Below are 72,089 nucleotides of genomic sequence, written 5' to 3'. Positions count from 1 at the left end.
GGAACGAGCCGAGGGTCTTTTGGATTTGATCCATACAGACGTATGTGGTGTTAGAGTAGGTGACCAACAAGCCAACTTGTGGTTGTTGTCTTTCTCTTTTTTCTTGTAATAAAACAATCGTTTTTCGTTCGTAATAATAAAATATTTCATTTGGCATTCTATATCTATTATCCCATGCAAGTAGCATAGATATAGTCCTAACGAGTTACTCTATTACTGTGAGTTGATCTAGTAGAATCATGAGATAACTCAGCAATGTAATGTAACTGTTAAACCTTGTTCCTAGTCGATGGGTTACGCCAATAATGAGGATACCGGCCTTTCCCTTTTGAGACTAGCACTTAGTGTATGTGTACTGCGTCTCATCAGTCCTCGGTGTTGTGACATCGGCATACTTGAGTGGGTGCTCATACTAGATGAGTTCACTGAACTCCCTTGCCCTAGAAATCTATAAGTGGTTCTCATTCATCGAGTAATAGGTTTCTAAGATATAGTTGTACACCATTAGTCCTTAAGACCGAGACATCACCGTGACTTCACTAGAGGACCGATTGTATCATGACCTGCCCCTGAGTCCCACAGCGGACCACTCCAAGGGCCAACGTTCGTGCAATCCGAAATCTAGTGTGAAGTCTGTGCATTGTAGTAGGGGATTCGAGCGCTTGAATAGTCATGGATGTCTTGTGTGTTCTAACGGTTTATAATCCAAGGAATCTCTGGCCAGAGTTGATAGTGGGGTGATTAGGGAAATGTGTTTCCCTAAGTCACACACGAACGGATTTATAATACCTAGAACGCTCGCACGGTCATTGAACTTTATAAGAGGTCTCGGTGAACCAATGCCTCTAGTTCAATCGGGACATGTGCTGCGAAGGGATCGTACTGTACGCTAACTGTATCATAAGGTTCTTGCAGGCACTTCACTTGTATCTAGGGAATCATGATGCGTAGTTGCTAGACGCCAATCTTGATTCGTTGGGCACCGATTTGATCGGGGATTAGGTAAAATGAGTTTTACTCTAATCGGGACTCTTGGGAGGAGTTCGTATAAGAACAATGTGTTGTTCGAATCACAAAGAGTTGTGAGCCCACGGCTAGCATACACCTGCACCATTGAGGGTCACACTTCTCGTGTAATATAGATCCTTGATAACAACAAGCATAGATTAATGTGTTAATCTTTGAACGATTGGATGTCGATATGATTGAATCCAAGATTCGTAATTGTGGATTGCGAATCGGAATAAACGTAGAGAAAGAGAGACATGCGGAATTTAGTGAACTTTCTAAATTGGGAAGTTTCTCGATTTAGCAAGTCCACTGAAGTGGAAGTTTCTAATTTTGGAAATTGGAAATTTCGAAGAGGCACTCGTATCGACGAGGACTTTGAGCTCGTCACAAATATAATTTTGTTATAATTTTCTAAACGATCGTTTATTAGAAACGAGGCCGACGAGGGAATGGGCTTAATACATCTGTGGGTCAAGCCCAATGACTTAAACCCACTAGGGTTGAAAACACTAAGTATAAATAGACCTCAAACAAGAGTTTGAGATCATATTTTCTGCACCAAACCCTAGCCGCCCAAGCCCTAGCCGCTCATCCCTTCGGCCGTTGCTGCCCCGCCGCGCCACCGCCGATCACCGCTGGTTTTCTCCTCTCTTCTCCTTCGTTTACTTGTTGTTTATCTAACTCGTTTACATCTAGTGCTGTAGTTCGAGTGGGTCGAAAATACGAGGTGAAACCTAATTGGAGAGGAGCTGCTGCCCCGACGAATCCACGCACCGCCGCTGCACCGCCGCTCGCGCCGCTACGCCGCCCACGCGCCGCCGCTGCTGCTGCCAAACACCACCGTTCGTCGCTTGCTGGATCAGCTTGTTCCAGCCGTGAGTTGCAGCCCCGAGGATTGGTAATTTGCAGCTTGTACGTGATTGGTTCTAGGTTTCGATTCGTCGAAATCTCACGCTACAAGAGGTAAATAAATCAAAACTTTCGTAAATTAATTCGAGCATGTTTGTATGAATTATAATTTATGATTATGAGTAATATTTGATTATGTGTTTCGATTTTATTGAATGATGAACAAGCATGTTTCGTAATTTTCGGTTTTACGTGTTTTTCAATTAAATCGATAATTACCATATGTATGGCGGAAGCGTTAAGGTACGTTGACTATGTGATTAGTTTATGCATGTAATCGAAACTAGTTCGATCTAAAAAATTTAAATTCCGCTGCGTATACATGCACGATCCCCAACATGTGGTCCACTAAGTGTTAGTGCGAAGGGTGGATACAACTACTTCGCTACCTTTACCGACGATTATTCTAGGTATGGGTACGTGTACTTGATGAAGTACAAGTCCGAAACATTTGAAAAGTTCAAAGATTTTAGACACGAAGTAGAGAAGAAACTCGGACGAAGTATTAAGAAGCTACGATCCGATCGTGGTGGAGAATACTTGAGCATCGAGTTCATTGACTATCTAAAAGAGAATGGAATACAATCTCAATGGACTCCACCTGGAACTCCTCAACTCAATGGAGTTTCCAAACGTCGGAATAGAACTTTATTGGATATGGTTCGATCAATGATGGGGTTCACGAACTTACCGGCATACTTGTGGGGTCATGCACTTCGCACTGCCGCGTATTTGCTGAATAGAGTTAACACCAAAACAGTTAAATCAACACCTTATGAACTTTGGCATTCCCGGAAACACAACTTCAAACATATTAGAATATGGGGTTGTCCTGCTTATGTGAAGCGATTAGTGGGAGATAAGTTGGATAGTAAATCCGACTTGTGCTATTTTGTGGGGTATCCCGAAGACTCAATGGGATACGAATTATAGTATGTCAAGGAAGCAAAGACGTTTGTTTCGAGAAATGCCACCTTTTTGGAAAGGGAGTTTCTATCCGATAGAAAAGGTAGCATGATAGAACTTGAAGTAGTTCAAGAACCGCAAAGTGAAGTTCAAGCGCAAGAACAAGTAATCGAACCAATACAACAATCCACTAATATACCTCCTGAACCTACAGTACGTAGATCCGAAAGAGTTCGGAAATGCCGGATAGGTTATTCCTCCTCGAATATGATGAATATCATGTTGATCTTGGACAAGATCCAAGAACATACAATGAGGCCGTATCGGATGCGGACATGGGACATTGGCTAACTGCCATGAAATCCGAAATGGACTCCATGTACTCCAGCAAGGTGTGGACCTTGGTAGATCCACCTAAGGGAATTGTTCCTATAAACTGCAAGTGGATCTATAAGAAGAAAATTGGAGTGGATGGAAAGGTATCGACCTATAAGGCTAGATTGTTAGCGAAAGGATACACTCAAAGGCAAGGTGTTGACTATGAGGAAACTTTTTCGCCAGTCGCGATGCTAAAGTCCATTAGGATTTTGCTGGCCATAGCTGCGTTGTACGACTACGAGATATGGCAAATGGATGTGAAGACCACCTTCCTTAATGGAGACATTGAGGAAGAAATTTACATGGCGCAGCCGGACGGCTTCATATCTTCTGGAAGTGAGCAAAAGGTTTGCAAGCTCCAGCGATCCATTTATGGATTGAAACAAGCATCCCGAAGTTGGAACATTAGGCTCGACTCAACTATCAAAGAGTGAAGAATTCGGAAGAACGCTTGTGTATACAAGAAGGTTAGTGGGAGGGCAGTGATATTTATAGTGCTTTACGTTCATGATATTCTGCTCATTGGGAATGACGTAGGAATGTTGCAACAAACGAAAGCATGGATGTCCACACGTTTCTCAATGAAGGATTTGGGAGAAGCATCTTATGTATTAGGAATACGCATCTATAGAGATAGAGCAAGGAATATGCTTGGCTTATCCCAAAGCCTGTACATGAAGAAGGGATTCTTGCCAATGTCCCATGGGGTTCGTCTCTCGAAATCTATGTGTCCGCAAAAACCTAGTGAAATCGAGGAGATGAAATGGATGCCTTATGCTTCTGCGATAGGAAGCATAATGTATGGCATGCTATGTACGAGACCCGATATTGCGTATGCTGTGAGTGTCACAAACAAATATCAGTGTAACCCCGGCCCGGCTCACTGGAAGGCCGTGAAAGATATCCTCAAGTACTTACGAGGGACTAAGGATATATTTTTTGGTTTATGGGGGTACCGAGTTGAAATTAGAGGGCTTCACCGACTCTAGTTTTCAATCGGATGTGGACGACTCAAAGTCGAACTCGGGATTTATATTCACGCTTAATGGTGGTGCCGTGTGTTGGAAGAGTTCCAAGCAAAGCACGACGGCCGATTCCACTACCGAAGCGGAATACATTGCAGCGTCCGAAGCTGCAAAAGAAGGGACTTGGATAAGGAAGTTCATCCAAGAGTTGGGTGTCATTCCTAATGCTAGTGATCCAGTACCGTTGTACTGTGATAACACCGGAGCCATGGCGCAAGCCAAGGAGCCGAGATTTCATCAGAAGTCGAAGCATATTCTGAGAAAGTATCATGTGATCCGAGAGATCATTGATAGAGGTGAAGTTAAAGTAGAACGAGTCACCTCGGAAGAGAACGTTGCAGACCCCTTCACGAAGCCTTTACCGAGATCGATCCACAAAAAACATCGAGAGTCGATGGGATTGCGATTTATGGGTAGTTGGCTGTAGGTCAAGTGGGAGATTGTTAGAGTAGGTGACCAACAAGCCAACATGTGGTTGTGGTCTTTCGTATTTATTATGGTAATAAACGAACCTTTTTTTTCGTATTAATGATAAAACACCTTGGCATTCTATATATTTGTCCCTTTGTCTCAAGCATAGATATAGTCCTTACAGTTATTACAATTACTAGTAATTGATCGTTAGGATCGTGAGATATTTACTTAAGTATTATAACTGTTAAACGTGTTCCTAGTCGAAGGGTTACGCCAACAATGAGGATATCGGCCTTTCCCATTAAGAGACTAGCACTTAGTGTATGTGTACTGCATCTCATCAGTAAACGGTATTGTGATATCGGCATGCATAAGTGGGTGCTCGTAAGTTGACGAGTTCACTGAACTCCCTCACCCTAGAAATCTCTAAGTGGTTCCAAATAATCGAGTAGAGATATATGTGGTATAGTTGTACATCGTTAGTCCTTATGACCTAGACATCACCGTGACTTCACTAGAGGACCAGCTGTATCATGACCTGTCTCTGAGTTCCACCGAGGACCGCCCCAAGGGCCACTGTTCGTGCAGTCCGAAATCTAGTGGGAGGTCTGTGCATTGTAGTCGGGGATTCGATCGCTAGAATAGTCTTGGATGTCCTGTGTGTTCTTATAGTTTGTAATCTCTCTAAGTCTCTGGCCAGAGCTGACTAAGTGATGATTAGAGAATTCGATTCTCTAAGTCATGCACGTAACGATTACAACACTTAGAACGATTGCACGGTCATTGAACAAATAAAGAGGTCTCGATGAACCAATGTATCGAAGGGATCGTTGGGTTCTTGCATGCACTTCATTTGTATCTAGGGAATCATGACGCGTAGTTGCTAGATGCCAATCTTGATTCGTTGGGTGATTAAGGTGTAACGAGCTTCATCTTAATCGTAACTCTAAGGGACGAGTTTTGACCACAAAGGGTTGTGGGCCCACAGCTAGCTTACACCTGAACCATTGAGGGTCACACTGCTCGTGCACATGAGATCTTTGAATAAACGGTCAAAGGTAAATATTGTTTATGTTTGCATGATTGGAAGTCAATATGATTCGGTCCAACATTTGTAATTTGGAATTACGAATGAGAATAAGAAAAGGAAAAGAATAGGCGAACATCTTAGTGGACTTTCTAAATCGGGAAGTTTCCAAATTTAGAAAGTGCACTGAATTAGGGTTTCCACTTTTAGAAAGTTGGAAGTTGAGAATTGGCACTCGTAGTGACGAGGACATTATAATTATTCCAAAAATGTAATTGTTTCAATTTTGTGATCATCTTATTGAGAGAGACGAGCGAGTAAAAGAACTAACGAACTTAAGTTGTTGGGCCCGGTCCAACTTAAGCCCGTTAGGGTTTTATGCAAGACACTATAAATACTTGATTTATAGGTCGTGCACATATACAACACACGAACTAAACCCTAGCCGCTCCCTCTCTCTCTCTTGGCCATCTTCTCCCGCGGCCACCACCGCCGTCGCCGCCGCAAACTCGCCGGAATCGGCCACCCCTTGGCCGATCCCTTTGGTAATTCTTTTATTCTTTATATTCTTCCGTTTTTCTAACTATTACCTGTCTAGTGCCACGTATTTAGTTGATCGAAGTATACAAAGTGAAATCTGAGAGGAGGAAGATCGAAGATCGAAGAATCGAGGAGCAGCACATGAAGACAGCGCGTGAGCCTCACGCGCCGCCGTAGCTCGCCTAGCCGTTGCTGCCGTTTCGCCGTTGCTGCCCCGGATTGCATGGATTGGTTTCCGTGGCAATCTAGCTTTGCTTTGTGCGTCTACCTCACGCTTCAAGAGGTAAACTTTCGAATCCATCGTCGTTAGATTCGATTACGTTTAAATTATAATATGCATGTTCGTTTATGTAAAATAATTTTATGATTTTATGTGACTACATGAAATTGTTTATTTACTACGAGCATGTTATTTGATTTAAACGAGAGCATGCTAGTTGATTTAATTTCGATAAAGTAATTAAGCATGTATGTTATTTTTAATTTCGCTGGAAGCGCAAAGGTATGCAATTAATTGATTTCAATTATCGGGCATGTGTTTATGTGTTTTAAATTTGTTTAAATCGCATAATTTTTTTGTTTTCCGCTGCGTACACGTGTCCGATTCCTAACATGATTGTTGATTTGTGAAAATAAATTGAATTTTTGTCTTAACTATGAAACTTTCGAAATTTTGATTCTTTAACTAATGGAATAAGGAAATTAACGAAATAAGAGAAGAGTAGTACGGATGTATGTCGATACATGTGGGATTTATGTAGAAAATAAATTATTATTTGTGTGTGATGTTTCTATTTTTTGATAAAAATTGCCTAAGTTGTTTATTTGGTTTGATTAGTGCCATGCATGTGTTAATCTAGTGATTGATTGTTGATTTAAGGTCTTGCATGTTAAGATCTAGTGTTTTCTAATGAAGATTGATAAAATGATTTAAAAATTGTGTTAAAAGACTCTTGCATTTTAAGATCTAGTGTTTTCTATAAAGATTGATAAAATAATTAAAAAGTTGTGTTAAAATACTCTTGCATGTGAAGATCTATTCACATCTAGTGGTATGACTTACATAAAATGCAAAAAATGAAAGTCTTGAACTTTCTTCTTGCAAGTTCTTATAATTAATGAACTTTTGATTGTTTATGGATTGCATTTGCTTGTTTAAGATTTCGGTTATTGCTAGTATTTGACTATGGATTTTATTTTTTTGCCTAAATGACTATGTGAAGAAATGTCTATATGGAACTTTATTTGTGTTTTGCTATGTGATCTTACTTTTGATTGTTTATGTGTTGATCATTGGGTGTGAGGATGAGAAAAGGGTAAGTAGATGGGTGCATGTGTGGGTGCCTATGTGTCATGATTTTTAAAAAGGTAAAAATATGTTGGAAATTCCTTTGAAGTTACGGTAAATAACCGGGGTACGACGAGTCGGTACCGTAGGGCTTAGGGGTGGTTTGATTCCACGTAAATAGGCGGGCTCGTAAAATATGAGGTTATTTATCAGGAACTTAGATTGATTTTTACAAAGGGATTCCCGATGATTTTTCATGTCATGCATGTCATGCATGTCTCATTATGGTATTGAAGATATATGGTTATAAGCGAGAGACAGTCTCACTCTAAGGTCTTGGAATCATAGGACTATAAAGGTGGGATATTCTCACTCTATAATCTTCAATACGAGTGTCAAGGCATAGGGTTATAAAGGTGAGAAATTCTCACTCTATGGTCTCTGATCATAGGGTTATACAAGTGAGAATTTATCTCACTCTATGCCCATGAAAAGGAACCACGAAGAAGAACTCCGACGAAAAAGGGAAGTGTATGATTGATTTAATTATGTTGTGTGTATATGTATAATAACAATATGTATATATATGCTCTATGTGTTATGTGTACTCGATAACACTTCAAGTTTCTCATTGAGTCCTCAAAGGCTCATATAGGTGTTGTATGTTTGTAGGTATACCCGATTTGGAGCCTGATGAATGAAGTTGGAATCGAGCTTGAGAATTGGGAAGAGATCATATAGAGGGGATGTGGATTGTGTTGTCTCTCAATCTAGCTATGTGGTTCTATTTGTATAATAATATGCTTGTAAAAACTTTTGATACGGTTTTAGGTATTTACTATCGATCGCTTCCTCCGATCGGTGGAAATTATTAAAACAAAATATATGTAAGAGTAAATAGGATTACCTTCTTTTGGAATATTTAATCGGTAGTCCGTAGCATTTTGTAAACGAAAGCAAATTTTACCAACTCTATGCACATATGCTTTCGGCTAGTTTCTCCATGTTTTTTCTCAATGTTTGTAAATTATTTTTATATATGTTCACTGCTTAGAAAATTATGAAATTTTGTGAGTCTCTGCATCTCTGTTTTCTCATCAGTTTTATAGTTCTTATGCATGAATTGTATAAGTAATGAATTAGTTGTGACTTATTTCTCACCAATGCACTAAAACAGGGTCAGTCTAGTTTTTTCTATTATAACTGAAGGTTTACTCACTCACATAAATTTTTTCCACTTGGAAAATGTTTTAAACTTGATTTTTTGTCTTCACATAAAATTTGGTAGTATTTGAGTCAGTGAGGAATTTATTAGAAAATTTCAAAACTCCCTCCCCTGTTCTGGATTTTAAATTGAGTGTCTGTGCCGTTTTATTATTTCTCTCTAATGGTCAACTATCTTTCAAAACTGTTTTAATTGATACAGTCGTGACTCGTGTAAGGCTCGACACCACTGTGTTATCACTTTGTATCGAACTTTAGTCTAGGAAACACCAAGCTAGTTAGCTCGAGAGACTAGGCGACGAAGTGCACCCTACGGGTTAAGCTCAAGTCAGAGAGGCCGGTAAATCAGAGTGTGAATCATGACAATGCCATTTTTTACTCTTTTTTTTTTTTAAACATCACAACAACAGAAAGTAAAAACGTAAAGACCATTATTGATTTTTTTAGCCAACAACTCGAATCGTGAAAACAAATTTCAATTCTAACTCACCCCTCAAACCTCAGACTATTATACCCCTCAGAATAGCATGTTCATGCTTAATCGGAAAAGATTTGAATGCCTCTCAAAACAAGTTGCAGAAACGCAGTCGGAAGGTTCATCTATAAATTGCCGGTTATGCACAACTTCAATTTTAAGGTTAACTAACAAGTCTAATAATTCATTAACTGCTTTGCTTCATATGAATCCGGAAATGCAACTTACATTCAATCCTATATGAAATGCATGTGACAAACATAACACTAATACGAACATAGAAATACATAAATGAAACTAAATATATGTTATTCATGTAAAATACCAACAAAATAAATAAACTAACCTCACCCCCAAACTTAAATCATGCATTGCCCTCAATGTGCAAAAATCAAAGATGAGAATGAAATACGCCCTGAACAATCGTGCCGTAGATTGATCAGTGGTCTACAGTGGCGAAAATGCTCTTTGGTTGCATGGGGTGGCGTGGATTTTGGCACCGAGGGTGAATTTCCGAATTTTGTCTAGACTTCCCCAACTTCTTACTCTTCTTTCCTTGGGGACGAAATACCGGCAAAAAATCAAGAAAAATGGGTGAAATGTAGCTTTAAACAAAAAAAAAAAATCCAAAAACAAAGAATAACAAAATGACGAGAAATAAATGATGGGTTGCCTCCCATTCAGCGCCTGTTTTACTGTCGACGGCTCGACATGATTTGGACGGATTATGTCCAATCCAAAGCCTTGTAGATTGCGCATTCATCCATCAATCATGATTCATACTTTGCAATCATATCATGGAGAAGATTGCAATCACGTAATGACTATCCCAATCCATGGTACTTCTCGTTTGCTTTAGAAATCAGTCGGTAGGAGACTAGGATGGGTTGCTTGCTTACCGATCTCTCAAACTCGTACACACGATATTCGATCTTTGGAGTAAGCTCTACCTTAAATTTGATATTCATCTCCTCGAGCACACTCAAATTCGGACTTACAATGTGGATAGGATTTTCTTCGTCAAATTCCACATCTACCATCATCTTCATCCCACTCTCATCACTCGCAAAAGTATCTACAGAACTGGGATTATAAATTCCCTCAAGGTGCTCAGCCTCTTTGTTCATTCAAAAATCTGTAAATACCTCGTTGTCTTCATATTAGATGGTTGGATGTGGTTTGGGACTACGACATCACTGAAAATTTTCGAAAAGATTTGCCAGATCGCTGAGTTCTTCTTGTAGATAGCAGAAGTGCTCATTTGTCTGTGCAATTCCATTTTCTAGGTTCAACTTACGATGTCTTTCAATATACTCCAACTCTTGTTGAATATATATTCAGCTCTGGATTGAAGCTCGCAAAGTGAGAGGTCATAAATCGAGGCCATCAATGTATACAAATCTGGTAAAACAAATGAAAAAAATCAATACAAAAAAAATAGAAGATATAATGTCTAAAGAAAGGAAGGATAGTTGGTAACAATATTAGTTAACTCAAGATTAAATAATTCCCCGGCAACGGCGCAAAAAACCTGATACGCGTAAAACCTACGTACGAAAAATCGCAAGTGTACAATATCGCATTGGGTAGAATAGTGAATTCCAGATATCGATCCACAGGGAATTAAGTTCCTAAATTTACCATGTACCGTAATTCTAATATCCTAAACTCTATCGAGACAGATGAAAGAATGAGAGAAATGAAGCTAAAAAGAACCAAAAGTAAAAATAACAGTCCGCTAGGACAAGCAAGGAATTCCGACGTGTGATGGATTCTAGGGTAAATCCACCAGTGTACTATCAATAAAGATCTACAAATTCGAATCTAATGTCAATTCTATATTCACTAACCCAGACGCTAAAATACCCTAACCCCCATCTCCAGTGTAGTTAGAGTCTACCCACAAGTCCGACGTCTCCGTTCAGAACATGATATTAAGAGAGCCTTTAGGCCAAGTCCTTAAGGGCTACTGATACGTGTAAAACCTACATATGAAAAACCGCAAGTGAACATTATCGCGTTTTGTAGAATAGTGAATTCCAGATATCGATCCATAGGGAATTAAGTTCCTAAATTTACCAAGTACCGTAATTATACTATCCTAAACTTTATCTAGACGATCAAGAATGGATGGGAGAAATGAAACTAAAAAGAAAAAATAAATAAAAACAACGGTCCGCCAGGACAAACGAGGAATTCCGACGTGTTATGGCTTTTAGGGTAAAATCCACCAATGTACTATCGATAAAGATCTACAAATCCGAATCTAATGTCAATTCAATATTCGCTAACCCAAACGCTAAAATACCCTAACACCCGTCTCTAGTGTAGTTAGAGTCTACCCACAGGTCCGACGTCTCCGTTCAGAATCTCATATTAAGAGAGCATTTAGGTCAAGTCCTTAAGGGCTACCCGAGGTGCATCACGTCTCCGTTTCCACCGCCCGAGCTATGTTTTCCTAAAATCAAACGAGAAATCCTCTCTCGAGTTCATTCCCATTTACAATCAATTCAACTGTTGGCCAAACAATCAAAAGAATTTAATACAGGAAAACATAAACAAAATCAAAGAACGACAAATAGATCACAGATTTGGAAATCAAAATCAATATATACAAGGTTTCATTTCCTTAAAAGAAAATGCTCAGCTCATTACAAACATAGCATGAAAATGAAGAACACGAGAAATCATAAACTAAACGTAAATAAAAAGCTTATGAAAAACCCGAGTCGAAACCCTCGTCGAAGCTTCCCGCGAACAACTGGCAAAAACCGAAGAAAAGTCGAAGAAGAGGTCCAGAGCCTTAAAAATTAAAAAGAGACCTTCTATTTATAGTAAGAAAACAAAGAAAAATATCTGGTCTCAATTTTTGTGCCCACATCGCGATCTGGGCTTCTTGAATCGCGATCTGGCAGCCTAGAAAACTGCGCACCGCCTTGCCAGATCGCGATACGGGATTGTGGATCGCGATCTGGTTCTTGATAAAAAAATGTTCTGTGAGACCCCCCCCCCCCCCCCAGATCGGGAAACACTATTTTCACCCTTGTTTAGCCATGAGATCACGAAGGGACGAGTTTTGACCACAAAGGGATGAGTTTTGACCACAAAGGGTTGTGGGCCCACGGCTAGCTTACACCTGAACCATCGAGGGTCACACTGCTCGTGCACATGAGATCTTTGAATAAACGGTCAGAGATAAAATGGTTTATCTTTGCATGATTGGAAGTCAATATGATTGGGTCCAACATTCGTAATTTGGAATTATGAATGAGAATAAGAAAAGGAAAAGAATAGGCGAACATTGTAGTGGACTTTCTAAATCGGGAAGTTTCCAAATTTAGAAAGTGCACTGAACTAGGGTTTCCACTTTTGGAAAGTTGGAAATTGAGAGTTGGCACTCGTAATGACGAGGACTTTATAATGATTCCGAAAATGTAATCGTTGCATTTTTCGGTCATTGAATTGAGAGAGACGAGCAAGTAAAAGTACTAACGAACTTAAGTTGTTGGGCCCGGTCCAACTTAAGCCCGCTAGGGTTTTATGCAAGACACTATAAATACAAGATTTATAGGTCTTACACACACACAACACAAAACCCTAACCCTAGCCGCTCACACTCTCTCTCACTCGGCCCTCTCTCCTCGGCCACCGCGCCGCCATCGCCGGAAAGTCGCCGGAATCGGCCATCCGTTGGCCGATCCCTTTCGGTACTCTTTTCCCTCTTTCTTTTATTCCGTTAATTCTAACTATTACGTGTCTAGTGCCACGTGTTTAGTAGATCGAAGTATACGAGGTGAAATTCGAGAGGAGGAAGATCGAAGATCGAAGAATCGAGGAGCAGCACACGAGTCGAAGCTGCACGCAACCCCACGCGCCGCCCGAAGACCGCGCGTGAGTTACACGCGCCGCCGTGGCCGTCACGCCGCCGCTGCTGCCCCGGATTGTACGGATTGGTTCCGTAGCAATCTCGTCTTGCTTAGTGCTCCTACCTCACGCTTCAAGAGGTAAATTCACGAATTCATTGTTCTTGATTCGTTTACGTTTAAATCTAATATGTATGTTCGTCCTTGTATGATTTTGTGTAATTACATGAAATTGATTCATATATTCGAGCATGTTATTTGATTTAAACGCGAGCATGTTAATTGATTTAAATTCGGTTAAGTAATTAAGCATGTATGTTGTTTTTAATTTCGCTGGAAGCGCAAAGGTACGCAATTAATTGCTTTTAATTATCGGGCATGTGTTTATGTGTTTTAAAGTTGTTTAAATCGCATAAAATTTTTGTTTTCCGCTGCGTACACGTGCCCGTTACCCAACACTGCATGGGTAGTGGATTGAATATACGAGGTGAAACCTAAGAGGAGGAATTTTTTTCTGTTGCCAACGCCGCCACCAGGGACTTCTTCACACGCCTCCACGCGTTGCCGCAAGCTGGTGATGTGAGAAGGCAATTCTGAAAAAACTGCTGTGGGATTTTCTGCGCAGTTCAGCGAGAAAATTCGCCATAAATCAACCAATGATCGGATGGACGTGAAATTTTGACAGAAGATTAAGGACTTATGGATCTACAGTACACCAGAAGTAATTCTCGATCTAGTAAATAATCATTTAGATATTGAAGTCGGAGCAGGCCAAGATGACATCTTTTGAACACACTCAGGGTGGCTAATTTTTTAATTGACTGGCTAATTTTGGAATTGACATACCCAATGCGGCACTTTTTGAGTTGTCATCATTCAAGGTGCTGTTGGGAATCAAGTACACGTACGCAGCGGAAAATAAAAAAATTAAATGAAAAACAAGTTTAATCATATAAAACGTACTTGATAATAGCAATTAATTGCATACCTTAATGCTTACAGCAAAATTAAATGACAACATGCATATTATTAATTCGATAATTAAATCAAGTAGCATGCTCGCAGTTAATCACGAATAGTACATTCATAATCACATAATGAAATTCATGAAAAACCATACTGCAAATATCAACAATTAATTTAATCATATTAAATTAAAACCTAGTATAAAACGGATCCGAAAAATACCTCTTGAAGCGTGAGGCGAATTCTCGGATTGAAGCAAACTGCCACGGAAACCAATTCGTGCAGTCGGAAGGAGCGGCGGTGACGGACGCGTGAGTGGCGGCGACGGATGTGCGAGCAGCGGCGGTGCGTGTGAATCACGCGCTGTCTTCGAGCGGCGCGTGAGGGCGCGTGCGGCGGCTGTTCGGCGAGTGTTTCTCGGCGATTTGACTCATTTGTCTTCCTCCTCTCGGATTTCACCTCGTATACTAAGTTCTACTAAATACGTGGCACTAAACACACAATAGTCAGATCAAACGGAAGAATAAAACAAAAGAAAAGAACTATCGAGGAGAAGCGGCGCGTGGGCGCCGATTTCCGGCGACGGCGGCGGTGGAGATGGCAGCGGATGTGAGTGGAAAACGGTTGTGCGTGTACAAGACCCATAAATCATGTATTTATAGTGTCTTGTATGTAAGCCCTAACGGGCTTAAGTTGGACCGGGCCCAACTGCTTAAGTTCGTTAGTTTTTCTTCGCTCGTTTCTTATAAACCAATGATTGGAAAATTATAACAATTATATTTTCGGAATCATTGAAATGTCCTCGTCATTACAAATGCCAAATCTCGATTTCCAATTTCTAAAACTGGAAACCCTAATTCAGTGGACTTGCTAAATTTGGAAACTTCCCAATTTAGAAAGTTCACTAAGATGTTCGCCTAGATCTTTCCTTTTCTTATTCTTATTCAAAATTCCCAATTATGAATGTTGGAATCAATGGTATTGACTTCCAATTATGCAAATATTAAACATTTTATCTTTGACCGTTTATTCAAAGAACCCGAGTGCACGAGCAGTGTGACCCTCCATGGTTCAGGTGTAAGCTAGCCGTAGGTCCACAACTCTCTGTGGTTTAAACTCGTCCGTAGAGTTATAATTAAGATGAAGCTCGTTTCAACTTAATCACCCAACGAATCAAGATTGGCGTCTAGCAACTACGCATCATGATTCCCTAGAAACAAATGAAGTGCCTGCAAGAACCGTGTGATATAGTTAATGTACAATACGATCCCTTCGATACATATGTCCCGATTGAACTAGAGGCATTGGTTCATCGAGACCTCCTTTATAGTTCAATAACTATGCGATTGGTCTAAGTGTTGTAATCGGTACGTGCATGACTTAGAGAATCAAATTCCCTAATCATCACTTAGTCAGCTCTGGCCAGAGACTTAAAGATTACAAACTATGAGAACACACAGGACATCCAAGACTATTCTAGCAATCGAATCCCCGACTACAATGCACAGACCTCCCACTAGATTTTGGACTGCACGAACACTGGCCCTTGGGGCGGTCCTTGGTGGAACTCAGGGACGGGTCACGATACGGCTGGTCCTCTAGTGAAGTCAAGGTGATGTCTAGGTCTTAAGGACTAATGGTGTACAACTATATCATAGAGATCTCTACTCGATTATTGAGAACCACTTACAGACTTCTAGGATGAAGGAGTTCAGTGAAACCGTCAACTTACGAGCACCCACTTATGTATGCCGATATCACAATACCGTTTACTGATGAGACGCAGTACACATACACTAAGTGCTAGTCTCTTAATGGGAAAGGCTGATATCCTCATTGGGGGCGTAACCATTCGACCAGGAACATGGCTTAACAGTTAAAATACTTAAATTAATATCTCATGATTCTAATAGATCAAAGAAAAGTAATTGTAATAACTGTATGGACTATATATGTGCTTGTACAAGAGACAAAGATATAGAATGCCAAGATATTTTATCATTAATACGAAAAAAGATTATTTATTCTAAGAATAAATGAAAAGACCACAGCCACAAGTGGGCTTGTTGGTCACCTACTCTAACAGGTGGCACCTTTTGAACGGTTATCACCCATACCAGCATACTACAACATGTCATTTGAGGGTGGTGTTTGTTGAACCTGTTTGTTTTTGTTTTTTTTTTTTTATATTTTGGATAAGTCTTTGGATTGGTATTTCGTTTAGGATTTATCTTTGCTAGACTTTGATTTTATTTTATTTTATTTATCTTATTTTGATTTGGTCTTTCGCATGCATATCATATAATTTAGTTTCGTTTATGTATTTCGATTTTCGTAACTGTGTTATGTTTGTCACATGCATTTCATATAGGATCGAGTGTAAGTTGCATTTCCGGATTCTATTGAAGCAAAGCAATTAATGAATTAGTAGATTGGCTAGTTGATTTTAAAATCAAAATTGTGCATAACTGGCTAATAATAGATGAACCCTCCGACTGCGTTTTCGCAACTTGTGTGGACAGCATTTCGAATCCTTTCCGATTAAGCTTGAGGTTTTGGGGGGCGAGTTAGAATTGAATTATGTGTTCACGATTTCGAGTTGTTGGCTAAAAGTTCTCTCAATGGTCTTTAAGTTTTTATTTTATGTTATTACGAAAAAAAAAAGATAAAAATAAAAATAATAAAATGTATTGTTTCGATTCACGCTCTGATTTCCCCGCCTTTCTGACTCGAGCTTAACCCGTTGGGTGCACCTCGTCGCCTAGTCTCTCGAGCTGTCAAGCGTGGGGTTTTCTTGGACTAAAGTTCGTTACATGGGTCAGAGAGATAACACAGTGGTGTCGAGCCTTGCACGAGTCACGATTATGCCCGTTTCAAGAAAAAAAAAAGTTGTGATGAAAATCACCAAAAATATTGTTGTTGTCATTTCTTATATTGAATAAATAGACCTACTTATGCCCAACTCGAGTTTTTGAATTTCAGAATCAAAACTTACTTTTCACCCAAATTTCTACTCAAAATCCTCGATGATTATGTTTATTGTTTAATTACGGATTCTTGAGTCTATCTTTCATTTTGGTGTAGAAACAACTAATTGCGTCGGTAGGAAAGTCGAATACCTTAAGCCGTTTGCCATTTTGCGATTTTAGGTTATCGAGCTCGTTTTATCTTTGGAATTAATTGCAATGCTTTGACCAATCCGGCAACTTTGTGGGTGTGTTCTCTGAAATCCCTCACGAGACACAACTCATCCTTTGGGGGTAACCATGGGTTCAACGGCTTGTTGCATACGCTAAATGCAATCGTGTTTCTCTACGTTAGTGGCCTAGTTTTAGTTTGTTGTGTTTATTTCCTTTTTGTTGTAGTTTCGTTTTGATTTACTCGGGATGAGTAAAGATCTAAGTTTGAGGGTGTGATAAGTTTTCGTTTTGCACGATTTTTGCTTATCAAATCTTCGAGTTTTGGTCTTCGTTCGTCTGAGTTTCGGCTTTATTTGTATATATTATTGCGTTTCTTGTTTTATTTGTATTTCTAGATTTTATTAGATATTGTTGCCGAGTCAAAGCCATTTGAAAGAGAAACCGAATTTTCAAGCCAATTTTGGGGCCAAGAAGGCCCAGATCGCGATACAGGAACTGCGTATTGCGATCTGGGGGTTGTCACAGAACGAAAACGGATCAAGACCCAGATCGCGATCTGACATTCTGAATCGCGATCTAGGGGTTTTTACATAAGACTTTTTACACAAGATCCAGATCGCGATCCAGCACTCCGTATCGCGATCTGGGGGGTCTCACAGTGCATATTTGTTGAAGACCCAGATCGCAATACACATATCCGGATCGCGATTTGGCACGGCGGTGGGCAGTTCCCCGAGACTGCTGGATCGCGATCCAGCCAACCCAGATCGCCATCTGGGCACGACTTTTGAGAAAGATATTTATTTTGCAAAGCTTCTAGAGGAAGCTTTGCATTTCACTATAAGTAGAAAGTCCCTTTCATTCTTCATCCTCTCTTCGACTGTTTACGGTTTTCGACAGTTCTTCGCGGGAATCATCAACGGGGGTATCAGCTTGGGTTTTTCTTACGCAATTTCTTTACGTTTTGTTCTTCATTTACTTTATACATTCTTTTGACATTATGTTTGTTATGAACTAAGAACATTTTCTTTTAGCGTAATGAAGCCTTGTATATATTGATTTCGATCGTCGTTTATGTTATCTATTTGTCGTGTTTCGATTTAGTTTATGTTTTCCTGTATTAAATGCTTCTGATTGGTTGATCAGCTCTCAGATTGATATTAAATAGGAATGAACTCGAGAGAGGATTTCTTGTTTGAAGTTAGGAAAACATAGCTCGGGGTGTGGAAACGGAGACGTGATGCACTTCGGGTAGCCCTTAAGGACTTGACCTAAATGCTCTCTTAATAGTAGGTTCTGAACGGAGACGTCGGACCTGTGGGTGGACTCTAACTACACTGGAGACGGTGGTTAGAGTACTTTAGCGTCTGGGTTAACGAATAGGAATGTGACTTTAGATAACGGATTTGTAGATCGTTGTTGATTGTACATAGGTGGATTTGGCCCTAGAAGTCCCTTTTAAATCGAAGCCCTCCCGCGTTGAGTTGTCGTTATTTTATTTATGTACATTCTATATTTACATGTTTACGGTCTTGCATGCTTTTAGATTAGGGTTTATCACCATTCCAATTATTTACGATCGGCTAGATAATATAACGATAATATAATTACACTACTCAGCATGTGAATCTACAAGGTCCCTGTGGATCGATATCCGGAACCACTGTTCTGCAAAATGCGATACTGTATACTTGCGGTAATTTATACGTGAGGAAAACGCGTATCAACTGCAAATAGCAAACTGAAAATTAGATTTTATATTATTGAATTGCAAAGAACGAAATACCTATGATTTCGCCAAATGGAAATAACAAACTGAAAAAACAAAATCCATAATTTGTATTATTGAATTGCAAACAAAAAATTACCTATGACTTCGCCAAATGCAAACAGCAAACTGAAGAAAAACATTCAGCAAAATTTGCATTATTGATTTGCAAGCAATAAACTACCTATGACTTCGCCAAATGCAAACAACAAATCAAAAAAAAAAAAACAGCATCATAAAAAAAACATCAACCAAAAAATTATTTATGGAACAATTTGCAAACAACAAATACCTTGCAAGTTGTAAACCAGAAGAATCGAATCTTGACATCAGACGCAATTCTTCAAACAACAAACGAAGTTAAACCAACCTGCGGAAATTGCTAACAACAAAAACAATGGGAAGGTTCTAAATACGGGAGACACAATGTGAATTTTGGCTATGATTTTCGATTTCTAAATTTTTGTTGTCCTCTGTAATTCTTTCACCAAGAAATCATCTCATAATCTAAAAAGATCCCTATGTTTTCCTTCTCTATTATATTTTTTCATAAAAAAAGTATAGAAAAAGAGAAAAAAAAAACAGAGAAGCTCGAGAGAGGGAGAAAGGCGTGAGATACAGAGGGAGAGAAAAAGATGAAAGATTAAATATAGGGTGAGCGAAACGTGAGATTAGAGAGAGAAGATATATGAGATTTGTTATCTTATTAATTGATGGTGATTATGTCTATACACTAATTATTTTATTTTATTTATATTATTTTTTGAGTCAAATGACCTATGCCTATATTCATCTAGCAACTAGGATCTCTACCTATATAAGTCCAAAATAAGGGATGTCTAGCAAATTTCCCCTACAAAATTACAGTTTTTTAGTCACAGTTTAATTTTCTAACTATCAAGCCATCAGTTGTTTGTTAAGAAGGCGCACACACATAACGAACAAAAAAATAAAATTCCGACAACATAAAAGGGGTATTTGCAAAAACTTAAAAAAAAAAAAAAAAAAAAAAAAAAAAAAAAAACAAAACAAAACAGAAGTTAGTTATTATGAGTTAAGTTACTGATAGGTGTTTACTTCTAAAAGTTTGGGGCGTTTGCAAACTTGATAGAAAGTGAACTTTTAGCAACGTACTTTAAGGGTGCATTTGGATGGAGGGATTTGGGGGAAGATTTTCAAATCCATAATAACAAATCCGTCTGACTTGTTTAGATTGATGCATTTGGAGATGAATTTCAAATCCACACCCCTCCTTTCTTGTTGATTTTGGAGCTCCTTTCTTTTTGATTTTGGAGCAATGTTGGTGGATTTCAAATGATTCTAAATTGGAGTCATTTCAAATCCCTTCCCGAAACCAAATTCCCCTCCATATCCCTCAATCCAAATGGACCCAAAGAAAAGTTGCTCTTGTGGAGTTTTTTATATTTTAGATTAAAACATCTTATTTTAAGAGAAGTAGAAGTAAAAGTTGGTATTGCAAGTGCTTCAAAAGTGATTCTGAAGCTCAAAATCACTTTTCAAAAGCTACTACAAACACCACCATAATGGCTTGTAACAATCACTTGAGAATGACAATTCTAGTTTTAGTAGAAAAGTAATCCAGTAACACAAATAATTAATAGATACAAAACACCAAAAATAAGTAGAGAAATTAATGTATTAATGAATTGCTACAACTTTCTCTTTCGAGTACTTTTTTCTCCAGGAAATCGAAAAAGAGAAAAAAGAACAAACAACTGAATTTGGTAAACCTTGTTGAATTGGTACACGCCTCCTCTTGGATAAAACTATACCATTATACACAATTGTGAAGTGCCTCTGACTTATAGACAATATGATAAGTAGTTCAATAACATGCGATGTTTTCCAATAAATGCCCAAGATGAAAATGAGTGGAATATCATTAGTGAAGAAAATCTTAACCACTATGATGGCTTTCATGAAACTCACCCGTCTACTGTTGTTTCTCAAAAAATGAATCTTTATCATCCAAAAAAAGAGAAATATCTATTGTAAAAAAATTATGAAGATACAGGAAAAAAACCTTTTTGCAGTTGAAATACACAAGAAAGTACAAATAAAAATGATAGTAACAGACCAATATTAATTTTGACTATACCAAAAAAATATATATACAAGGAAGCTATTAGAGTCCATCATTTTGTTCGATTAATTGTTGGGGATCGTGCATGTATACGCAGCGGAATTTAAAAATTTTAGATCGAACTAGTTTCGATTACATGCATAAACTAATCACATAGTCAACGTACCTTAACGCTTCCGCCATGGTAATTATCGATTTAATTGAAAAACACGTAAAACCGAAAATTACGAAACATGCTTGTTCATCATTCAATAAAATCGAAACAAGTAATCACATATTACTCATAATCATAAATTATAATTCATACAAACATGCTCGAATTAATTTACGAAAGTTTCGATTTATTTACCTCTTGTAGCGTGAGATTTCGACGAATCGAAACCTAGAACCAATCACGTACAAGCTGCAAATTACCAATCCTCGGGGCTGCAACTCACGGCTGGAACAAGCTGATCCAGCAAGCGACGAACGGCGGTGTGTGGCAGCAGCAGCGGCGGCGCGTGGCAGCAGCAGCGGCGGTGCGTGGGCGGCGTAGCGGCGCGTGCGGCGGTGCAGCGGCGGTGCGTGGATTCGTCGGGGCAGCAGCTCCTCTCCAATTAGGTTTCACCTCGTATTTTCGACCCACTCAAACTACAGCACTAGATGTAAACGAGTTAGATAAACAACAAGTAAACGAAGGAGAAGAGAGGAGAAAACCGGCGGTGATCGGCGGTGGCGCGGCGGGGCAGCAACGGCCGAAGGGATGAGCGGCTAGGGCTTGGGCGGCTAGGGTTTGGTGCAGAAAATCTGATCTGAAACTCTTGTTTGAGGTCTATTTATACTTAGGGTTTTCAACCCTAGTGGGTTTAAGTCATTTGGGCTTGACCCACTGATGTATTAAGCCCATTCCCTCGTCGGCCTCGTTTCTAATAAACGATCGTTCACAAAATTATAACAAAATTATATTTGTGACGAGCTCAAAGTCCTCGTCGATACGAGTGCCTCTTCGAAATTTCCAATTTCCAAAACTGGAAACTTCCACTTCAGTGGACTTGCTAAATCGGGAAACTTCCCAATTTAGAAAGTTCACTAAATTCCGCATGTCTCTCTTTCTCTACGTTTATTCCGATTCACAATCCACAATTACGAATTTTGGATTCAATCATATCGACATCCAATCGTTCAAAGATTAACACATTAATCTATGCTTGTTGTTATCAAGGATCTATATTACACGAGAAGTGTGACTCTCAATGGTTCAGGTGTATGCTAGCCGTGGGCTCACAACTCTTTGTGATTCGAACAACACATTGTTCTTATACGAACTCCTCCCAAGAGTCCCGATTAGAGTAAAACTCATTTTACCTAATCCCCGATCAAATCGGTGCCCAACGAATCAAGATTGGCGTCTAGCAACTACGCATCATGATTCCCTAGATACAAGTGAAGTGCCTGCAAGAACCTTATGATATAGTTAGCGTACAGTGCGATCCTTTCGCAGCACATGTCCCGATTGAACTAGAGGCATTGGTTCACCGAGACCTCTTATAAAGTTCAATAGCCGTGCGAACGTTCTAGGTATTATAAATCCGTTCGTGTGTGACTTAGAGAAACACATTTCCCTAATCACCCCACTATCAACTCTGGCCAGAGATTCCTTGGATTATAAACCGTCAGAACACACAGGACATCCATGACTACTCAAGCGCTCGAATCCCCTACTACAATGCACATACTTCACACTAGATTTCGGATTGCACGAACGTTGGCCCTTGGAGTGGTCCGCGGTGGGACTCAGAGACAGGTCACGATACAATCGGTCCTCTAGTGAAGTCACGGTGATGTCTGGGTCTTAAGGACTAATGGTGTACAACTATATCTTAGAAACCTATTACTCGATGAATGAGAACCACTTATAGATTTCTAGGGCGAGGGAGTTCAGTGAACTCATCTAGTATGAGCACCCACTCAAGTATGCCGATGTCACAACACCGAGGACTGATGAGACGCAGTACACATACACTAAGTGCTAGTCTCAAAAGGGAAAGGCCGGTATCCTCATTATTGGCGTAACCCATCGACTAGGAACAAGGTTTAACAGTTACATTACAATGCTGAGTTATCTCACGATTCTACTAGACCAACTCACAGTAATAGAGTAACTTGTTAGGACTATATCTATGTTGCTTGCATGGGATAAGAGATATAGAATGCCAAATGAAATGTTTTATTATTACGAACGAAAAACGATTGTTTTATTTCAAGAAAAAGAGAAAGACCACAGCCACAAGTTGGCTTGCTGGTCACCTACTCTAACAATCTCCCACTTGACCTAAAGCCAACTACTCATAAATCTAAGTCCCATCGACTCTCGATGTTTCTCGTGGACTGACCCTGACAATGGCTTGGTGAAGGGATCTGCAATATTGTCCTCTGAGGTGACTCTGTCTAGCTTGACTTCACCTCTCTCTATGATCTCTCGGATCACATGGTATTTTCTCAACACGTGCTTCGACTTCTGATGAGCTCTTGGTTCCTTAGCTTGCGCTACGGCTCCGTTGTTATCGCAGTACAGCCGTACTGGATCGCTAGCGTTTGGAAATACACCCAACTCTTGGATGAATTTCCTAATCCATGACCCTTCCTTTGAAGCATCTGATGCTGCAATATATTCAGCCTCGGTGGTGGAATCAGCCGTCGTGCCTTGTTTGGAACTCTTCCAACACACGGCACCCCTGTTGACTTTGAATATATACCCCGAGTTTGACTTTGAGTCATCCACGTCCGATTGAAAGCTAGAATCCGTGAAGCCTTCTAATTTCAACTCGGTATCCCCATAGACCAAAAACAAATCTCGAGTTCTTCGCAAGTACTTGAGAATGTCCTTCACAGCCTTCCAATGGGCTGGGCCGGGGTCGGACTGATATCTGCTTGTGACGCTCACAGCATACGCAATATCAGGTCGTGTACACAGCATGCCATACATTATGCTTCCTATAGCGGATGCATAAGGTGTCCTTTTCATCTCCTCGATTTCCATTTGCGTTTGAGGACGCATGGATTTCGAGAGACGAACCCCATGGGACATTGGCAAGAATCCCTTCTTGGATTCTTCCATGCTAAACCGTTTAAGAACGGTGTCTATGTACATGGATTGGGACAAGCCAAGCAATCTCCTCGATCTATCTCTATAGATCCGTATTCCCAATACGTAGGATGCTTCTCTCAAATCCTTCATCGAGAAACGTGTGGATAACCATACTTTAGTTGACTGCAACATCCCTACATCATTCCCAATGAGTAGTATGTCATCAACATAAAGTACAAGGAAAGTCACTGCACTCCCACTAACCTTCTTGTTGACACAAGGTTCCTCCGGGTTTTTCACAAATTCAAACTCTTTGATAGTTGTGTTGAACCTTTTGTTCCAACTACGGGATGCTTGTTTCAATCCATAAATGGATCGCTGGAGTTTGCAAACCTTTTGCTCATCTCCAGAAGATATGAAGCCTTCCGGCTGCGCCATGTAAATTTCCTCCTCAATGTCCCCATTAAGGAAAGCGGTCTTCACATCCATTTGCCATATCTCGTAGTCATACCACGAAGAGATGGCCAGCAAAATCCTAATGGACTTAAGCATAGCAACTGGAGAGAAGGTTTCCTCATAGTCAACTCCTTGCTTTTGAGTATAACCCTTCGCTACCAATCTAGCCTTGTAGGTCAATACCTTTCCATCTACTCCAATTTTCTTCTTATAGATCCATTTGCAGCCTATGGGAACGATTCCCTCGGGTGGATCTACCAAGGTCCATACCTTGTTGGAGTACATAGAGTCCATTTCCGATTTCATGGCATTAAGCCAATGTCGCTTGTCTGTATCCGATACAGCTTCGTTGAAAGTTCTAGGATCACATCCTTGGTCAACTTCATCAACGAGGAATAACCTATCGGGCGCTCTCCGAACTCTTTCGGATCTACGCAGCAACGGTTCAAGAGGTATATTAGTGGTTTGTTGAATTGGTTCATTATCTGATTGTTGTGCTTGAACTTCAGATTGTGGTTCTCGAACTTCTTCGAGATCAACTACACTGCCCTTTCTATCCGATAGAAATTCCTTCTCAAGGAACACGACATTTCTCGAGACGAACACCTTTGCCTCGGAAACATAGTAGAATTCGTATCCCATGGAATCCTCGGGATACCCCACAAAATAGCATAGGTCGGATTTTCTATCCAACTTATCTCCCACTAGCCGCTGGACGTAAGCGGGACAACCCCATATCCTAATATGTTTAAACGTGGGTTTCTTGGAGTGCCAAAGTTCATAAGGTGTGGAGTTAACTGCTTTGGTATTAACCCTATTCAGCAAATATACGACAGTTAGGAGTGCATGACCCCACAGGTATGCCAGTAGCTCGGTGAACCCCATCATAGATCGATCCATGTCTAACAGTGTTCGATTCCGACGTTCGGAAACTCCATTAAGTTGAGGAATTCCAGGAGGAGTCCATTGAGACAGAATCCCATTCTCTTTAAGATAGTCTATAAACTCAGTACTTAAGTATTCGCCACCACGATCGGATCGTAGTTTCTTAATATGTCTACCGAGTTGGTTTTCTACTTGGTGTCTAAAATCTTTGAACTTTTCAAAAGTTTCAGATTTATACTTCATCAAGTACACGAAACCATACCTAGAATAATCATCGGTAAAGGTAACGAAGTAGTTAAAACCACCCCTAGCACTAACGCTTAGTGGACCACACACGTCTGAATGGATCAAATCCAAAAGACCCTCGGCTCGTTCCATCTTCCCTTTGAAGGGAGTCTTGGTCATTTTTCCTTTAAGGCAGGACACACAAGTTTGAAGTGATTTCACGTCCTCCAAGGAGAACATTCCTTCACTTACAAACTTGTTCATGCTTCTCAAGGAAATGTGACCCAGTCGAGCATGCCAAAGTTGTGCGGGGTTAAGACTTATATCTTTTCGTTTTGCTGATATAACGTTAATAGGTATTTCATTTGGATTTAGTTCATATAAGTTGTTTATAAGTTGTCCCTTATAAATCATATTTTGATCCTTTTGTATAATGCAAATCGAATTTCCAAAAACAAAAGTAAAACCTTCATTATCCAAAACAGGAATAGAAATAAGGTTTCGAATAAGTGACGGAACAAATAAACAATTGTTCAAAACAATGGAAAAACTTGAATCCAAAACAGAAAGATAAATTGTCCCAATGGCTTCAGCAGCAACCCTTGCTCTGTTGCCCATTCTTAGGTAGGTCTCACCCACATTAAGCCTTCTACTTCTTGTCATGAGCTGCAAATCATTACAAAGATGTGAGCCACAACCAGTATCCAATATCCAAGAAGAAGATTTAACGGACAAATTAACTTCTATTAAATACGTACCCTTTTCAGAACGTTTCAGATCGAGGTAAGCCTTGCAGTTGCGTCGCCAATGGCCCTTCTTTCCACAATGATGGCAAGCGTCATCAGCTTGCTTGGTGACCTTGTCATTCTTCACTCCGCTCGACTCGCCCTTCTCAAGTTTCTTGCTCGGGCCGAAACTCCTTTCTTTCCTTTTCTTCTGTAAAGAACCTTTCTTTGCAGAATGAGCAACTAGGAGAACAGATTTCTCCTTCTTGATCGTCGACTCATAGCTGACCAACATGTTTAACAACTCATCCAATGGTGGATCGAGCTTGTTCATGTTGAAGTTCACTATGAACGATTTATAGGAACTAGGAAGGGACAGTAGGATCAAATCCACCGAGAGCTCGGCCGGGAGGGTGACATCAAGGCTCACCAACTTCTCAAGGAGAGTGATCATCTTGAGACCGTGCTCGTGGACCGAAGCCCCTTCACGCAGCCTCATGGTGATCAACTCCCTGGTAGCTGAGTACCTCGATGCCCTAGTATTCTCACTGTACATGCTTTCAAGATGATGCTTGATATCATAAGCATGCACGTGAGACTCATACTTCCTTGCGAGCTCTGGCACCATGGATGCTAGCATGTAGCACCTCGCATGGAGGTCGTCCTTCTTCCATGCCTCGAAAGTGGCAGTCTCGTCAGCAGTAGCAGTCGCAGAAAGAGCAGCGGGGGGACGTTCATTGAGCACATAGAGACGCTCCTCGACTTGGAGCACAAGTTTCAGATTTCGAAGCCAATCCAAATAGTTTGGACCGGTGAGTTTGTTTTGGTCGAGGATTGAGGAAAGGGGATGTTTGGACATTGTTGCTGAGAAAATTTTAAGAAGACAATAATTAGAGTTTAGTTCGTAATAATCGTTACAATTAAAATTTTGGACTTTTATGTTTTAATTGTTCTCCCACTAATTTTATCGAATTCCACCACCCTCTAGCAGACAATCGAGAAAAATTATTTTTCTTTAATGGGCTTTAGGTCCAATAGCGCTAATGTAACCCGTAGTTAATCTATCCCGATTACACAAGCCTAAAGGTAGAGTACTATCAATCACATCACTATGTGACCCTAAAGTTCGATTTACCTCACACTTGATAATGACCTAAGTTAATCTAGCGAATATCAAAATCTTCGTGTGTCAAGTCTAACCTACCAATATGAGATGTCACAGATCCAACTATATCAAACTAATGCAATCCCTAGTTAATCTAGCCGACCACATTAATCCAATATAATTTTATCTATGACCGTATCTCCATCTAATGTCAATTAAATTACAGCTTATCCCACAATAGCACTCCCCGCTAACACGGCTTACTGCACTATTATGAGAGGCTACACATAATTTAATTGTTGGTAGAAGGAAAGAAAAATTCAACAATTTGGTTTTTCTTTATAGCTTGATAATTATTCTTGATTAAGAATGAGGGATTTTATTTATTAAATCTTATTAGCTCATCGGAAGTTTTAGGTTATGATCGTTTTTGATTCCTACAACTATGTTCTCTAGGTATGTGGAAACGCATATGGATCCTAAGAGAGACATACGATCATCATTGTACTTAATCACAATTATTCATCTCATGAATTAATTAATAAATACGATTAATTGCAAATATAATTAACGGACTCCCTTCATTCATAAATCAATCAAATAAGAATGAAGTCCATTAATTATTTGCCATCTAATTTGTGTTCCATTAATTAAACTAATTTAACGATTAAATGAAATAATTAATCCAACACTATTCTTTGAATTCAAATTAAATTAATGGATCAATTATCTAATTGGGTTTAATTGATAAATAATTTCAAAAATAAAAAATCAATTAATTTTTAATATTAGTATCAGAAAATCAAACAAATTTTTTTATTTTTTTTTGTGTGTGTGCTGACTGGACCGGTCGGACCGGTTCGGTCAGCTGAAAAGCAGCAGCAAAAAAAAAACGATTTTCTAAATTAATTTTTTTTTATATTTTCTGAAATATTTAATTAATATTAAACCACCCAATTTGATAACACCAAAAATTCAACAATTCAACAAATCGAAGCATGCTTTCGAAAACGATAGACACGTTGACAAATAAACGATTAGCCCGTGGCTCTGATACCACTGTTGGGGATCGTGCATGTATACGCAGCGGAATTTAAAAATTTTAGATCGAACTAGTTTCGATTACATGCATAAACTAATCACATAGTCAACGTACCTTAACGCTTCCGCCATACATATGGTAATTATCGATTTAATTGAAAAACACGTAAAACCGAAAATTACGAAACATGCTTGTTCATCATTCAATAAAATCGAAACACGTAATCACATATTACTCATAATCATAAATTATAATGCATACAAACATGCTCGAATTAATTTACGAAAGTTTCGATTTATTTACCTCTTGTAGCGTGAGATTTCGACGAATCGAAACCTAGAACCAATCACGTACAAGCTGCAAATTACCAATCCTCGGGGCTGCAACTCACGGCTGGAACAAGCTGATCCAGCAAGCGACGAACGGCGGTGTGTGGCAGCAGCAGCGGCGGCGCGTGGCAGCAGCAGCGGCGGTGCGTGGGCGGCGTAGCGGCGCGTGCGGCGGTGCAGCGGCGGTGCGTGGATTCGTCGGGGCAGCAGCTCCTCTCCAATTAGGTTTCACCTCGTATTTTCGACCCACTCAAACTACAGCACTAGATGTAAACGAGTTAGATAAACAACAAGTAAATGAAGGAGAAGAGAGGAGAAAACCGGCGGTAATCGGCGGTGGCGCGGCGGGGCAGCAACGGCCGAAGGGATGAGCGGCTAGGGCTTGGGCGGCTAGGGTTTGGTGCAGAAAATCTGATCTCAAACTCTTGTTTGAGGTCTATTTATACTTAGGGTTTTCAACCCTAGTGCGTTTAATGTTGGGTTTCGGGCACGCGTACGCAGCGGAAAACAAAAATTTTACGTGATTTAAACCACTTTAAAGCACACAAGCACATGCCCGATAATAGATAACAATTAATTGCGTACCTTTGCGCTTCCAGCGAAATTAAAAACAACATACATGCTAATAAATTTAACCGAATTTAAATCAATTAACATGCTCGCAATTTAAACCAAATAACATGCTCGCAACGATTTAATCGATTACACATAATCACATAAAATCATACAAACACAAGCATGAAATCATAGTTTAAATTAAACCCTAAAACGAAACTAGGGTTTCGAGTATTTACCTCTTGACGCGTGAGGTAGGATCGAACGATTCGTCGTGATTACTACGGAAACCAATCCGTAGAATCGGGGCAGCAATGGAGCAGCAGCAGCGGCGGTGTGGCAGCTCACGGCGGCGCGTGTACAGCACGCGCGGTTGTGCGAGGCGGCGCGTGGGGCAGCGTGCGGCTTCGGCTCGTGCGTTGCTCCTCGATTCTTCGATCTACGGTCTTCCTCCTCTCGGATTTCACCTCGTATACTTCGATCTACTAAATCGTGGCACTAGACACGAAGTAGTTAGAATAAAACGGAAAGAAAATAAAGGAGAAAGAATACCGAACAAAAGCCGGCCGAGGAACGGCCGTTTCCGGCGACGGAGCGGCGGTGGTGGCGCGGTGGTGGCCGCGCGGAAGAGAGGGCGAGAGAGAGAGGGTGGCCGATTAGGGTTAGGGTTTTTGTGTGTGTGTGCTAGGGTTATAAATCATGTATTTATAGTCCCTAGCATGAAACCCTAGCGGGCTTAAGTTGGACTGGGCCCAACAGCTTAAGCTCGTTAGTTTCTTTAATCGCTCGTATCTCTCAATTCAATGATCGAAAAATTGTAACGATTACAATTTCCGAGTCATTATAATTTTCTCGTCATTACGAGTGCCATCTCTTATTTTCCAACTTTCCAAAAGTGGAAACCCTAGTTCAGTGGACTTTCTAAATTTGGAAACTTCCCGATTTAGAAAGTTCACTAACATGTTCGCTTATTCTTTTCCTTTTCTTATTCTCATTCATAATTCCAAATTACGAATGTTGGACTCAATCATATTGACTTCCAATTATGCAAAGATAAACTATTTTATCTCTGACCGTTTATTCAAAGATCTCATGTGCACGAGCAGTGTGACCCTCGATGGTTCAGGTGTAAGCTAGCCGTGGGCCCACAACTCTTTGTGGTCAAAACTCGTCCCCTTCGAGTTACAATTAAGATGAAGCTCGTTTCACCTTAATCACCCAACGAATCAAGATTGGCGTCTAGCAACTACGCGTCATGATTCCCTAGATACAAATGAAGTGCCTGCAAGAACCTTCAGATATAGTTAACGTACAGTACGGTCCCTTCGATTCATATGTCCCGATCGAACTAGAGGCATTGGTTCATCGAGACCTCTTTATATGTTCAATAACGGTGCGATCGTTCTAAGTGTTGTAATCGTTACGTGCATGACTTAGAGAATCGAATCCTCTAATCATCACTTAGTCAGCTCTGGCCAGAGACTTAGAATGATTACAAACTTTCAGAACACACAGGACATCCAAGACTATTCTAGCGATCGAATCCCCGACTACAATGCACAGACCTCCCACTAGATTTCGGACTGCACGAACACTGGCCCTTGGGATGGTCCTCGGTGGAACTCAGGGACAGGTCACGATACAGCTGGTCCTCTAGTGAAGTCACGGTGATGTCTAGGTCATAAGGACTAATGGTGTACAACTATACCATAGATATCTCTACTCGATTATTGGGAACCACTTAGAGATTTCTAGGGTGAGGGAGTTCAGTGAACTCGTCAACTTACGAGCACCCACTTGTGCATGCCGATATCACAATACCGTTTACTGATGAGATGCAGTACACATACACTAAGTGCTAGTCTTAATGGGAAAGGCCGATATCCTCATTAGTGGCGTAACCCTTCGACTAGGAACACGTTTAACAGTTATAATACTTAAGTAAATATCTCACGATCCTAACGATCAATTACTAGTACTTGTAATAACTGTAAGGACTATATCTATGCTTGTGACAAAGGGACAAAGATATAGAATGCCAATGTGTTTTATCATTAATACGAATAAAGGTTCGTTTATTACAATAATAAATACGAAAGACCACAGCCACAAGTTGGCTTGTTGGTCACCTATTCTAACAATCTCCCACTTGACCTAAAGCCAACTACCCATAAACCGCAATCCCATCGACTCTCGATGTTTCTCATGGACCGATCTTGGTAAAGGCTTCGTGAAGGGGTCTGCTACGTTCTCTTCCGAGGTGACTCGTTCTACCTTAACTTCACCTCTATCAATGATCTCTCGGATCACGTGATACTTCCTCAGAATATGCTTCGACTTCTGATGAGATCGCGGCTCCTTAGCTTGTGCCACGGCTCCGGTGTTATCACAGTACAACGGTACTGGATCACTAGCATCAGGAATGACACCCAACTCTTGGATGAATTTCCTTATCCAAGTCCCTTCTTTTGCAGCTTCGGACGCTGCAATGTATTCCGCTTCGGTAGTGGAATCGGCCGTCGTGCTTTGCTTGGAACTCTTCCAACACACGGCACCACCATTAAGCGTGAATATAAATCCAGAATTCGACTTCGAGTCGTCCACATCCGATTGAAAACTAGAGTCAGTGAAACCCTCTAATTTCAACTCGGCACCCCCATAGACCAAAAATATATCCTTAGTTCTTCGCAAGTACTTGAGGATATCTTTCACGGCTTTCCAGTGAGCCGGGCCGGGGTTAGACTGATATCTGCTTGTGACACTCACAGCATACGCAATATCGGGTCTAGTACATAGCATGCCATACATTATGCTTCCTATGGCAGAAGCATAGGGCGTCCTTTTCATCTCCTCGATTTCACTAGGTGTTTGGGGACACATAGATTTCGAGAGACGAACCCCATGGGACATTGGCAAGAATCCCTTCTTGGATTCTTCCATGCTAAAACGTTTCATAACGGTGTCTATGTACAGGCTTTGGGACAAGCCAAGCATCTTTCTTGCTCTATCTCTATAGATGCGTATTCCCAATACGTAAGATGCTTCTCCCAAATCCTTCATTGAGAAACGTGTGGACAACCATGCTTTCGTTTGCTGTAACATTCCTACGTCATTCCCAATGAGTAGAATGTCATCAACGTAAAGCACTAGAAATATTACTGCCCTCCCACTAACCTTCTTGTATACACAAGGTTCCTCCGGATTCTTCTCAAAATCAAACTCTTTGATAGTTGAGTCGAATCTAATGTTCCAACTACGGGATGCTTGTTTCAATCCATAAATGGATCGCTGGAGTTTGCAAACCTTTTGCTCACTTCCAGAAGATATGAAGCCTTCCGGCTGCGCCATGTAAATTTCTTCCTCAATATCTCCATTAAGGAAGGCGGTCTTCACATCCATTTGCCATATCTCGTAGTCGTACCACGTAGCTATGGCCAGCAAAATCCTAATGGACTTCAGCATCGCGACCGGCGAAAAGGTTTCCTCATAGTCAACACCTTGCCTTTGAGTGTATCCTTTTGCTACCAATCTAGCTTTATAGGTCGACACCTTTCCATCTACTCCAATTTTCTTCTTATAGATCCACTTGCAGCCTATAGGAACAATTCCTTTAGGTGGATCTACCAAGGTCCATACCTTGTTGGAGTACATGGAGTCCATTTCGGATTTCATGGCAGTTAGCCAATGTCCCATGTCCGCATCCGATACGGCCTCATTGTATGTTCTTGGATCTCGTCCAAGATCAACATGATCTTCATCATTTTCGAGGAGGAATAACCTGTCCGGTATTTTCCGAACTCTTTCGGATCTACGTACCGTAGGTTCAGGAGGTATATTAGTGGTTTGTTGTTTTGGTTCGATTACTTGTTCTTGCGTTTGAACTTCATTTTGTGGTTCTTGAACTATTTCAAGTTCTATCATGCTGCCCTTTCTATCGGATAGAAACTCCCTTTCCAAAAAGGTGGCATTTCTCGAAACAAACGTCTTTGCTTCTTTGACATAGTAGAACTCGTATCCCATTGAGTCTTCGGGATACCCCACAAAATAGCACAAGTCGGATTTACTATCCAACTTATCTCCCACTAATCGCTTCACATAAGCGGGACAACCCCATATCCTAATATGTTTGTAATTGGGTTTCCGGGAATGCCAAAGTTCATAAGGTGTGGATTTAACTGCTTTGGTGTTAACTCTATTCAGCAAATACGCGGCAGTACGGAGTGCATGACCCCACAAGTATGCCGGTAAGTTTGTGAACCCCATCATTGATCGAACCATATCTAATAAAGTTCGATTCCGACGTTCGGACACTCCATTAAGTTGAGGAGTTCCCGGTGGAGTCCATTGGGACTGTATCCCATTTTCTTTTAGATAGTCAATGAACTCGATGCTCAAGTATTCCCCACCACGATCGGATCGCAGCTTCTTAATACTTCGTCCGAGTTGCTTTTCCACTTCGTGTCTAAAATCTTTGAACCTTTCAAATGTTTCAGACTTGTACTTCATCAAGTACACATACCCATACCTAGAATAATCGTCGGTAAAGGTAGCGAAGTAGTTATATCCACCCTTCGCACTAACACTTAGTGGACCACATACGTCTGTATGGATCAAATCCAAAAGACCTTCGGCTCGTTCCATTACCCCTTTGTAGGGTGACTTGGTCATTTTCCCTTTAAGGCAAGATTCACAAGTTTGTAGTGATTTCACGTCCTCCAAAGAGAACAATCCTTCACTAACAAAATCGTTCATCCTTCTTAAAGAGACATGACCTAATCTAGCGTGCCAAAGTTGTGCGGGGTTTTGATCTATCTCCTTACGTTTTGCTGATATAACGTTAATAGGTATTTCACTTGGATTTAGTTCATATAAGTTGTTTAATAGCCGTCCTTTGCAAATTAAATTCTCATTCTTTTGTATAATGCAAATCGAATTTCCAAAAACAAAAGTAAAACCTTCAATATCTAATACAGGAATAGAAATAAGGTTTCTAATGAGCGACGGAACAAATAAACAATCGTTCAAAACAATAGGAAAACTAGAATCCAAAACATTTAAGTAAATAGTCCCAATGGCTTCAGCAGCAACTCTTGCTCCATTCCCCATCCTTAGGTAGGTCTCACCCGCTCTAAGTCTTCGACTTCTTGTCATTAGCTGCAAATCATTGCACAAATGTGAGCCACAGCCCGTATCCAATACCCAAGAAGAAGAGTTGACAGACAAATTTACGTCAATGAAATACGTACCCTTTTCAGAACCTTTCTGCTTTAGGTAAGCCTTGCAGTTGCGGCGCCAATGTCCTTTCTTTCCACAGTGATGGCAAGCATCATCAACTTGTTTGCTAACCTTTGCTTTGGGGCCCCCACTGCCTTCACCCACTTCGAACTTGCTGTTTGGGAAGGAAACTCTTTCCTTTCTCTTCTTTTGGAAAGAACTCTTCTTTCCAGAAGGAGCAGCAATGAGAACAGACTTCTCTTTCTTAATGGTGGACTCGAAGCTGACCAACATGTTCATTAACTCATCCAAGGGAGGATCTAGTTTGTTCATGTTGAAGTTCACTATGAACGATTCATAGGAACTAGGAAGAGACAACAGGATCAAATCCAACGAGAGCTCGGCCGGGAGGGTGACATCAAGATTCACTAGCTTTTCAAGGAGAGTGATCATTTTGAGACAGTGCTCGTGGACCGAAGTCCCTTCGCGCAGTCTCGCTGTGATCAACTCCTTTGTAGCAGCGTACCTCGATGCCCTAATATTCTCACTATACATGCTATCGAGATGAGCCTTTATATCGAAAGCATGCAAGTGAGACTCATATTTCCTCGCAAGCGCGGGCTCCATGGCGGCTATCATATAGCACCTAGCATGAGTGTCATCTTTCTTCCAAACTTCATAAGTTTCCTTTTCAGCATCAGTCGCTGTGGCAGGTATAGTGGCGGGAAGCCTCTCGTTCAAAACGTAGAGACGCCCCTCAACAGTTAGCACAAGCTTAAGACTACGCAACCAATCTAGGTAATTAGGGCCATTGAGTTTATTGTCGAGGATTGACATTATGGGATTCTTAGACATAATTATCTGAGACATATAGAGAAGAGGATTATTAGAGATTCGCGTTAAATGATTGTTACAATTAAATGTTTGGACTTATGTTATTTAATTGTTCTCCCACTAATTTTATCGAGTTCCACTTCCCTCTAGTAGACAAACGAGAAAACTGATTTTTCTTAATGGGCTTTAGGTCCAATAGACAAATATAACCCGTAGTTAATCTAGCCCGATTATATTTGCCCAAAGGTAGATCACAATCAATCATATCCACAATATGACCCTAAATTAATTTTCCTCACACTTGATAATGACCTAAGTTAATCTCGCGAATATCAAAATCGTCGTGTGTCAAGTCTAACCTACCAATCAAAGATGCTCATAGAACTCGATTATGCCAAATTAATGCAGTCCCTAGTTAATCTAGCCGACCACGTTAATTCAACATAACCCTTTTCTATGGCTACCTTCATCATTATGTCAATTGAATTACAGCTTACTCTACCATAGCACTCCCCGCTAACACGGCTTACTGCACTATAGTAAAGGGCTACACATAATCCAACCGTTGGCAGAAGGAAAGAAATAACTCAACAGATTGGGTTTTTCTTTATAGCTTGAAATGATTCTTAATTAAAAGAATGAGGGGTTTTGATTAAGTGTTTTATCTCATCAGAAGGTTTTGGATTGGTCTATGTGATTCCTACATCTATGTTCTCTAAAGGTATATGGAAAACGCATATTGTCCTAAGAGGAACATACGACCTAATTTCATAATTAATTACATTAATTAATTATCGAGTTTTCAAAATAATTATAGAACCTCAACTAGCATAAGTCATTCAAATAATGTTGAGGTACTACTAATTAAGTTGAACTTATAATCAATATTATATATGTGTTCTATTAATTGAAATCAATTTAACAATTTAAATTAATTAATTAATCTAACACCTATTTACTAAAATAGATGATTGTCGATCCAATTATCTAATTGGGATTAATTGAAAATAATTTTCCAAAAATTAAAATCAATTTGTTTTAAGTTTAATTTTAGAAATCTGAAATAAATTTTTTTTTTTTTTTTTTTTTTTTTTTATTTTTCAGTGGTCCGGTTCGTCCCAACCGGTCTGACCGGTTCGGACCGAATTGGGCCGGTTCTGTCCGGTCCAGCTGACCCAAATCAGTGGGCCGGGTCAGTCGGACCGAGAACCGGTCTGACCGACCCGAATCCACTTGGATTCGGTCAACTAAACCGCACACAACCATCGAACCGGCCGGTTCGGCCGGTTCGATCCGAACATTTAAAAAACCGACATTTTAAAAACAATTTCAGATCCGATTTTCCAATTTTAAACAATTTTAAAGCTGGAAAAATTCTAAACAATATTTCAAAAATATTTTAAACTTACGAAAACTCCCAATTACATAATACGACAATCGCTACTTTAATAAATCGAACATGCATATTAAAACGAACGCAATTAATTGCGCAACGAGCTCTGATACCACTGTTGGGTTTCGGGCACGCGTACGCAGCGGAAAACAAAAATTTTACGTGATTTAAACCACTTTAAAGCACACAAGCACATGCCCGATAATAGATAACAATTAATTGCGTACCTTTGCGCTTCCAGCGAAATTAAAAACAACATACATGCTAATAAATTTAACCGAATTTAAATCAATTAACATGCTCGCAATTTAAACCAAATAACATGCTCGCAACGATTTAATCGATTACACATAATCACATAAAATCATACAAACACAAGCATGAAATCATAGTTTAAATTAAACCCTAAAACGAAACTAGGGTTTCGAGTATTTACCTCTTGACGCGTGAGGTAGGATCGAACGATTCGTCGTGATTACTACGGAAACCAATCCGTAGAATCGGGGCAGCAATGGAGCAGCAGCAGCGGCGGTGTGGCAGCTCACGGCGGCGCGTGTACAGCACGCGCGGTTGTGCGAGGCGGCGCGTGGGGCAGCGTGCGGCTTCGGCTCGTGCGTTGCTCCTCGATTCTTCGATCTACGGTCTTCCTCCTCTCGGATTTCACCTCGTATACTTCGATCTACTAAATCGTGGCACTAGACACGAAGTAGTTAGAATAAAACGGAAAGAAAATAAAGGAGAAAGAATACCGAACAAAAGCCGGCCGAGGAACGGCCGTTTCCGGCGACGGAGCGGCGGTGGTGGCGCGGTGGTGGCCGCGCGGAAGAGAGGGCGAGAGAGAGAGGGTGGCCGATTAGGGTTAGGGTTTTTGTGTGTGTGTGCTAGGGTTATAAATCATGTATTTATAGTCCCTAGCATGAAACCCTAGCGGGCTTAAGTTGGACTGGGCCCAACAGCTTAAGCTCGTTAGTTTCTTTAATCGCTCGTATCTCTCAATTCAATGATCGAAAAATTGTAACGATTACAATTTCCGAGTCATTATAATTTTCTCGTCATTACGAGTGCCATCTCTTATTTTCCAACTTTCCAAAAGTGGAAACCCTAGTTCAGTGGACTTTCTAAATTTGGAAACTTCCCGATTTAGAAAGTTCACTAACATGTTCGCTTATTCTTTTCCTTTTCTTATTCTCATTCATAATTCCAAATTACGAATGTTGGACTCAATCATATTGACTTCCAATTATGCAAAGATAAACTATTTTATCTCTGACCGTTTATTCAAAGATCTCATGTGCACGAGCAGTGTGACCCTCGATGGTTCAGGTGTAAGCTAGCCGTGGGCCCACAACTCTTTGTGGTCAAAACTCGTCCCCTTCGAGTTACAATTAAGATGAAGCTCGTTTCACCTTAATCACCCAACGAATCAAGATTGGCGTCTAGCAACTACGCGTCATGATTCCCTAGATACAAATGAAGTGCCTGCAAGAACCTTCAGATATAGTTAACGTACAGTACGGTCCCTTCGATTCATATGTCCCGATCGAACTAGAGGCATTGGTTCATCGAGACCTCTTTATATGTTCAATAACGGTGCGATCGTTCTAAGTGTTGTAATCGTTACGTGCATGACTTAGAGAATCGAATCCTCTAATCATCACTTAGTCAGCTCTGGCCAGAGACTTAGAATGATTACAAACTTTCAGAACACACAGGACATCCAAGACTATTCTAGCGATCGAATCCCCGACTACAATGCACAGACCTCCCACTAGATTTCGGACTGCACGAACACTGGCCCTTGGGATGGTCCTCGGTGGAACTCAGGGACAGGTCACGATACAGCTGGTCCTCTAGTGAAGTCACGGTGATGTCTAGGTCATAAGGACTAATGGTGTACAACTATACCATAGATATCTCTACTCGATTATTGGGAACCACTTAGAGATTTCTAGGGTGAGGGAGTTCAGTGAACTCGTCAACTTACGAGCACCCACTTGTGCATGCCGATATCACAATACCGTTTACTGATGAGATGCAGTACACATACACTAAGTGCTAGTCTTAATGGGAAAGGCCGATATCCTCATTAGTGGCGTAACCCTTCGACTAGGAACACGTTTAACAGTTATAATACTTAAGTAAATATCTCACGATCCTAACGATCAATTACTAGTACTTGTAATAACTGTAAGGACTATATCTATGCTTGTGACAAAGGGACAAAGATATAGAATGCCAATGTGTTTTATCATTAATACGAATAAAGGTTCGTTTATTACAATAATAAATACGAAAGACCACAGCCACAAGTTGGCTTGTTGGTCACCTATTCTAACATTTAAGTCATTGGGCTTGACCCACTGATGTATTAAGCCCATTCCCTCGTCGGCCTCGTTTCTAATAAACAATCGTTCACAAAATTATAACAAAATTATATTTGTGACGAGCTCAAAGTCCTCGTCGATACGAGTGCCTCTTCGAAATTTCCAATTTCCAAAACTGGAAACTTCCACTTCAGTGGACTTGCTAAATCGGGAAACTTCCCAATTTAGAAAGTTCACTAAATTCCGCATGTCTCTCTTTCTCTACGTTTATTCCGATTCACAATCCACAATTACGAATTTTGGATTCAATCATATCGACATCCAATCGTTCAAAGATTAACACATTAATCTATGCTTGTTGTTATCAAGGATCTATATTACACGAGAAGTGTGACTCTCAATGGTTCAGGTGTATGCTAGCCGTGGGCTCACAACTCTTTGTGATTCGAACAACACATTGTTCTTATACGAACTCCTCCCAAGAGTCCCGATTAGAGTAAAACTCATTTTACCTAATCCCCGATCAAATCGGTGCCCAACGAATCAAGATTGGCGTCTAGCAACTACGCATCATGATTCCCTAGATACAAGTGAAGTGCCTGCAAGAACCTTATGATATAGTTAGCGTACAGTGCGATCCTTTCGCAGCACATGTCCCGATTGAACTAGAGGCATTGGTTCACCGAGACCTCTTATAAAGTTCAATAGCCGTGCGAACGTTCTAGGTATTATAAATCCGTTCGTGTGTGACTTAGAGAAACACATTTCCCTAATCACCCCACTATCAACTCTGGCCAGAGATTCCTTGGATTATAAACCGTCAGAACACACAGGACATCCATGACTACTCAAGCGCTCGAATCCCCTACTACAATGCACATACTTCACACTAGATTTCGGATTGCACGAACGTTGGCCCTTGGAGTGGTCCGCGGTGGGACTCAGAGACAGGTCACGATACAATCGGTCCTCTAGTGAAGTCACGGTGATGTCTGGGTCTTAAGGACTAATGGTGTACAACTATATCTTAGAAACCTATTACTCGATGAATGAGAACCACTTATAGATTTCTAGGGCGAGGGAGTTCAGTGAACTCATCTAGTATGAGCACCCACTCAAGTATGCCGATGTCACAACACCGAGGACTGATGAGACGCAGTACACATACACTAAGTGCTAGTCTCAAAAGGGAAAGGCCGGTATCCTCATTATTGGCGTAACCCATCGACTAGGAACAAGGTTTAACAGTTACATTACAATGCTGAGTTATCTCACGATTCTACTAGACCAACTCACAGTAATAGAGTAACTTGTTAGGACTATATCTATGTTGCTTGCATGGGATAAGAGATATAGAATGCCAAATGAAATGTTTTATTATTACGAACGAAAAACGATTGTTTTATTTCAAGAAAAAGAGAAAGACCACAGCCACAAGTTGGCTTGCTGGTCACCTACTCTAACAATCTCCCACTTGACCTAAAGCCAACTACTCATAAATCTAAGTCCCATCGACTCTCGATGTTTCTCGTGGACTGACCCTGACAATGGCTTGGTGAAGGGATCTGCAATATTGTCCTCTGAGGTGACTCTGTCTAGCTTGACTTCACCTCTCTCTATGATCTCTCGGATCACATGGTATTTTCTCAACACGTGCTTCGACTTCTGATGAGCTCTTGGTTCCTTAGCTTGCGCTACGGCTCCGTTGTTATCGCAGTACAGCCGTACTGGATCGCTAGCGTTTGGAAATACACCCAACTCTTGGATGAATTTCCTAATCCATGACCCTTCCTTTGAAGCATCTGATGCTGCAATATATTCAGCCTCGGTGGTGGAATCAGCCGTCGTGCCTTGTTTGGAACTCTTCCAACACACGGCACCCCTGTTGACTTTGAATATATACCCCGAGTTTGACTTTGAGTCATCCACGTCCGATTGAAAGCTAGAATCCGTGAAGCCTTCTAATTTCAACTCGGTATCCCCATAGACCAAAAACAAATCTCGAGTTCTTCGCAAGTACTTGAGAATGTCCTTCACAGCCTTCCAATGGGCTGGGCCGGGGTCGGACTGATATCTGCTTGTGACGCTCACAGCATACGCAATATCAGGTCGTGTACACAGCATGCCATACATTATGCTTCCTATAGCGGATGCATAAGGTGTCCTTTTCATCTCCTCGATTTCCATTTGCGTTTGAGGACGCATGGATTTCGAGAGACGAACCCCATGGGACATTGGCAAGAATCCCTTCTTGGATTCTTCCATGCTAAACCGTTTAAGAACGGTGTCTATGTACATGGATTGGGACAAGCCAAGCAATCTCCTCGATCTATCTCTATAGATCCGTATTCCCAATACGTAGGATGCTTCTCTCAAATCCTTCATCGAGAAACGTGTGGATAACCATACTTTAGTTGACTGCAACATCCCTACATCATTCCCAATGAGTAGTATGTCATCAACATAAAGTACAAGGAAAGTCACTGCACTCCCACTAACCTTCTTGTTGACACAAGGTTCCTCCGGGTTTTTCACAAATTCAAACTCTTTGATAGTTGTGTTGAACCTTTTGTTCCAACTACGGGATGCTTGTTTCAATCCATAAATGGATCGCTGGAGTTTGCAAACCTTTTGCTCATCTCCAGAAGATATGAAGCCTTCCGGCTGCGCCATGTAAATTTCCTCCTCAATGTCCCCATTAAGGAAAGCGGTCTTCACATCCATTTGCCATATCTCGTAGTCATACCACGAAGAGATGGCCAGCAAAATCCTAATGGACTTAAGCATAGCAACTGGAGAGAAGGTTTCCTCATAGTCAACTCCTTGCTTTTGAGTATAACCCTTCGCTACCAATCTAGCCTTGTAGGTCAATACCTTTCCATCTACTCCAATTTTCTTCTTATAGATCCATTTGCAGCCTATGGGAACGATTCCCTCGGGTGGATCTACCAAGGTCCATACCTTGTTGGAGTACATAGAGTCCATTTCCGATTTCATGGCATTAAGCCAATGTCGCTTGTCTGTATCCGATACAGCTTCATTGAAAGTTCTAGGATCACATCCTTGGTCAACTTCATCAACGAGGAATAACCTATCGGGCGCTCTCCGAACTCTTTCGGATCTACGCAGCAACGGTTCAAGAGGTATATTAGTGGTTTGTTGAATTGGTTCATTATCTGATTGTTGTGCTTGAACTTCAGATTGTGGTTCTCGAACTTCTTCGAGATCAACTACACTGCCCTTTCTATCCGATAGAAATTCCTTCTCAAGGAACACGACATTTCTCGAGACGAACACCTTTGCCTCGGAAACATAGTAGAATTCGTATCCCATGGAATCCTCGGGATACCCCACAAAATAGCATAGGTCGGATTTTCTATCCAACTTATCTCCCACTAGCCGCTGGACGTAAGCGGGACAACCCCATATCCTAATATGTTTAAACGTGGGTTTCTTGGAGTGCCAAAGTTCATAAGGTGTGGAGTTAACTGCTTTGGTATTAACCCTATTCAGCAAATATACGACAGTTAGGAGTGCATGACCCCACAGGTATGCCAGTAGCTCGGTGAACCCCATCATAGATCGATCCATGTCTAACAGTGTTCGATTCCGACGTTCGGAAACTCCATTAAGTTGAGGAATTCCAGGAGGAGTCCATTGAGACAGAATCCCATTCTCTTTAAGATAGTCTATAAACTCAGTACTTAAGTATTCGCCACCACGATCGGATCGTAGTTTCTTAATATGTCTACCGAGTTGGTTTTCTACTTGGTGTCTAAAATCTTTGAACTTTTCAAAAGTTTCAGATTTATACTTCATCAAGTACACGAAACCATACCTAGAATAATCATCGGTAAAGGTAACGAAGTAGTTAAAACCACCCCTAGCACTAACGCTTAGTGGACCACACACGTCTGAATGGATCAAATCCAAAAGACCCTCGGCTCGTTCCATCTTCCCTTTGAAGGGAGTCTTGGTCATTTTTCCTTTAAGGCAGGACACACAAGTTTGAAGTGATTTCACGTCCTCCAAGGAGAACATTCCTTCACTTACAAACTTGTTCATGCTTCTCAAGGAAATGTGACCCAGTCGAGCATGCCAAAGTTGTGCGGGGTTAAGACTTATATCTTTTCGTTTTGCTGATATAACGTTAATAGGTATTTCATTTGGATTTAGTTCATATAAGTTGTTTATAAGTTGTCCCTTATAAATCATATTTTGATCCTTTTGTATAATGCAAATCGAATTTCCAAAAACAAAAGTAAAACCTTCATTATCCAAAACAGGAATAGAAATAAGGTTTCGAATAAGTGACGGAACAAATAAACAATTGTTCAAAACAATGGAAAAACTTGAATCCAAAACAGAAAGATAAATTGTCCCAATGGCTTCAGCAGCAACCCTTGCTCTGTTGCCCATTCTTAGGTAGGTCTCACCCACATTAAGCCTTCTACTTCTTGTCATGAGCTGCAAATCATTACAAAGATGTGAGCCACAACCAGTATCCAATATCCAAGAAGAAGATTTAACGGACAAATTAACTTCTATTAAATACGTACCCTTTTCAGAACGTTTCAGATCGAGGTAAGCCTTGCAGTTGCGTCGCCAATGGCCCTTCTTTCCACAATGATGGCAAGCGTCATCAGCTTGCTTGGTGACCTTGTCATTCTTCACTCCGCTCGACTCGCCCTTCTCAAGTTTCTTGCTCGGGCCGAAACTCCTTTCTTTCCTTTTCTTCTGTAAAGAACCTTTCTTTGCAGAATGAGCAACTAGGAGAACAGATTTCTCCTTCTTGATCGTCGACTCATAGCTGACCAACATGTTTAACAACTCATCCAATGGTGGATCGAGCTTGTTCATGTTGAAGTTCACTATGAACGATTTATAGGAACTAGGAAGGGACAGTAGGATCAAATCCACCGAGAGCTCGGCCGGGAGGGTGACATCAAGGCTCACCAACTTCTCAAGGAGAGTGATCATCTTGAGACCGTGCTCGTGGACCGAAGCCCCTTCACGCAGCCTCATGGTGATCAACTCCCTGGTAGCTGAGTACCTCGATGCCCTAGTATTCTCACTGTACATGCTTTCAAGATGATGCTTGATATCATAAGCATGCACGTGAGACTCATACTTCCTTGCGAGCTCTGGCACCATGGATGCTAGCATGTAGCACCTCGCATGGAGGTCGTCCTTCTTCCATGCCTCGAAAGTGGCAGTCTCGTCAGCAGTAGCAGTCGCAGAAAGAGCAGCGGGGGGACGTTCATTGAGCACATAGAGACGCTCCTCGACTTGGAGCACAAGTTTCAGATTTCGAAGCCAATCCAAATAGTTTGGACCGGTGAGTTTGTTTTGGTCGAGGATTGAGGAAAGGGGATGTTTGGACATTGTTGCTGAGAAAATTTTAAGAAGACAATAATTAGAGTTTAGTTCGTAATAATCGTTACAATTAAAATTTTGGACTTTTATGTTTTAATTGTTCTCCCACTAATTTTATCGAATTCCACCACCCTCTAGCAGACAATCGAGAAAAATTATTTTTCTTTAATGGGCTTTAGGTCCAATAGCGCTAATGTAACCCGTAGTTAATCTATCCCGATTACACAAGCCTAAAGGTAGAGTACTATCAATCACATCACTATGTGACCCTAAAGTTCGATTTACCTCACACTTGATAATGACCTAAGTTAATCTAGCGAATATCAAAATCTTCGTGTGTCAAGTCTAGCCTACCAATATGAGATGTCACAGATCCAACTATATCAAACTAATGCAATCCCTAGTTAATCTAGCCGACCACATTAATCCAATATAATTTTATCTATGACCGTATCTCCATCTAATGTCAATTAAATTACAGCTTATCCCACAATAGCACTCCCCGCTAACACGGCTTACTGCACTATTATGAGAGGCTACACATAATTTAATTGTTGGTAGAAGGAAAGAAAAATTCAACAATTTGGTTTTTCTTTATAGCTTGATAATTATTCTTGATTAAGAATGAGGGATTTTATTTATTAAATCTTATTAGCTCATCGGAAGTTTTAGGTTATGATCGTTTTTGATTCCTACAACTATGTTCTCTAGGTATGTGGAAACGCATATGGATCCTAAGAGAGACATACGATCATCATTGTACTTAATCACAATTATTCATCTCATGAATTAATTAATAAATACGATTAATTGCAAATATAATTAACGGACTCCCTTCATTCATAAATCAATCAAATAAGAATGAAGTCCATTAATTATTTGCCATCTAATTTGTGTTCCATTAATTAAACTAATTTAACGATTAAATGAAATAATTAATCCAACACTATTCTTTGAATTCAAATTAAATTAATGGATCAATTATCTAATTGGGTTTAATTGATAAATAATTTCAAAAATAAAAAATCAATTAATTTTTAATATTAGTATCAGAAAATCAAACAAATTTTTTTATTTTTTTTTGTGTGTGTGCTGACTGGACCGGTCGGACCGGTTCGGTCAGCTGAAAAGCAGCAGCAAAAAAAAAACGATTTTCTAAATTAATTTTTTTTTATATTTTCTGAAATATTTAATTAATATTAAACCACCCAATTTGATAACACCAAAAATTCAACAATTCAACAAATCGAAGCATGCTTTCGAAAACGATAGACACGTTGACAAATAAACGATTAGCCCGTGGCTCTGATACCACTGTTGGGGATCGTGCATGTATACGCAGCGGAATTTAAAAATTTTAGATCGAACTAGTTTCGATTACATGCATAAACTAATCACATAGTCAACGTACCTTAACGCTTCCGCCATACATATGGTAATTATCGATTTAATTGAAAAACACGTAAAACCGAAAATTACGAAACATGCTTGTTCATCATTCAATAAAATCGAAACACGTAATCACATATTACTCATAATCATAAATTATAATGCATACAAACATGCTCGAATTAATTTACGAAAGTTTCGATTTATTTACCTCTTGTAGCGTGAGATTTCGACGAATCGAAACCTAGAACCAATCACGTACAAGCTGCAAATTACCAATCCTCGGGGCTGCAACTCACGGCTGGAACAAGCTGATCCAGCAAGCGACGAACGGCGGTGTGTGGCAGCAGCAGCGGCGGCGCGTGGCAGCAGCAGCGGCGGTGCGTGGGCGGCGTAGCGGCGCGTGCGGCGGTGCAGCGGCGGTGCGTGGATTCGTCGGGGCAGCAGCTCCTCTCCAATTAGGTTTCACCTCGTATTTTCGACCCACTCAAACTACAGCACTAGATGTAAACGAGTTAGATAAACAACAAGTAAATGAAGGAGAAGAGAGGAGAAAACCGGCGGTGATCGGCGGTGGCGCGGCGGGGCAGCAACGGCCGAAGGGATGAGCGGCTAGGGCTTGGGCGGCTAGGGTTTGGTGCAGAAAATCTGATCTCAAACTCTTGTTTGAGGTCTATTTATACTTAGGGTTTTCAACCCTAGTGCGTTTAAGTCATTGGGCTTCACCCACTGATGTATTAAGCCCATTCCCTCGTCGGCCTCGTTTCTAATAAACAATCGTTCACAAAATTATAACAAAATTATATTTGTGACGAGCTAAAAGTCCTCGTCGATACGAGTGCCTCTTCGAAATTTCCAATTTCCAAAACTGGAAACTTCCACTTCAGTGGACTTGCTAAATCGGGAAACTTCCCAATTTAGAAAGTTCACTAAATTCCGCATGTCTCTCTTTCTCTACGTTTATTCCGATTCACAATCCACAATTACGAATTTTGGATTCAATCATATCGACATCCAATCGTTCAAAGATTAACACATTAATCTATGCTTGTTGTTATCAAGGATCTATATTACACGAGAAGTGTGACTCTCAATGGTTCAGGTGTATGCTAGCCGTGGGCTCACAACTCTTTGTGATTCGAACAACACATTGTTCTTATACGAACTCCTCCCAAGAGTCCCGATTAGAGTAAAACTCATTTTACCTAATCCCCGATCAAATCGGTGCCCAACGAATCAAGATTGGCGTCTAGCAACTACGCATCATGATTCCCTAGATACAAGTGAAGTGCCTGCAAGAACCTTATGATATAGTTAGCGTACAGTGCGATCCTTTCGCAGCACATGTCCCGATTGAACTAGAGGCATTGGTTCACCGAGACCTCTTATAAAGTTCAATAGCCGTGCGAACGTTCTAGGTATTATAAATCCGTTCGTGTGTGACTTAGAGAAACACATTTCCCTAATCACCCCACTATCAACTCTGGCCAGAGATTCCTTGGATTATAAACCGTCAGAACACACAGGACATATCCATGACTACTCAAGCGCTCGAATCCCCTACTACAATGCACAGACTTCACACTAGATTTCGGATTGCACAAACGTTGGCCCTTGGAGTGGTCCGCGGTGGGACTCAGAGACAGGTCACGATACAATCGGTCCTTTAGTGAAGTCACGGTGATGTTTGGGTCTTAAGGACTAATGGTGTACAACTATATCTTAGAAACCTATTACTCGATGAATGAGAACCACTTATAGATTTCTAGGGCGAGGGAGTTCAGTGAACTCATCTAGTATGAGCACCCACTCAAGTATGCCGATGTCACAACACCGAGGACTGATGAGACGCAGTACACATACACTAAGTGCTAGTCTCAAAAGGGAAAGGCCGGTATCCTCATTATTGGCGTAACCCATCGACTAGGAACAAGGTTTAACAGTTACATTACAATGCTGAGTTATCTCACGATTCTACTAGACCAACTCACAGTAATAGAGTAACTCGTTAGGACTATATCTATGCTGCTTGCATGGGATAAGAGATATAGAATGCCAAATGAAATGTTTTATTATTACGAACGAAAAACAATTGTTTTATTTCAAGAAAAAGAGAAAGACCACAGCCACAAGTTGGCTTGCTGGTCACCTACTCTAACATTAATACTCATCCAAACAGTAGTCAAAACAAGGCAATATTTTTAAACTATCGAGTGTAGGCACCAGGATGGGATAAAATGATTAATCCCGAATTTGGATTTTAATGATTTCGTAAAGACTTGAAAAAAAATATTTGAGTAGAGAAAGTAAAAGACTAGTGTTTTGTGGATGGAAAAATTACTTCTCCTTTTGTTTTTTTTTTTTTTTTGTCTTTCTTACAATCATCTCTAGTACTCCATATTTATAGTGAGGAGTGTATTAATCTACTAATAAATTATAAGATGACTCTTAGACTAACAACTCTTCTAATTCTAATTTAATACATAGGAAAATCAAAAGACGAATGTCTAGATACATCTAGACAACGATGCTTCAAATTCACATTTATTCTAACATTGAATCTTCCACTTATCCCAACATGAATGCCCACTTCTTCCAATATTGAATTGCCACTAATTCCAATATTGAATTCGCATTAAGTCAATTTATTCCAACAGTGCCTCCCGTAAATTGAATTTGCTTTTGATTCCCATTTCTTCAACAATTTTTCCAGAAAACGGGACCTCCAAGTGGCATAGTGAAAATTTCTGCAAGAGAGATAATTAAGCGAATTGTATCAAGTCTTGAAACGGGAGCAAATACATCATTGAAGTCTTCTCCTTCCTTTTGCTTGTATCCTTTTGCAACAAGTCTCGCCTTGTATTTGTGGATAGAACCATCAAAATTAGTTTTTGTTTTGAACACCCATTTCACACCAATAGGAGATTTGTGTGAAGGTAAAGGTGTGAGCTCCCAAGTTACATTTTTTTCAATCGCCTTGATCTCTTCTTTCATCACTTGATTCCACTTTTCTTCTTTTGAGGCTTCTTCAAATGAGATTGGATCCTCTCTGGCAAAGAATGCAAAGAAAATAGGATTTGTTGCATTCACCTCCTCCGTTTCATCATACAGTTCTCTCAAACTCCTTTTTTTTCTTAGCAGGGGTGATGGTGAATTTTGTGGAGACTCATTTTCACCATCATTTGGATGCGTTGCTTGAGAATCCCCTTCTTCGTCATGAAGGGTCGGCCAAGTTAATGATTCTGATTTTTTGGAAAAATCATAAGAGGATTTTTCATCAAAAGGGACATCCCGACTTATCACACTTTTTTCGTTTGAGGATTGTATAGCTTCTAAGCTTTTGACCACTCACTATACCCAATGAAAATGCATTTTTCGGCTTTATCGTCGAGCTTGGTCCTCATAGCATTTGGAATATGTGAATATGCAAGACAACCAAATGTTTTAAGATAACTAACATTTGGCTTCTTACCATAGCACACCTCATTTGGAGTAGAATTCTCCAAGCTCTTCGTCGGTGATCGGTTGATCAAATAAACGGCAGAAGCGACCGCTTCGGCCCAAAACTCCGATGGAATATTTTTCTTTTTCAACATACACCGAATCATATCCATGATTGTTCGATTTTTTCACTCCGCCACACCTTTTGGTTGCGGTCTACACCAGGCCGTCAATTCATGTCTAATCCCATGGATTCGACAAAATTATTCAAATAAAGAAGATAAATATTCTCCACCACGATCACTCCTCAACTTTTTTATTTTGAAACCGGAAAATTTATCAACTTGGATTTTAAAATCCTTGAAGCATGAAAGAGTTTCGGATTTTTCTTTCACAAAATAAGCCCAAACTTTTCTTGTAAAATCATCAATAGATAAAAAGAAATACCGATTACCACCGAGAGAGGGAACTTGAAATGGTCTACAAAGGTCACTATGAATGAGCTCCAATGGTGACTTTGATTCCCAATTTGACCTGGAAGGAAATGGCTCTCGGTGTTGCTTCCCCAGCTGGCATTCTTCACAAATTTCGTCCATGGCTTTAATGTTCGGCAATCCTTGAACAATTAAGATGCCCAAACCGGTCATGCCACAACTTTGAAACATCGTCCTTCACAGTTAAATGGCAAGAGGCTTCAAAATTATCAAGTTTGATCGGAAAAATATTATTTCCGGTCATACCGATATTTGCAATGTGTTGATCCTTCTTTTTCAAAACGCAAGTAAAGTCGTCGAAAAACATGTTGAAACATTTCCTCATCAAGTGACCAACACTTAGCAAATTACTTGCCAAGTTAGGTACATAGTAAACCTCATACATTGTTTCGACTTTTCCGGATTTTGTTTTGAAGACAATTTCTCCAACACCTTCTACTGCATAGGTGTATCCATCTCCAGGCGTAACTGTCCCATGGCTAGCTTCGACAATATTTGAGAATAACTTTTTATTCCCCGTCATGTGCTTGCTCGCACCACTATCCAAATACCAAGTATTTTCAAAGCTACCGTTACATGCAATCAATAAAATCTCCATATTTTCGACTTTATTTTCACGCAAATAACCAACTTCTTGTCTTTTTTCTGGATATTTTTCCCAACAATCGTTGATTTTGTGTCCCGGTTTATGACAATAATGACACTCAACGTAAGGCCTTGTACATTTATATGATCCTCGGCCTCGGCCTCTTCCTCTTTGAAAATTGTTCGGAAAATATTTCTCCTCCTCTTTCGCCTCATCATTTGATTTGGCTTGTCCACGGTAATTGTTGTAAGAGTTTCGTCCTCCTCTTATTTGGCCACGTCCACAGAACGAGCCACGGCCTCCCGTGAATGTAACTTGGGATTTTAATTCTTGATCCGAAGAAGAAATTTGAGGATTTCTTTGAAGAATCCTTGCCTCGTGTGCCTCCAATCGTCCTTGTAGACCCTCCAACGCCATTGATGAAAGATCTTGTAACTCTTCGATAGCCACAACAACATGATCAAATTTCACCGGCAAGCTTCGCATAATTTTTTCGACAACCCTTTGGGTTTCCATGACTTCGCCATTTGTGACAATTTGATTTACAACAGAGGTGATTCTTGTAAAATATTCAACAATTTTTTCGTTTTCTTTCATCACTAATTTTTCGAATTCAGCCCTCAAAGATTGCAAACGAACCTTCTTTACTTCATTTTTCCCGGCATATGTTGTTTGTAGAATTTCCCATGCCTCCATGGAACTACTCGCCTTGGTTAGTCTTTCATGGACGGGAACTTCGATGGCTTGATATATTTGGAAAAGAGCTTTTCGATCTTTTTGCCTTTCGGTTCTCAAAGTTTGTCTTTGTGCATTCGTCAATTGATCCTCATGTTCAGGAGTCTGAACACCGTCTTCAACAACGCTCCAAATGTCTTGAGATTCAAGACAAAGCTTCATAAGATTACTCCAATAATCGAATTTTTCTCCATTGAAACGAGGTACAAGAGAAGCAAGGTTAGTGGACATTTTTAAGATGGCTCTGATGCCAATTCGTAGGCACCAGGATGGGATAAAATGATTAATCCCGAATTTGGATTTTAGTGATTCTGTAAAGACTTGGAAAAAATAAATATCTTTGAGTAGAGAAAGTAAAAGACTAGTGTTTTTGAGTAGAGAAAGTAAAAGACTAGTAAAAATGTTGGAGCGAGAGAAAGAAAAGAGATGTCATAGGACGGATAAATGGGGCAAATCCTATAGAAGGAGAACGATTTTATCTTCCGTTACTCTTGAATCATGTTAGAGGGCCAACATCTTTTCAGGACTTGCTAACTGTTAATCATATGAGTTGCTCAAACTTCAAAGAGGCTGCCCAAAGAAGAGGATTAATGGAGTCCGATCAAAGTATAGTTGAATGTTTAAATGAAGCAATATCTTTTCAAATACCGCATGAGCTAAGAAGATTATTCGCTATCATACTGGTTTATTGTGCACCGACAAATGTGAATGATCTATGGGATTCTTACTTCGATCCAATGTCCGAGGACTTCAAAAGAGAATCAGGAACCACATATAAACTACAAGTCACGAAATCTTTAAAAAGCTTAAAGTTTTTCTTGGAGAGTATGGGAAAAAAATTAATTCCTATGATCTTCCTCTAATTCCAACAGAGTTGAATGATGCCCTGGATGATTTATCGAGAGAGATAGTGTTGGGTTTCGGGCACGCATACGCAGCGGAAAACAAAAATTTATGCGAATTAAACAAGTTTAAAACGCACATAGTACATGCCCGATAATTTAAATCAATTAATTGCGTACCTTTGCGCTTCCAGCGAAATTAAAAACAACATACATGCTAATAAATTTAACCGAATTTAAATCAATTAACATGCTCGCGTTTAAACCAAATAACATGCTTGCAACGATTTGATCGATTACACATAATCACATAAAATAATACGAAACAAACATGAATACATAGGTTTAAACAAAACTCAAATCGAAACTAGGGCTTCGCGTGATTACCTCTTGAAGCGTGAGGTAGGAGCGTATAGCACGTCGAGATTGCTACGGAAACCAATCCGTACAATCGGGGCAGCAATGGAATGCAGCGGCAGCAGCGGCGGATTAACCACGGCGGCGCGTGAGCTTCACGCGCGGACTTCCGGGGCAGCGTGCGGCTTCGGCTCGTGCGTTGCTCCTCGATTCTCCAATCTACAGTCTTCCTCCTCTCGGATTTCACCTCGTATACTTCGATCTACTAAAACGTGGCACTAGACACGAAGTAGTTAGAATTAACGGAAGAAAAGAAAGAAGAAAAGAATACCGAAAGAGATCGGCCAAGGGATGGCCGATTCCGGCGACGAGGCGGCGTCAACGGCGGAGGTGGCCGCGCGAGAGAGAGAGCGAGAGAGAGAGGTGGACGGCCGCTTTAGGGTTAGGGTTTTGTATTTTTGTGCAAGGCCTATAAATCATGTATTTATAGTCCCTTGCATAAAACCCTAGCGGGCTTAAGTTGGACCGGGCCCAACAGCTTAAGCTTGTCAGTTCCTTTAATCGCTCGTCTCTCTCAATTCAATGTCCGAAAAATTGCAACGATTACATTTTCGAAATCATTATAATTTCCTCGTCATTACGAGTGCCATCTCTCATTTTCCAACTTTCCAAAAGTGGAAACTCTAGTTCAGTGCACTTTCTAAATTTGGAAACTTCCCGATTTAGAAAGTTCACTAATACGTTCGCCTATTCTTTTCCTTTTCTGATTCTCATTCATAATTCCAAATTACGAATGTTGGACTCAATCATATTGACTTCCAATCATGCAAAGATAAACTATTTTATCTCTGACCGTTTATTCAAAGATCTCATGTGCACGAGCAGTGTGACCCTCGATGGTTCAGGTGTAAGCTAGCCGTGGGCCCACAACCCTTTGTGGTCAAAACTCGTCCCCTTCGAGTTATGATTAAGATGAAGCTCGTTTCACCTTAATCACCCAACGAATCAAGATTGGCGTCTAGCAACTACGCGTCATGATTCCCTAGATACAAATGAAGTGCCTGCAAGAACCTTCAGATATAGTTAACGTACAGTACGGTCCCTTCGATTCATATGTCCCGATCGAACTAGAGGCATTGGTTCATCGAGACCTCTTTATATGTTCGATGACGATGCGATCGTTCTAAGTGTTGTAATCCTTACGTGCATGACTTAGAGAATCGAATTCTCTAATCATCACTTAGTCAGCTCTGGCCAGAGACTTAGAATGATTACAAACTTTCAGAACACACAGGACATCCAAGACTATTCTAGCGATCGAATCCCCGACTACAATGCACAGACCTCCCACTAGATTTCGGACTGCACGAACACTGGCCCTTGGGATGGTCCTCGGTGGAACTCAGGGACAGGTCACGATACAGCTGGTCCTCTAGTGAAGTCACGGTGATGTCTAGGTCATAAGGACTAATGGTGTACAACTATACCATAGATATCTCTACTCGATTATTGGGAACCACTTAGAGATTTCTAGGGTGAGGGAGTTCAGTGAACTCGTCAACTTACGAGCACCCACTTATGCATGCCGATATCACAATACCGTTTACTGATGAGATGCAGTACACATACACTAAGTGCTAGTCTTAATGGGAAAGGCCGATATCTTCATTAGTGGCGTAACCCTTCGACTAGGAACACGTTTAACAGTTATAATACTTGAGTAAATATCTCACGATCCTAACGATCAATTACTAGTACTTGCAATAACTGTAAGGACTATATCTATGCTTGTGACAAAGGGACAAAGATATAGAATGCCAAGGTGTTTTATCATTAATACGAATAAAGGTTCGTTTATTACAGTAATAAATACGAAAGACCACAGCCACATGTTGGCTTGTTGGTCACCTACTCTAACAGATAGAAGATGAAATGTCAATTTTAATACCTAAAGAAGATTTGGAAGCAAAACTTAAGCTGAATTCTGAGCAACACAAAGCCTTTTTGACAATCTTAGATTGTATACAAATAGGAAAAAGTGGTATTTTCTTTATTGATGGGCCAGGTGGAACAGGGAAAACATTTCTCTATCGTTCCTTGTTAGCTCGTGTTAGATCCAACAAACATATAGCAATTGCAACAGCAACATCTGGAGTTGCTGCTTCAATAATGCCTGGTGGGCGGACAACGCATTCCCGATTTAAAATACCAATACATGCAAGTGACTCAACAAGAGTGTTCTTTATCGAAGCAAAGTGGAGCTGCAGAGCTATTGCGTAGAGCAAAATTATTGATATGGGATGAAGCACCAATGGCTAAACGGTGGGCTATTGAGAATGTCGATAAATGCCTTCAAGATATAATGGGAAATGATCAACACTTTGGTGGAAAAGTTATTGTGTTTGGTGGAGATTTCCGACAAGTATTACCCGTTGTTCCTAGAAGAACGATTAACCAAACAATTTATGAGTTTGGTCAAATCATCTCTATGGGGAAAAATGAAAAAGTTTACTTTGTCCACAAATATGAGGGCCAAAACTGATCCAAAATTCTGTGAGTTCTTACTTAGAGTTGGAAATATGATGGGAATATCAAATTCCACAACAGATGATTATTCATTATGATAATGATGAAGACTCGATACAACGGCTTATTATGGCTATCTTTCCATCTCTAAGTAATAATTCTCATTTTGCTGCTTGCATGATAAGCCGGGCTATACTCACAACAAGAAATGAGAATGTGGACAAATTGAACGAGAAATTGATATCTTTGTTTCCTGGGGAATCAAGATCATTTCATAGTTATGATGAAGCGATTGATGATGTAAACAACTATTACGAAGAGGAATTTCTTAATTCTTTATCCCCGAATGGTCTCCCTCCTCATAAGTTGTTACTCAAAATAAATTGTCCAATCATTCTTCTAAGGAACCTAGACCCATCAAACGGATTATGCAATGGTACAAGAATGGTCTGCAGAAATTTCAAGGATAACGTAATTGATGCAGAGATAGTCTTTGGGCAGCATAGTGGAAAACATGTATTTATACCTAGAATACCACTTTCCCCAACTGAGAATGAAGGTTATCCATTTAAGTTTAAGTGGAAACAGTTTCCGGTAAGACTTTGCTTTGCCATGACAATTAATAAAGCGCAAGGACAAACAATTTCAAATGTAGGGGTATATTTCCCTCAGTCCGGTTTCTCACATGGCCAATTATATGTTGCCTTATCAAGAGGAATTTCAATATCCACTACGAAAGTGTTAATCAAACTAGACACTTCGGGCATTAGAGGAAAAACGACGACAAAGAATGTGGTGTACAAGCAAGTGTTGGCTGCTTGTAAATTTTAATTTACTTCTAATATTTAATTTGCAATATATCATTTGTTATTGAAAATAACTAATGTTGTATCATGTTGCAGGTTGTATCACAAATGGGTAATATGATGATGAAGAATAGTCATAATGTGAAAATTAATTTTATTTCAATTTTTTTCAATTTAAGTAATCACGGTCTTATTGAACATTTTCTATTCTTACGTATCAATTTATCTCATTGGAGCAGGCATGATGATATAAGAACTACAGTAAGACGGATATCTTCAATCTTGTGCGAAGAGCTTCACAGAAGATTTGTTTTGGCTTGACTAGCGAATATAACATATTAAATAATGAATTCTATCCGATTTAGTTCGTTTTGGTTGATTTCATGAATATAAAAACATAAATTTTACTTTCTTCACTATTCTATGAACCTTTTTTTTTTGACTAAATTCAAGTCCATTACAAGGGAAAGTAGGGGAGGGGGGACTCGAACCCTAGACCGTTACCCTATTGGTAAAGGCTAGGTACCAACTGTTAGAGTAGGTGACCAACAAGCCAACTTGTGGCTGTGGTCTTTCGTATTTATTATTGTAATAAACGAACCTTTATTCGTATTAATGATAAAACACATTGGCATTCTATATCTTTGTCCCTTTGTCACAAGCATAGATATAGTCCTTACAGTTATTACAAGTACTAGTAATTGATCGTTAGGATCGTGAGATATTTACTTAAGTATTATAACTGTTAAACGTGTTCCTAGTCGAAGGGTTACGCCACTAATGAGGATATCGGCCTTTCCCATTAAGACTAGCACTTAGTGTATGTGTACTGCATCTCATCAGTAAACGGTATTGTGATATCGGCATGCACAAGTGGGTGCTCGTAAGTTGACGAGTTCACTGAACTCCCTCACCCTAGAAATCTCTAAGTGGTTCCCAATAATCGAGTAGAGATATCTATGGTATAGTTGTACACCATTAGTCCTTATGACCTAGACATCACCGTGACTTCACTAGAGGACCAGCTGTATCGTGACCTGTCCCTGAGTTCCACCGAGGACCATCCCAAGGGCCAGTGTTCGTGCAGTCCGAAATCTAGTGGGAGGTCTGTGCATTGTAGTCGGGGATTCGATCGCTAGAATAGTCTTGGATGTCCTGTGTGTTCTGAAAGTTTGTAATCATTCTAAGTCTCTGGCCAGAGCTGACTAAGTGATGATTAGAGGATTCGATTCTCTAAGTCATGCACGTAACGATTACAACACTTAGAACGATCGCACCGTTATTGAACATATAAAGAGGTCTCGATGAACCAATGCCTCTAGTTCGATCGGGACATATGAATCGAAGGGACCGTACTGTACGTTAACTATATCTGAAGGTTCTTGCAGGCACTTCATTTGTATCTAGGGAATCATGACGCGTAGTTGCTAGACGCCAATCTTGATTCGTTGGGTGATTAAGGTGAAACGAGCTTCATCTTGATTGTAACTCGAAGGGGACGAGTTTTGACCACAAAGAGTTGTGGGCCCACGGCTAGCTTACACCTGAACCATCGAGGGTCACACTGCTCGTGCACATGAGATCTTTGAATAAACGGTCAGAGATAAAATAGTTTATCTTTGCATAATTGGAAGTCAATATGATTGAGTCCAACATTCGTAATTTGGAATTATGAATGAGAATAAGAAAAGGAAAAGAATAAGCGAACATGTTAGTGAACTTTCTAAATCGGGAAGTTTCCAAATTTAGAAAGTCCACTGAACTAGGGTTTCCACTTTTGGAAAGTTGGAAAATAAGAGATGGCACTCGTAATGACGAGAAAATTATAATGACTCGGAAATTGTAATCGTTACAATTTTTCGATCATTGAATTGAGAGATACGAGCGATTAAAGAAACTAACGAGCTTAAGCTGTTGGGCCCAGTCCAACTTAAGCCCGCTAGGGTTTCATGCTAGGGACTATAAATACATGATTTATAACCCTAGCACACACACAAAAAAACCCTAACCCTAATCGGCCACCCTCTCTCTCTCGCCCTCTCTTCCGCGCGGCCACCACCGCGCCACCTCCGCCGCTCCGTCGCCGGAAACGGCCGTTCCTCGGCCGGCTCTTGTTCGGTATTCTTTCTCCTTTATTTTCTTTCCGTTTTATTCTAACTACTTCGTGTCTAGTGCCACGATTTAGTAGATCGAAGTATACGAGGTGAAATCCGAGAGGAGGAAGACCGTAGATCGAAGAATCGAGGAGCAACGCACGAGCCGAAGCCGCACGCTGCCCCACGCGCCGCCTCGCACAACCGCGCGTGCTGTACACGCGCCGCCGTGAGCTGCCACACCGCCGCTGCTGCTGCTCCATTGCTACCCCGATTCTACGGATTGGTTTCCGTAGTAATCACGACGAATCGTTCGATCCTACCTCACGCGTCAAGAGGTAAATACTCGAAACCCTAGTTTCGTTTTAGGGTTTAATTTAAACTATGATTTCATGCTTGTGTTTGTATGATTTTATGTGATTACGTGTAATCGATTAAATCGTTGCGAGCATGTTATTTGGTTTAAATTGCGAGCATGTTAATTGATTTAAATTCGGTTAAATTTATTAGCATGTATGTTGTTTTTAATTTCGCTGGAAGCGCAAAGGTACGCAATTAATTGATTTAATTTGTCGGGCATGTACTTGTGTGATTTAAAACTCGTTTAATTCGCATAAAATTTTTGTTTTCCGCTGCGTACGCGTGCCCGAAACCCAACAGTGGTATCAGAGCTCGTTGCGCAATTAATTGCGTTCGTTTTAATATGCATGTTCGATTTATTAAAGTAGCGATTGTCGTATTATGTAATTGGGAGTTTTCGTAAGTTTAAAATATTTTTGAAATATTGTTTAGAATTTTTCCAGCTTTAAAATTGTTTAAAATTGGAAAATCGGATCTGAAATTGTTTTTAAAATGTCGGTTTTTTAAATGTTCGGATCGAACCGGCCGAACCGGCCGGTTCGATGGTTGTGTGCGGTTTAGTTGACCGAATCCAAGTGGATTCGGGTCGGTCAGACCGGTTCTCGGTCCGACTGACCCGGCCCACTGATTTGGGTCAGCTGGACCGGACAGAACCGGCCCGATTCGGTCCGAACCGGTCAGACCGGTTGGGCCGAACCGGACCACTGAAAAAAAAAAAAAAAAAAAAAAAAAAAAAAAAAAAAAATTTTTTATTTCAGATTTCTAAAATTAAACTTAAAACAAATTGATTTTAATTTTTGGAAAATTATTTTCAATTAATCCCAATTAGATAATTGGATCGACAATCATCTATTTTAGTAAATAGGTGTTAGATTAATTAATTAATTTAAATTGTTAAATTGATTTCAATTAATAGAACACATATATAATATTGATTATAAGTTCAACTTAATTAGTAGTACCTCAACATTATTTGAATGACTTATGCTAGTTGAGGTTCTATAATTATTTTGAAAACTCGATAATTAATTAATGTAATTAATTATGAAATTAGGTCGTATGTTCCTCTTAGGACAATATGCGTTTTCCATATACCTTTAGAGAACATAGATGTAGGAATCACATAGACCAATCCAAAACCTTCTGATGAGATAAAACACTTAATCAAAACCCCTCATTCTTTTAATTAAGAATCATTTCAAGCTATAAAGAAAAACCCAATCTGTTGAGTTATTTCTTTCCTTCTGCCAACGGTTGGATTATGTGTAGCCCTTTACTATAGTGCAGTAAGCCGTGTTAGCGGGGAGTGCTATGGTAGAGTAAGCTGTAATTCAATTGACATAATGATGAAGGTAGCCATAGAAAAGGGTTATGTTGAATTAACGTGGTCGGCTAGATTAACTAGGGACTGCATTAGTTTGGCATAATCGAGTTCTATGAGCATCTTTGATTGGTAGGTTAGACTTGACACACGACGATTTTGATATTCGCGAGATTAACTTAGGTCATTATCAAGTGTGAGGAAAATTAATTTAGGGTCATATTGTGGATATGATTGATTGTGATCTACCTTTGGGCAAATATAATCGGGCTAGATTAACTACGGGTTATATTTGTCTATTGGACCTAAAGCCCATTAAGAAAAATCAGTTTTCTCGTTTGTCTACTAGAGGGAAGTGGAACTCGATAAAATTAGTGGGAGAACAATTAAATAACATAAGTCCAAACATTTAATTGTAACAATCATTTAACGCGAATCTCTAATAATCCTCTTCTCTATATGTCTCAGATAATTATGTCTAAGAATCCCATAATGTCAATCCTCGACAATAAACTCAATGGCCCTAATTACCTAGATTGGTTGCGTAGTCTTAAGCTTGTGCTAACTGTTGAGGGGCGTCTCTACGTTTTGAACGAGAGGCTTCCCGCCACTATACCTGCCACAGCGACTGATGCTGAAAAGGAAACTTATGAAGTTTGGAAGAAAGATGACACTCATGCTAGGTGCTATATGATAGCCGCCATGGAGCCCGCGCTTGCGAGGAAATATGAGTCTCACTTGCATGCTTTCGATATAAAGGCTCATCTCGATAGCATGTATAGTGAGAATATTAGGGCATCGAGGTACGCTGCTACAAAGGAGTTGATCACAGCGAGACTGCGCGAAGGGACTTCGGTCCACGAGCACTGTCTCAAAATGATCACTCTCCTTGAAAAGCTAGTGAATCTTGATGTCACCCTCCCGGCCGAGCTCTCGTTGGATTTGATCCTGTTGTCTCTTCCTAGTTCCTATGAATCGTTCATAGTGAACTTCAACATGAACAAACTAGATCCTCCCTTGGATGAGTTAATGAACATGTTGGTCAGCTTCGAGTCCACCATTAAGAAAGAGAAGTCTGTTCTCATTGCTGCTCCTTCTGGAAAGAAGAGTTCTTTCCAAAAGAAGAGAAAGGAAAGAGTTTCCTTCCCAAACAGCAAGTTCGAAGTGGGTGAAGGCAGTGGGGGCCCCAAAGCAAAGGTTAGCAAACAAGTTGATGATGCTTGCCATCACTGTGGAAAGAAAGGACATTGGCGCCGCAACTGCAAGGCTTACCTAAAGCAGAAAGGTTCTGAAAAGGGTACGTATTTCATTGACGTAAATTTGTCTGTCAACTCTTCTTCTTGGGTATTGGATACGGGCTGTGGCTCACATTTGTGCAATGATTTGCAGCTAATGACAAGAAGTCGAAGACTTAGAGCGGGTGAGACCTACCTAAGGATGGGGAATGGAGCAAGAGTTGCTGCTGAAGCCATTGGGACTATTTACTTAAATGTTTTGGATTCTAGTTTTCCTATTGTTTTGAACGATTGTTTATTTGTTCCGTCGCTCATTAGAAACCTTATTTCTATTCCTGTATTAGATATTGAAGGTTTTACTTTTGTTTTTGGAAATTCGATTTGCATTATACAAAAGAATGAGAATTTAATTTGCAAAGGACGGCTATTAAACAACTTATATGAACTAAATCCAAGTGAAATACCTATTAACGTTATATCAGCAAAACGTAAGGAGATAGATCAAAACCCCGCACAACTTTGGCACGCTAGATTAGGTCATGTCTCTTTAAGAAGGATGAACGATTTTGTTAGTGAAGGATTGTTCTCTTTGGAGGACGTGAAATCACTACAAACTTGTGAATCTTGCCTTAAAGGGAAAATGACCAAGTCACCCTACAAAGGGGTAATGGAACGAGCCGAAGGTCTTTTGGATTTGATCCATACAGACGTATGTGGTCCACTAAGTGTTAGTGCGAAGGGTGGATATAACTACTTCGCTACCTTTACCGACGATTATTCTAGGTATGGGTATGTGTACTTGATGAAGTACAAGTCTGAAACATTTGAAAGGTTCAAAGATTTTAGACATGAAGTAGAAAAGCAACTCGGACGAAGTATTAAAAAACTACGATCCGATCGTGGTGGGGAATACTTGAGCATCGAGTTCATTGACTATCTAAAAGAAAATGGGATACAGTCCCAATGGACTCCACCGGGAACTCCTCAACTTAATGGAGTGTCCGAACGTCGGAATCGAACTTTATTAGATATGGTTCGATCAATGATGGGGTTCACAAACTTACCGGCATACTTGTGGGGTCATGCACTCCGTACTGCCGCGTATTTGCTGAATAGAGTTAACACCAAAGCAGTTAAATCCACACCTTATGAACTTTGGCATTCCCGGAAACCCAATTACAAACATATTAGGATATGGGGTTGTCCCGCTTATGTGAAGCGATTAGTGGGAGATAAGTTGGATAGTAAATCCGACTTGTGCTATTTTGTGGGGTATCCCGAAGACTCAATGGGATACGAGTTCTACTATGTCAAAGAAGCAAAGACGTTTGTTTCGAGAAATGCCACCTTTTTGGAAAGGGAGTTTCTATCCGATAGAAAGGGCAGCATGATAGAACTTGAAATAGTTCAAGAACCACAAAATGAAGTTCAAACGCAAGAACAAGTAATCGAACCAATACAACAAACCACTAATATACCTCCTGAACCTACGGTACGTAGATCCGAAAGAGTTCGGAAAATACCGGACAGGTTATTCCTCCTCGAAAATGATGAAGATCATGTTGATCTTGGACGAGATCCAAGAACATACAATGAGGCCGTATCGGATGCGGACATGGGACATTGGCTAACTGCCATGAAATCCGAAATGGACTCCATGTACTCCAACAAGGTATGGACCTTGGTAGATCCACCTAAAGGAATTGTTCCTATAGGCTGCAAGTGGATCTATAAGAAGAAAATTGGAGTAGATGGAAAGGTGTCGACCTATAAAGCTAGATTGGTAGCAAAAGGATACACTCAAAGGCAAGGTGTTGACTATGAGGAAACCTTTTCGCCGGTCGCGATGCTGAAGTCCATTAGGATTTTGCTGGCCATAGCTGCGTGGTACGACTACGAGATATGGCAAATGGATGTGAAGACCGCCTTCCTTAATGGAGATATTGAGGAAGAAATTTACATGGCGCAGCCGGAAGGCTTCATATCTTCTGGAAGTGAGCAAAAGGTTTGCAAACTCCAGCGATCCATTTATGGATTGAAACAAGCATCCCGTAGTTGGAACATTAGATTCGACTCAACTATCAAAGAGTTTGATTTTGAGAAGAATCCGGAGGAACCTTGTGTATACAAGAAGGTTAGTGGGAGGGCAGTAATATTTCTAGTGCTTTACGTTGATGACATTCTACTCATTGGGAATGACGTAGGAATGTTACAGCAAACGAAAGCATGGTTGTCCACACGTTTCTCAATGAAGGATTTGGGAGAAGCATCTTACGTATTGGGAATACGCATCTATAGAGATAGAGCAAGAAAGATGCTTGGCTTGTCCCAAAGCCTGTACATAGACACCGTTATGAAACGTTTTAGCATGGAAGAATCCAAGAAGGGATTCTTGCCAATGTCCCATGGGGTTCGTCTCTCGAAATCTATGTGTCCCCAAACACCTAGTGAAATCGAGGAGATGAAAAGGACGCCCTATGCTTCTGCCATAGGAAGCATAATGTATGGCATGCTATGTACTAGACCCGATATTGCGTATGCTGTGAGTGTCACAAGCAGATATCAGTCTAACCCCGGCCCGGCTCACTGGAAAGCCGTGAAAGATATCCTCAAGTACTTGCGAAGAACTAAGGATATATTTTTGGTCTATGGGGGTGCCGAGTTGAAATTAGAGGGTTTCACTGACTCTAGTTTTCAATCGGATGTGGACGACTCGAAGTCGAATTCTGGATTTATATTCACGCTTAATGGTGGTGCCGTGTGTTGGAAGAGTTCCAAGCAAAGCACGACGGCCGATTCCACTACCGAAGCGGAATACATTGCAGCGTCCGAAGCTGCAAAAGAAGGGACTTGGATAAGGAAATTCATCCAAGAGTTGGGTGTCATTCCTGATGCTAGTGATCCAGTACCGTTGTACTGTGATAACACCGGAGCCGTGGCACAAGCTAAGGAGCCGCGATCTCATCAGAAGTCGAAGCATATTCTGAGGAAGTATCACGTGATCCGAGAGATCATTGATAGAGGTGAAGTTAAGGTAGAACGAGTCACCTCGGAAGAGAACGTAGCAGACCCCTTCACGAAGCCTTTACCAAGATCGGTCCATGAGAAACATCGAGAGTCGATGGGATTGCGGTTTATGGGTAGTTGGCTTTAGGTCAAGTGGGAGATTGTTAGAGTAGGTGACCAACAAGCCAACTTGTGGCTGTGGTCTTTCGTATTTATTATTGTAATAAACGAACCTTTATTCGTATTAATGATAAAACACATTGGCATTCTATATCTTTGTCCCTTTGTCACAAGCATAGATATAGTCCTTACAGTTATTACAAGTACTAGTAATTGATCGTTAGGATCGTGAGATATTTACTTAAGTATTATAACTGTTAAACGTGTTCCTAGTCGAAGGGTTACGCCACTAATGAGGATATCGGCCTTTCCCATTAAGACTAGCACTTAGTGTATGTGTACTGCATCTCATCAGTAAACGGTATTGTGATATCGGCATGCACAAGTGGGTGCTCGTAAGTTGACGAGTTCACTGAACTCCCTCACCCTAGAAATCTCTAAGTGGTTCCCAATAATCGAGTAGAGATATCTATGGTATAGTTGTACACCATTAGTCCTTATGACCTAGACATCACCGTGACTTCACTAGAGGACCAGCTGTATCGTGACCTGTCCCTGAGTTCCACCGAGGACCATCCCAAGGGCCAGTGTTCGTGCAGTCCGAAATCTAGTGGGAGGTCTGTGCATTGTAGTCGGGGATTCGATCGCTAGAATAGTCTTGGATGTCCTGTGTGTTCTGAAAGTTTGTAATCATTCTAAGTCTCTGGCCAGAGCTGACTAAGTGATGATTAGAGGATTCGATTCTCTAAGTCATGCACGTAACGATTACAACACTTAGAACGATCGCACCGTTATTGAACATATAAAGAGGTCTCGATGAACCAATGCCTCTAGTTCGATCGGGACATATGAATCGAAGGGACCGTACTGTACGTTAACTATATCTGAAGGTTCTTGCAGGCACTTCATTTGTATCTAGGGAATCATGACGCGTAGTTGCTAGACGCCAATCTTGATTCGTTGGGTGATTAAGGTGAAACGAGCTTCATCTTGATTGTAACTCGAAGGGGACGAGTTTTGACCACAAAGAGTTGTGGGCCCACGGCTAGCTTACACCTGAACCATCGAGGGTCACACTGCTCGTGCACATGAGATCTTTGAATAAACGGTCAGAGATAAAATAGTTTATCTTTGCATAATTGGAAGTCAATATGATTGAGTCCAACATTCGTAATTTGGAATTATGAATGAGAATAAGAAAAGGAAAAGAATAAGCGAACATGTTAGTGAACTTTCTAAATCGGGAAGTTTCCAAATTTAGAAAGTCCACTGAACTAGGGTTTCCACTTTTGGAAAGTTGGAAAATAAGAGATGGCACTCGTAATGACGAGAAAATTATAATGACTCGGAAATTGTAATCGTTACAATTTTTCGATCATTGAATTGAGAGATACGAGCGATTAAAGAAACTAACGAGCTTAAGCTGTTGGGCCCAGTCCAACTTAAGCCCGCTAGGGTTTCATGCTAGGGACTATAAATACATGATTTATAACCCTAGCACACACACAAAAAAACCCTAACCCTAATCGGCCACCCTCTCTCTCTCGCCCTCTCTTCCGCGCGGCCACCACCGCGCCACCTCCGCCGCTCCGTCGCCGGAAACGGCCGTTCCTCGGCCGGCTCTTGTTCGGTATTCTTTCTCCTTTATTTTCTTTCCGTTTTATTCTAACTACTTCGTGTCTAGTGCCACGATTTAGTAGATCGAAGTATACGAGGTGAAATCCGAGAGGAGGAAGACCGTAGATCGAAGAATCGAGGAGCAACGCACGAGCCGAAGCCGCACGCTGCCCCACGCGCCGCCTCGCACAACCGCGCGTGCTGTACACGCGCCGCCGTGAGCTGCCACACCGCCGCTGCTGCTGCTCCATTGCTACCCCGATTCTACGGATTGGTTTCCGTAGTAATCACGACGAATCGTTCGATCCTACCTCACGCGTCAAGAGGTAAATACTCGAAACCCTAGTTTCGTTTTAGGGTTTAATTTAAACTATGATTTCATGCTTGTGTTTGTATGATTTTATGTGATTACGTGTAATCGATTAAATCGTTGCGAGCATGTTATTTGGTTTAAATTGCGAGCATGTTAATTGATTTAAATTCGGTTAAATTTATTAGCATGTATGTTGTTTTTAATTTCGCTGGAAGCGCAAAGGTACGCAATTAATTGATTTAATTTGTCGGGCATGTACTTGTGTGATTTAAAACTCGTTTAATTCGCATAAAATTTTTGTTTTCCGCTGCGTACGCGTGCCCGAAACCCAACACCAACTCTCCTAATGAGGGTTGGTTCACTATTCTATGAACCTGTTATTGTAAGTTACACAACAAAGGCTACTGCTAAAAATTATGCTTTGTTTGCCATTTTCGCTTTTTTCTCAATATCTGAGCTTTTGATATTTTATGAAGCAACATAATTTATATCGTCAAGATTTTGTTGTATTAAATATGGATACATGACCATATATAGATCTACTAATTCAAAAACTTACTATACATGTCCTTATTCCAGGGAACGAAAATATAGAACAACATTATTTATAATAGTCTCTTAACATTTGTTTATGTACCTTGGGACAGAAAAAAAAAATATTACTAAGATTATGTATTCGGGAGAATTATACTTTTGGTCCCTCATGTATGGACCGATTTCACTTTTGGTCCCCCTTGTTCCAAAGTGAACAAGATTCACCTCCAAGTTTCAATTTTAAACATTTTTTTGTCCCGGCCATTATATATCTGTTAGCAATTACCGGAAAAACCTATTTAGGGGTAACATTTGAAATTTTAAAATCTTTTGGGGCTGAAAATAATTATTAATTTAAAATATACTACTTATAATTTTTAATAATAAAAAAAGAAATTAACGAAACAAATTATTTTTTAATATACTTAATATTATTATAATTATACTACTTATAATTATTTTTTAATAATAAAAATTAACTAAACAAATTATTTTTAATCATACTTAATATTATTTTTAATTATACTACTTATGATAAAAAAATTAATAACAAAAAATTAAATTAACTAAACAATTTATTTTTAATTATACTCTATATTATTTTTAATTATACTACTTATAATAAAAAAATTAATAATAAAAAATAAATTAGCTAAACAAATCATTTATATTTATACTTAATATTATTATAATTATACTACTTATAATTATATTTTTAATAATAAAAAATAAATTAACTAAATAAATTATTGTGAATTATATTTAATATTAGTTTTCATTATACTACTTATGATTATTTTTTTAAGGGCAAATGGCAAATAGGCCCATGACAAGGGCACTTAATTAAAATAGGGAAATCCAACTTTTTTTGTCTTTCAAATAAATCCAGCTCATTCAAACTTATTTGCAAATAAGGAAAATCATTTTATATATACCAAAATTACCCCCAATTCATTGAAACTCAATTCAACTCCAATTTCATGATTTATACCCCAATTTAACCTAATTTCATCAATTAACTAATTTTAAATATATATATATATATATATATATATATATATATATATATATATATATATATATATATATATATATATATATATATATATATATATATGCCTGATATTGAGGATAGAGGTAGACAAGTATGAACCATTGAAATAAAATGTCATGAATATTGATATATGAGGTCATCCAGATATAGTTATTATTGTTTCGTGAATGGACAAGAAATATCCCAAATGATTTATTGCCATGTTAATTCCATTCCCCACAGCCAGCATTCAATCTTGTTTATCGGTGAAGAATATTGAGGATGTAGTACTCGTAATAGTAGTAATGCAATTATGGAATGCTTTGCTTGCTGTAATATATATATATATATATATATAAGATAGGGAGCACCGCGCAAGGCGCGGTGCCCGGTGCCGGTGCCGCGTTCACGTATTTGCACAATATATATTATTTTTGTTGGGAATGCATTTATATGAAGCTGAACGGGTTATTTTGAAATGATGGGTTGCACCTAAAATTGGCGTTTTAGGTGCATAACAAAATAGATAATATTTGTGCAGAGGAGTTCTATATTCATAATAAATTAAATAGGTAATAGTTGTACAGAAATGTTGGTTTTTGGCCCAAATGTGTTTTGGGCCAGAGAGCCCAATTACCCTCATATTTTATACACTACCATTTGAGTTAGGCCCAAAAGAAGTAAGTGAGCCCAAGTCCATATCTGAGCTAAATCCATATGTTGGATTTTTGGCTGAATCTGGACCGTTTATTCCCTCACTTAAATACTCTCTTTTCTCTCCTATTTTCTCTCATTCTGAGACCCTAGCTTTTACTTCTTCTTCTCCGCCGCTCCTGCTTCTGTCTTCTTCCTCCCTTGTACTGCCTTGACCGTTAATGGTTGGAGGTCAAAGAGCATGGTACATAGCTGACTTTGACCCTCCAGTACAGCCTTCACCGGTTCTATTTGACTCCAGTCCCTATAAATACTGGCATGGGGGTTGGAAGAGGAGAGACACAAATTAAACCCTACACTCGACCTAAATCTCTCAGTTTTTCTATTTGTGAGTTCTGATATTGGGGTTTTGGCGAGTGGGTAAGCTTGAGTGCTTGATATGTTCTTTCCTTCGTAGTATTCTGGGTAAACTAGGGTTTGTGTGTTGAGAGAGAAAGAAGATTTGTTCTTCTTTGAGGTACTCTGGTGGTGTATATTGAAAGTGTGAATCTCTGGCCGGTGTGAAAATTGGGAGACTGAGCTGATATTCTCAATCTATTTATCTTTCAATTTATTAACCTTTTATCTCTATCTTTGTGTTATACATAAGTATATATATTCTCCTTGGCAGTAATCAATACTGCTCAAGGGGGAACTTATATTAATCTAGGTTTATGGAGCTGGGCAGTTTGATTCCCTACAAGAAAACATAAGGCTAACATAAGAGCTAATTGCAAATACCTCCCCTGTGTAATCTCTAATTGTCAAATACCCCCCTGTCAAAAAAAAACTCACCAACGCCCCCCTGTGTAACCAAAGTCAATGCATCTAGACCCCTTAAGGCAAATCGTGTCTCTCACGCGCGGGCTCTGCGAATTTTTATGTTATTTCTAGGGTGAAATGTCATAAATACCCCTGTACAAATAAATAAAAAATCCGAGTGGTCAAATTATAAATAACTATAATTTATAGGACCAAATTGTAAATTTTAAAATTTCCAAAATTGCAATAAGGGACAAAAATTGAAGATTTTTTCAGATCTTCTTCTTCGTTTCACTCCGCCGCCCACCTCCCAGCCCGGAAAAACTTCAGCATCACCGCCGCCTTCTCGCCAGTCTAGCACCACCGCCGCCTTCTGGACCGTCGAGCACCACCTTCGCTCTCTGGCCGATCTCGCACCACCGCCGCCTTCTGGACCGTCGAGCACCGCCGTCACCGTCTTTGTTCAAATTGCAGATCCACTGCCATAGGAATAGTGAAATTGGAGGAGAATTGCACTACGCGAATGTCGGGGTGAAAGAAAGATGAGCCGGTGGTGGGGCAGGTGCGTGGGGAGAAGAAGTGTTGATTTGGGTGGTCGGTGGGGTGGGGGTGGGGTGGGGCGGAGCGGGGAAGAAGAAGAGCTATTTTTGCTCTTTTTTTTCTTTTTTTTTTTAATTTAAATTAAAATTTAATATAAAAAATATAAAACATATAAAATCTTTTAATACAACAATACATGTTTAATTTCTGTTAATATTTTATAATTTCAAAATTATTAATAAATAATGTTTATAAAATTAAAAATAACTACACAAAAATTAAAAATAATTGTCTAATAAATTTTGGTTTAATTAAATTAATACAGAGTTAAGAAAATTTTAACAAATAAATATGTACAATATATATTTTACTAATTGCTGAAAAACCCCGTAGGGCATTTGTGTCATTTCACTTTTAGTCAATGCCTAAAAACACAGAGGGGGCTGTGAGTTTTGAAATTGATTACACGAGGGGGTGTTGGTGAGTTTTTTTTTGACAAGGGGGTATTTGCCAATTAAAGATTACACAGGGGAGGTATTTGCAATTAGCTCGCTAACATAATATTGTTACCTTAAGTAAAAGAGAAACTCCTAATTCTAATTCTAATTCTACTTCTGTATTCAAGCTTTATACCCGCCGTCATCATTATTCTTTTGTATTTGGTTTGAACTATCCAGAATGAGACTGTTGTTCAATTTCATCACCAAGTTCTTCAAGAAGATCAAAGTGGCCGTTATTTCGCAATCTATATAGTACAGCTGCGGTAGTGCTAGAATCAGCAAGAAGTTGTTCCAACTTATCTCTTATTGCTAACTGAGAAGATGCATAGTTGTAGTTGGTGCTTCTTGATTCAATGTGTGGTAGGTAGTCTTGCAGATAGAGTGGCTGCAACAGTTTTTTGATTATATCTACTGTTTATTAATGTGTTTGTGCATATAATAGTATATGGTCAACCTTAACATTTTGAGAAACAGGCTGAAAAAAGAAAACAAGGTAGACACTTGAAAATGCAAAGAAACAATCAGCAAAAGAGATAGACAGGATCACACGGGCAACAACCCGTAAATCAATAACCTTTCAAAAGATCAATAATGTTGTGAAAAGGCTAATTTGGGGTCAAATTTGTAATTTGGGTGGAGCGGTTAGGAAGATGGAGTAAGTATAGGGGTGATTCTACAATTTCCAAAACTATTTTAGGCAGGGAGGTGGATTTCCAGAAATAAAAAATTGACCCCCACTTGGGGGCATTTCCGGTTTAAGGACCAAAATAAAAAATGGTATATAATATAGGGACCAAAACTGTAATTATCCCAAGTTTATTATAAATAAAATAATAAATTAAAGTCTTGTTAAATCGTAAATCCTAAAATTTGATCGATTTGTTGATATTTAAGATTTATTTTCAGAATTTTTAGGCAGGGAGGTGGATTTCCAGAAATTACAAATTGACCCCCACTTGGGGGCATTTCCGGTTTAAGGCCCAAAAATAAAAATGGTATATAATATATGGACCGAATTTGTAATTATCACAAGTTTATTATAAATAATATAACAAATTAAAGTTTTCTTAAATCGTAAAATTTAATCGATTTGTTGATATATAATATTTATTTTAACATTTGAATCGACTTAGGTATGAATGAATTGAATCGTAAGATTTAAATTGTAAATCATAAGATTTTAAGCTCCGTATTGTGAATTTTCTTAAATGAGTCACACGCGATTATAGCTGAGGAGGAGTGGAAGCATGCTGCTTTAGTGGCGGATATTTCAGATATTGCAAGAGAATTCCACTTTGGGGTCGAATTTGCAATTTGGGAGAAGCGGTTGCGAAGATGGAGTAAGTACAGGGGTGATTCTGCAATTTTCAGAATTGTTTCAGCAAGGGAGGTGGATTTCCAGAAATTACTAATTGACCCCCCACTTGGTCAATGGTATATGCGCCTCTTTGGTATATTTTGTCGGTTAATTTCTTGGAGATCCTATTTCATGAATTCCGATCTTCTTGGCTTCAAGGAATGTTCCAACTTTATTTCATGTGAACGCCTGTTCTAAAATAGATTTCTCTGTTGTTAGTAAAGTTTGTGTTGTTGCTTCGTTTTGTTCATTATAGCTGTGTGGCGTTAGATTTTATATAATCGCCAGTTATCTATGATTTCTTATTTGATCAGTACTCAACTACCGATTACCCATTATTCTTTCTCTCGCCGCATGATGAATTGTTGAAGGTGTTAGTCCCGGTGGCGTTCTTTTTTTGGTTGTACTGTACTGCATCTAGTGTAAAATAGAATTTCCAGTAAATGTATTTACGCATTTAGGGAGCAGCACAAAGCCTACTTCGTTGCTGAACTTTGCTTATTTCGGCAACCAGTTTTATGACTGCCCGGTTTCCCCCTTTTTTTTTGTTTTTTTTTTAATGATGCAGAGCTCCAGCTCCAATGAAGATAAATTCTTCCATAAATCTCCGTTGCTGGGCTCAGAAAAAACGAGCTCTGTGAGATTCGTAATTCCATTTTTATACATCTTCAATGGAATTAAATTGAATGAGGCGCATTTCCATATATGCTGATGAAATGCACATACAGCCTTTTGATTTTACCAATGAGAGTGAGATCAACAGAAGAGTGATCCAACCTTTTCTTGAAGATTTCATAGTGGTATTTTTTTTCTTCACTTTCCACTTTGAGCCTACTTTCTTGAAAGTGCATTTATCTATTG

General features: G+C 39.9%; 1 protein-coding gene and 1 pseudogene across 1 annotated transcript; both read left to right on the top strand.

Moving 5' to 3' along the window:
* The first annotated feature begins 51,743 nt into the window (after positions 1–51,743).
* LOC148771125 (uncharacterized) lies at positions 51,744–54,954 on the top strand (annotated as a pseudogene).
* Positions 54,955–55,019: 65 nt separating this feature from the next.
* Positions 55,020–55,860, top strand: LOC105976325 (uncharacterized). The gene is made up of 2 exons (XM_013001599.1): positions 55,020–55,758; positions 55,841–55,860. Exons 1-2 carry the CDS (start codon positions 55,020–55,022, stop codon positions 55,858–55,860), a joined length of 759 nt encoding a protein of 252 aa, XP_012857053.1.
* Positions 55,861–72,089: the final 16,229 nt, after the last annotated feature.

This window comes from Erythranthe guttata, chromosome 4 (genome assembly GCF_056151865.1).
Source record: "Erythranthe guttata isolate IM_541 chromosome 4, IM_541, whole genome shotgun sequence".
NCBI classification, from domain to species: Eukaryota; Viridiplantae; Streptophyta; class Magnoliopsida; order Lamiales; family Phrymaceae; genus Erythranthe; species Erythranthe guttata.
The sequence above is the reverse complement of the archived record's forward strand: the minus strand, read 5'-3'. Positions and strand labels throughout refer to the sequence as shown.

Coding starts and splice junctions, on each gene's coding strand:
- LOC105976325 (XM_013001599.1), top strand. CDS start 55,020: ATGATTATTCATTATGATAATGATGAAGACTCGATACAACGGCTTATT. Junction 55,759..55,840: donor CAAGCAAGTGTTGGCTGCTT/GTAAATTTTAAT, acceptor ATCATGTTGCAG/GTTGTATCACAAATGGGTAA.